General features: G+C 40.9%; 1 protein-coding gene across 4 annotated transcripts; it reads left to right on the forward strand.

The window, feature by feature from the left end:
* The first annotated feature begins 23,258 nt into the window (after positions 1 to 23,258).
* On the forward strand, positions 23,259 to 35,722 carry CCNE1 (cyclin E1). 4 transcript variants are annotated; one of them, XM_043987383.1, is made up of 12 exons: positions 23,259 to 23,397; positions 24,739 to 24,782; positions 24,869 to 25,961; positions 26,138 to 26,206; positions 30,633 to 30,763; positions 30,866 to 31,001; positions 32,623 to 32,769; positions 33,289 to 33,387; positions 33,689 to 33,826; positions 34,123 to 34,234; positions 34,331 to 34,488; positions 35,067 to 35,722. In XM_043987383.1, the coding sequence occupies exons 2-12, from the start codon at positions 24,769 to 24,771 to the stop codon at positions 35,175 to 35,177; spliced, it is 2,208 nt and encodes a 735-aa protein (XP_043843318.1). In that variant the 5' UTR covers positions 23,259 to 23,397; positions 24,739 to 24,768; the 3' UTR covers positions 35,178 to 35,722. The 4 variants fall into 4 exon arrangements, with proteins under 4 accessions (XP_043843318.1, XP_043843322.1, XP_043843321.1 ...); XM_043987387.1 differs by having other exon boundaries at positions 33,292 to 33,387; XM_043987386.1 differs by lacking the exon at positions 23,259 to 23,397 and adding an exon at positions 23,749 to 23,770.
* The last annotated feature ends 36,367 nt before the right edge of the window (positions 35,723 to 72,089 follow it).

A 72,089-nucleotide genomic window follows, 5' to 3' on the forward strand; every position in this document is an offset into this window, starting at 1 on the left:
AATCAAAATCTGAATTGAAAAGGGGGGGGCAAGTTTTCTAGAAATCCTGTGACTTTTCCCCACTAAAAACAAAATTATTTTTATGTTCCCTGTAGTTTTTATTAAAAAGTTGACAAAAAAAGAAGAGAATGTTGGACTAATGAGCTCTAAAAGTTCCTTCCAAGTCTAAAGTTATGATCTTATGATTTCGAGTCAGAGAACCTAACATTTAAGTCCCAGCTCTTATTACCTGTGTCACCCTGGGCAAATCATTTCCCCTTTCTGAACCTTTTTTCTGTAAAAGAAAGGTGGTAGAGTAGATGATTCTTATGGTCTCTTACAGCTCTAAATCCTATGATGGTGAGTAAGTTAAGAAGTACAGACCAGCATATGGGAGAAGTGGGTCTAGAGCATGGAGGACCCCAATGCTAGACTAAAGATGTATTCTCTTTGTTTTAATGGTTGAGGAGATAACCAGAAAATCAACAGGGAAACCAAAGATGCCCAATTCTGCCACAGAAGCCCTAGGAACAAGGGTACCCTGAAGGGGATTGGTTTCTATCTTCAGCCTTATTTTAAATGCGAAGGTGAGTTAATCCACCAAGAAACAAGAGATGGCAACAGCTGTTCTCTGGTCCTCACCTGACCCAAGGTAGCTGATTTTGGGTCAGAGAGAAAACAGAGACATAGTACATTGAAAGTTTATGTTTTGTCAGATTTCGTTTTCCTTAAATCTGTACACAGTGGGAGTTGTTGGGAAAGGAATGATAGTTTGTCGATGAAGACAAACACTTTCGTGCAGTTACATTCTGCTTGGTTTCCTTTGAGGTGGGGCTGGAAACCAGGGCTTCAGCTGCTGGGCTTAAAATGTGCTCCAACAGAATCCTCTGCCATTTATTGTCTACTGAGATCTCATTTCTCACTCGGCACCGGCACATACTTGGCAAACAGTGGGATAGCGATAAAAATATTCTGCTGATTTAACTTACAGTGTGATTTATAGAAAAATCTTTGGGACATTATATGGAACACTGCATTTCTTTCTATCATTAGTGTTCAGGAGAAAATTCCCTATTGCCGCAAATCATACAGAACTGGGCCAGAAGATCATGTCGTTATACAAAGTTTCAAAGTATATGCCTTCAAGATGAGCTCCACTGGCATATTCTACCTTCTGCTAAAGTCCCTCACTCAAACGTCACATATCCATGCCAGAGGTCCCCACCTACAAGAATATTTCATATTCTCCAAGCACCTGGGAACATGGTGCAGAGAGGAAAGGCCAGTTTGAGTTATTGAAAACTCTAAATTGAAGAGTGCCTTTAAAGAAAACATATCTGTATTCTGTATAGAAAATAAGTACAATGGAAGTGCAGACAGGGGGACACCAGTATGGGCTGGAACAGTATGGGTTCTCTAGAGGAGCTTAGAACTTCCAGAAGGGACCTCAGTGATCATCTGGTCCAGGGGTTGGCAACCTTTTAAGAGAAAAGAGCCATTTTGGGATGACATTTTTAGAATATAACTTTTTTGAAGAGCCACATGATAGTTTATATTTTCCTCAATTAATGCCAGGAATGTTTTACACAAAATTCATCTGTACTGGTTTACACATTGTAATTATTTCTTTTAATTTATACAAGTTTATATAACACAATAGAAAGACTGAATAATAATTATTTATTGTCTTCCAGAAAGCCCTTATTACAATGCACATGTGTGGCCCAAGATCTGGAGGGAGGACCCTGAAAAACTCCCATGGCCTTCTTCCATTAGCACATAAGGTGCTCATAAACAATGAGTTTATCAGATTAACTAAGTGTCACCTTGAAAGGCAGGGAGACCTTGAAGGGATGAGGTATGGCACAGGAGGCAGTAAAGGTGAGAGGCGAAGGTGGGGTTGACAAATAGGGACAGTGTGGGGGGAAAAAGGGAGGTTGACAAATAGGGTCAAAGACTAAGAATGGCAGGTCCAAGTGAGACCTGGCCTGGAGGAGGAGGGAGTGTTCTTTGGGCTGGAGGAAGGGGGTTGAGAAGAAGTATAACAGGTCTAGGGCAGAGTTCACCTTCCTCCATGACAAGCAATTGTTGTTCTTAGAACCAAAGAAGTATGCCCATTTAAGAGATAAAATAACACAGAAATAGACTCACTAGTTGATTTTTTTAAGCCAAATGGCATGTACATGTTTTACGATCATCATTTTGAGGCATCCCAATACACTTATTTTATGGATAAGGAAACTGAGGCACAGTGAGATGAAGTGACATCCAAAAATCATAGCAAATTCATGGCAAATCCAGGATTAAAAACCAGATCTCCAGATCCTAGGTTTTTCCCACTCTGGAATACATAAAGCAATCTAAACTAAGCTATCAGACTGTTGCTTTGTAGTTGGGTATGTTGGAGGGAGGAAGGTCCTTTAATGACTATTTGTCTTATTCATAACAAACAAGCCAATTGTTTTTAAGTACATTGGTGGGTGCTTTTAAAATGCTTAAAATCAGTTTGTTTATTTAAGTTAAATATCCTTCTATTTATTAGCTCGTTTGCACTATTATGTTTTGTCAAATTTCGTTTCCCCTAAGTCTATACTCAGTGGGAGCTGTCAGAAAAGAAATGACAGTTTGTTGAAGCAAGCCCTTTCTTCCTAGAAAATGAAAAGGTAAATCTAAGACCAGCTGCTCTCTAAATTTCCACCATTTCAGATCAGGTACACTCTATATAAAAAGTAGCAAAAGGCAGAGATGCTTTCATATTCTAAAAGTGAAAATGCCTGTTGGTGAAAATAAATGAATACAGTGGTGTAAATATAGCCCTGTCTCCAATTCTTGGTACAAAATGGGGGTTGTGCTGACCTAGATCTCTAGGATTAGAAAAGGAATAACTGAGAAGCAATTCAATTCAACAAACATCTATTAAAAGCCTACAATGTACTAGATTGGAGGTGGGGGTAGTTGACACAAAGATTAGACAAATGTCATTGGCCTTAAGTCAGTCCAAACCAACAAGCTCTCAGTCTAGTGGTTGAGAGATAATCAATTCATGCATAACTACAAGACATGAGAGATTTTGCTAAAGACCATACAAAAGAAAACCATTGCTTGTGAAGGTTTAGTGAAGAAACATCTGATTTGGTTGGGGAGAGAAGAGAGAGAATCAAAGAAGGCTTTACATAGGTAGCATGTGAACTGCCTTGAGAAAGGAATAGGGGGAGGAGTATTCCAGCTGGAAGTCACAGTGGAAGAACAGAAAACAAATTTTCTTTGAGGAATAATAGCAAGTAGTATAGTTTAACTATTAACAATTCATACAATATTTATAAAGTCTTTATTATGTGCAAGAACAGTGCTAGGCATCTGAGATATAAAGACAAAAAATACAATAACTCCTGTCCTCAAAATACTTACATTCCACTGGTACTAAGAGGAGGTTTGAGGAATAAAATCTACACAAAGATGAGTATAAATATAAGGTAGAGAGTAATGGGCTTAGGAAGATGAGGAGGAATTAGAGTATAAAATAGAAGAGGGGAACAGGGAGATATAAGGCTAGAAAGATAAATAGGCTATACTAGGCAGGGCAGAGTAGTCAAGTGAAAAGGGGTCTGGAGAAGATGATAAATGACCCTGGTCCACCACTGATTCTATATGTCACCTTGGACAGGTGACAGCCTCATTGTATCTACTAACTAATCAAAGAGGGAAATATTACTTGCTTTATGTAACTCATAGTTTTGTTATAAAGATAAAATGAGATAATAGATGTGAGAATACTTTCGAGTAAAAGCTGATGAGACTGCAAGGTCTCATTATTGTTCATGATTACAAATAACTGAGAAAATCCACCCACGACCCCATGCTGAGAATGGCTTTTTCCAAGGGGAAGGGTTGTTCTTGGCACTGTCAGATAAAGGCCTGTATGTTGCACTCATGTGTTGTCTTCTGTTTAATTTTTTAGACCATATGGTTTGCCACACACTGGGCTGAATTGCAGCTGCTCTAACTCGGAGCTTTCTTGCTTTTGGGTGTTAATAATAATTTTTTAAAATGCAACATTATTTACCACATATTTTTATGTTTACTGAATATCTATCTATATGTAAGTAAAACAGACTCTAGTGTTATAAGCCAACCCATGGGTGGGTTGGGGGGAACAGGGGAGGAAGGGTGGTGGAAAAAAAAACAGTTATGGCAAATTAAAGTTCTTGGAACATGAGCTATTGGTATGAAAATCTACAGTTACATGACTGCATCTGCTTTGGCCTTATACATGGCCTCATGGGAAATATGGATATATGTATGCATTCATTCAACAGACATTTATAGAATACCTACTGTGTGCAAAGCTTAGAGCTAGGCTAGGTGCTATCACATGAGAACTTGATCAATTCTTCTCTATTCTCCAGACTTATTAAGGGAGTGGAGAGAGGAAATGTGGGACTTGTTCACCAAGTCCCCAAATACTAGAACTGGTGCCCTCCCCTCCTCCCCCTAAACCCCTAACCCCCTGAAGCTTGAAAGAGGCAGTTTTTAGGACAAATAACAGGCCATCCTCCTTCACACAGCAGGGAGTAAACTTATGGAACTCGTTACTCGGAGAAGCAACACAGACTGAAAATATAATAATCTCCCACATTTGTAAAGTGCTTTCAACTTTCTAAAATGAGATACATTATTTTTATTCTCACAACTCTGTGAAGTGCGTTGGGGATTATTATCCCCTTTGAAAGCCTATGAACAGAGAACAGGATTTGCCCAAGGGCATATGGGGAGTCAGTGACAAAGCAGGGACCACAACCCAGCAAGTCTTACTCCCAGGGAAGCACTTTTTCCACTGCCATTTTTGGGTTTCTTTGAATCTCAACTCTGCTACTTACTAGATGTGTGATAGTGGACAAACCACATCCCCTCTTCTGGGTCAGCTTCTTCTGTAAAATGAGGAGGTTGGATTACATGTTTTCTTAAGGTCTCTTCTGTCTCTCAATCCAGTGATTCTGCCATCAACTCAGGAAGGGAGGATATGTAATGAATTTAGGGGAAGCTAAGGCTGTTTGGAAGCAGGTTTTGTCCCCCCACCCCACCCCCGGGGCAATGAGGGTTAAGTGACTTGCCCAGGGTCACACAGCTAGTAAGTGTCAAGTGTCTGAGGCCAAATTTAAGCTCAAGTCCTCCTGAATTCAGGGCTGGTGCTTTATCCACTGCACCACCTAGTTGCCCCCCTGTTTGGGAGCATGTTGCTCATTTTTTCAGGCTGTCAGGGACAACCAGATCTTCTTCAACTGTCAAAAGAAGAATCCCAGATTTCTAGGGACTTCAGAACTGATCACCAGAAGGAAAATGAACAAGCATTCTAGGACCAAAGACTTTGGTTCTAAAGGATTTCCAGAAAGGAAGATGCCAAAGCGCCCCTAAAGGCGAAACTTCCCCCTTTTAGAGGGGGGAAAAAAAGGAAAGGCAGGCTAGCTGGACTCCCCATTACAAGAAGAACACAAAATAGAATTCCCCAAAGCAAATTAACTAACCAGGTGTAGACTAGTTAAAAAGACACAAGTAGATCACCACCCACAGGAGACAGTGGTTGACCTTTCTACAGGCAGGGTCAATAGTTGAGGCATACCTGCCTCATTTCAGGGTCTTGTCTGCCAGTCCCCACAGGCACACATCAGTTACCCCAGAGAATTTCTTCAGATGACAGAAATGGGTGAGGCCTAAAAGAATAAAAAGATTATCTCAGAAATATTTTTGAAGGGAGGGAAAGAGACTAGATAGAGAAATGATAGCCACAGAATCTTAGAATCCCAGAGTTGGAAGAGACCTCATAGATCTTCTAGTCTGACAATGTCTGGATAGGAATACCATTTACAACACCAAGAAGTGGTCATTCATTCTGTACTCAAAGACCTCTAGTGATAGAGAACATCATACTTCTCTCCAAACTCTGCTCATCCTTCAAGAACCAGCCAAGTCACATGTCCAACCTGGAGACATCCCATGGAGTCCATCCAACTGCATGGCTTAGGGGGCAGCTTCCTAAGTCACAGCAGATAGGAAGTAGGAAGAGTTACAGAGGAACCACTTATCTTAAGAGTATTCAACTTTGGTTAATAGTCAGTCAACAAGCACTTATTAAGCTCCTGCAATGTCTAAGCACTGAAGGTTTCCAGAAAGACAAAAACAAAACAAAAACAAAAACAAACGAACAAATCAGTCCCTGCTCTCAAGGAGCTCACAGTCTAATGCAGGAGACAACATGCAAATAACTATGGACAAACAAAATTTATACAAGATAAACTGGAGGTAGTCTCAGAAGGTTAAGGAGGATTGGGAAAAACTTCTTGCAGAAGGTGGAACTTTAGGACAGGGGTACAGGGATCCCTGAGGACAAGAACTCTCATTTTTTGTAGTTCTAGCATTTAGCATATCATATAGAGTAGATAAATATCAGACTAAAATCTATTCTGTTCATAAACCTATGCTAGGTACTGTGTGGGGAAGTAAGGGAAGTACAAAGACTGTTCCTGTCCTCATGGAGCTTGTAGTTTAGCAGATGAGATTAGGGCATATACCTATCGAAAGATAAGTAAAATACAAATAAAGCATGCTGAAATTAAATACCACTGGAGTTTGAAGGGAGAGATAATGGTGTGTTGGGATACTCAGAGAAGGCTTCACAGAGAAGGGGAGATTTGAACTGAGGCTTAAGGATGTCTTTTTCTTGTTCCCTTTCTTGAAGGCAAGGTATCTATCTATCTATAGGATATGCTTACAAAATAGTCATTGACTTGAATGCTTATTCAAAGACTTTTTAGAACAAAATTTGATTTTTAAAGTTAGCTTTGCACTGCAAGGAGGTTTGAAATTCACTCCTTTGTGCAAACATCAGCCCTGAAAGAGCCTCACCCCCCCCCCCAACTCCGGATCCAGGCTAGCAGAGGAATTTGACAGCTGGAACCTCCGGGATTTTAAGGAGGAGGTGGAGTGGAAAGCATACACAGGACTGATGAGGCAGCCCTCTGTCCTGGATGGATTAGACCACAGCTTTCCAATCTTTTTCGTTCCAGAGCACATGTGTACATTTCTGAATTGGCTGCCACACACCCGGGAGGCCCTACGCCCACTGATGAAAACCTGTGTTGGAGGGGAGGGGTGGGGGGAATTGGAGAGGAGGTGAAGCAGACTGTTGCTCCAAAGGGGAGGCATCAGGTTTTGGGAAATTCAAATGAAAACCTCAAGAAACTAATGTTTGTGGGGGAACAGGGGTTCTGGTTAATTGAATTTTCTTGGTAACTCAGTGTGAACCTGAAAACCCTTTTTGTTAGAAAATCTTTGGTGAAAGTATGAGTCTGCTTTCTTGCTTCAGTAAAGCCCATTCAAGTGAACACAGTGAAATCTTTTTTTCATGACTGAGGGTCTTGCAGGACCTCAAGGTCAATATTCTGAATGGTTATTACCATTGCTCAGACCTGGAGGTGGTTGAAACTGGGTGGAGTATGGATTCAATCAATAAGTATTTGTGGGGCATGTCCTGTGCTGTGTAACAACTCTAGAATATTCCCAGGATGATAAGACTGCTCCGATCATTTCCCTATGATGCCCCTAACTCTCTTTAAAAGAGTAGTCAAGTAACAAATTCCATTTCTTTCCGTTTTCAAGGAGTGTGTCTGAACCAGGTGTTAATTATTGTAAATAGTCCTGACTACCCTAAGAAAAAGGAGGCAAAACAAAAGGAATGTGGCTGCCCCAAGGACCCTCAGGCCATGACCCATAAATCAGATCACCCAGACTCTGGCAAGCTGAACTCTAAACTGGGAGGTTTTAGGAAGGAAGCCATTGTTGGGAAAGCCTTGGACAGACCATCCACTCACGTGCCTCCCATTCTAGGAATTCCCTGGCCCACAAGAGCAAGCCACACCAAGACCACAAAGCTAGGAAAGGTGAGGATAGGGCCAGCTATGGGTAAGATTGTGGAGTCAGCAAAATGTGTATTAGTTCACACACATGCACACATTCTTTTCCTGTCTACACTCTCTCCCTTCTTTCATCAACCCTATTTCAAGGTATCTACTAGGGCTACCCCCAGTCCCTACTAGAGAGGGAGAAAAAGCATCTGATAAACCCATTGCACTCTATGGTATTAGGGACTTCATACAAAAGAATAATAATAATTCTCTGCTTCCTCAGAGAATTTTGTAGTCTTTGTAGTCTCCAATTCATTTCACTGGATCCTCACAACAACCTAGCTGAGATAAGTAGGGAGGGTTGTGTTATCCTTTTTTTTTTTTTTTTCTGACAGATGAGGAAATTTCTGAGGCCCCAAAAGGGAAAGTAACTTTTCCAAGGTCATAGAACAGGAACTAGAAACTAGGTCTTCTGAATTCCTACCCAGGGCTCTTAGAAATCACAAAGGTTCTCAAATTCAGTTCAATTAAGCAACCATTTGTCGAACATCTACCATGCATAAGGCACTGCACCAGGCATAAGGGAGATGAAGACAAAAATGTAAACAATCCCGGCTTGCCCTTCTAGGAGCTTACATTCTAGTCGGATTTTAAGAAGCATTGTTTCAGGCTCTGCTGGGCAGTAGCTGCAAATGCTGTTTGGTTTTATAAAAGTATATAATGTATAAGTTTAACAGAAAGTATATTTCTATAGCAGAAAAGTGTATAAAGGTTACTGAAGTATCAAGTCTTTGGCGGGACTTACCACACCTGAAAAGGACAATGTTATTAACCCAAGGGAATGAAGGTATGTGTTTGTAGTGGTGAGATTTCAGGCATCAATGGGGGGGGCACTTTTTAGGAAGGGGATCTTCCTGGTGCCCCTTAAATCATATCAAGTAAGTAGGAGCCTTCTTTGGCTTCTGGGTAAGATCAGCCATCCAGCCTCAACAGCTCTTTACTGGACCCCTGGGAAGCAGCCTTCCTGCCTGCAGAACACGTTCTTTCAGTCCTTCCAATCCCACTCAGGTGTTACTTTGAGACGCCTGTCTGAAGGCATGGAAAAGTCGATCCAAAAGAGAGAGTTGGTAATATTTAATCTCACACATTCATGGAGCAGGCAGAAGGCAAATTCCCCCTTGGTAAATGTTTACTGTTCAGCCTTTGCCAGTACAGGAAAATAAACGCTGGAATGTGGTTTTGAGGGAAGAGTGAGGAGCGTTTGTACTCCTCTGCTCGGCTCCCCTCCCCCCACCCCCCATCAAAATGCTAATTTACGAGAAATGAAATCCTTGCAAACTCTGCAAAGAGCTGGACATGCAGAAAGCTACAGCCCCTCCAAGCCCCTGCGGTCCCAAGAAAGTGAATTACTAGAGTGGCAAAGGCCTGCCAGCCCAGGCGTTTTTTATATCTTCTCAGGCTCACTATAAAGGAGAAAGCAGGGCGAAGATACAAAAGTTTCTAAGATTCTACACCCCCCCATAGGGGACAGTCCTAACTAACAACAACCCTCCCCCTCCCCCCAGCACAGAACCACACACACACAGTAGGCACTCATAATGTTTGCTCGATGACTGACTGATCCAAGTATAAATTCAACACTGACGTGATAGACAAAAAGGACTTTCAGACAAGTGTGTCAATGACACAGATGAGAAACTTAGAGAAGGCACAAGTTGATATTTGGCCTCACTCTAATTATTCAGCCTTATTTTCAACCTCCTCTCAGGCAGGTCAAGCTCCTTTTTGTCCTCCTTATACCATATTCCCACCCTATCTTCCCCATCCCCCACCCCTCTTACACAGCCACACAATTATGGGAGCACACAAATACATCCACTGCTTATTTCCAGGCTAGATTCCTCTTGGTCCTCATCTCATTTCCCCACACCCCTAATTGTGTCAACACACATACACACACAGCTATCCATTGCTTATTTCTACCCCTTTACATTTGCACCCAGTAGTAAGTACTATGTCTAATGCCACTGCTTTAGGGTTGAATCTAAATTCTAAATGTTTAAGATCTTTGTGTATTAACACTGTGAAGAAGCAAAAAGGTGATTGATTATATGTGGGGTATCCTGGAAGTATATCCAGAGCAGAGATGATACACCAGTCTTATAACTCATTGCTCTTTAAAAAGGAGACAAAAGAAGTACAATCATTTAAAGAGAGGTAAAGAGTAACTTAGTTATTGTCCCCAAGGGAGAATGATGAATGTGGGGGCATTCCCTAGCAGGTGTCAAGCCCTATCTTGGTTCATGGTCAAGCTGTTTGTTCCACTGGGGTCCTGGCAACAAACAATGGCTACTTTTCCAGTTCTATCCAACAACTGAGATATGAGCATCCATGGAATATAAGAAGATGAAGACAGCTGGAAACAAGCTTTTCTCCCACAGCAAGTAAGTCCCCCAGGGCTATGACTGATGCACACAAAGAGGTTAAAGTCTGCCTTGCTTGCCTGAGAAGGGCTATAGTATATTCGTCATGGCTAAAAAACAAGTTTACAGTCATGGTGAAGAAGGAATGCTGGTTATTATCTATAGAAGGGAAGAATAATTAGAAAAAGTGATTCTAAAGCACTTATAGGGCCTTGAACATAGTAAGTGTGTGAAGATCTCATTAAATATTTCCTGATTAATTGATTCTGTTTGTACTCTAAATCCCAAAGTTAAATGTAAGTTGGGTTTGCACATTAAAGTGCACATGAAATCCCAAACTTAAAAAATTCAAACATGTTTATAAAATGCAAACACAGTTTCGCTTATTAATGGCCACTTCTGGACTATAACTAAAGCACAGCTGCTACACAATTACTTTGTTTGGATTGCCAAGAGGATAACTAATCAATCTGCTAATCATTCTTCCTTGCTTCATCAGTCATTCATATGTGCATGTAACATATGTACCTTATATGACAACAACCAAATCCCAAGCAACCTGGTATCTCTAAACTTAGGATGACTTGAAGTTATGGGTGTGTCTATACAACTTGTTCAGACAGAGACTGTTTGGCAACAGAAGAGAAAAGCAGGCAGCTCTGGCCTTTTCCCACGCTTTTCTGATCTCAGAAAAAGGGGGACTAAAGCATACTCTCTGGAAGCTTCCACAGGTTTATGGTACTATTCTTGCTTTATCTTGTCTTGGCTCCTAGCCTTATATGGAACTCCCACACACACACACACACACCCCATTCCATAGTGGTGGAACAGGTTTGGTTCACCTCTTCCCTAAGGACAGGATTGTCCCATAGCAGTAAAAACAGGCATGGGTCTCCATGATATTGAAAGACCTTCATTCAGCCCTAGGGCTTCTTTTCTTCAGCTACCACCCAATTTCTTTCTTCCCCTTCACAAATGAGCTTTCTTGGTGGCTGGTCTATATTTGTTAAATTATTCTATGTCTAGTTACTTCTTCTTTAATCTTTTACAATAAGTCCTACCTATTGTACTGGAACTCCTCTCTTTGTAGTAACCAGTGACCTCCCTCTGTCAATTCAGCAAAGACCTTTCATATTATATGGGAGGCATTGTGCCATGTCAGGGACATAGGACAAATATGAGAGTCTCTGCCCTCAGGTAGCTTAAGTGAGGGGAGAGGTGCAACAGAAGGACAGAATGAGGCATGTACACAGATAAGTAAGCAAATTCAGGAGAATTCCAAAAGGAAAGGAATTTTGGGGAAGGTTAAGAGTGGAGGATGTACAAAAAGACTTCCTATGGGAGGTGTCATTTGAGCTAAACCTTGAAGGAAGCTAAGGATTCTCAGGGACAGAAGAAGTTAGGAAGGCATGGGAAAAGATGGCAACAAAAGTGTAATGATGAGTTTGGAGAATGGAGAGTAGACCAGTTGGGTTGGAATATAGAATATGGAATAATATGAAGTAATTCTGGAAAATTAGGATGAAGCCAAATTGTAGGATAATTTAAAGAGCATATTTTCTCCTAGAGGCAAAAGGGCACCACTATAGTTTTTTGAGCTGGGGAGTAAAGGGAAGGGGTGATATAGTCATACCTGTGTCATAGAAATATCAATTTGGAAGCTCTGAGGAAGATGCAATCAGAGATGGGGAGTTTGGAAGCAGGAGGATCACTTAGAAAGCTATTGTAATAGTCTAAGCAAGGGGCAATGAGGGCTTGAACTAGGTTAGTGGTCATGAGAATTGAGAGAAGGGTGGAAGAGATGCTGTGGATGTTGAATAGGTAAGATTTGGTTACTGATTAGATGGTTGGTTGCCTTTTGTTCTCAAAGATGATCAGAATGACACCACTATTTTAGAGTCAAGTTGCAATGTGTCCAACTGTGGCTGATGAGACCAATATGATCTCAGAATGCTTTACCACAGGTGGGACACAAATAGTCCATGTTATCATTTGGGGTGGATTCTCTAAATTTATTCATCACATGTTTCTTTTGAGCTAATTCAATTCTGCTTTGCTAATAGAGCAGTGCCTGTTTTGATGTGGGTATGCCATGCTGGGCAGTTCTTTGCCAGTGTCTCCCATGTGACTTAATCAATTCTAGAAGTAAGGGAGGAGTCAAAGATGGTCGTGAACTTGTTGTCCCAATCAGAAATAAGGAAGTTTGAAAGAAGGATTATTTTGTTTTTGTTGTTGTTGTTGTTGTTGTTGTTATTTGTTTTTTGGGGCAGGGAAATGAGGATTAAATTACTTGCCCAGGGTCACACAGCTAGTTAAGTGTCAAGTGTCTGAGGCCAGATTTTAATTTGGGCCCTCCTGAATCCAGGGCAAGTGCTTTATGCACTGTGCCACCTAGCTGTCCCCAAAAGAAGGATTATTTTAAGAGAAAATATGAATTCCATTTTTTTTTGCTTTTGGGGGGGGCAATGAGGGTTAAGTGACTTGTCCAAGGTCACACAGCTAGTAAGTGTCAAGTATCTGAGGCCAGATTTGAACTCAGGTCCTCCTGAATCCAGGGCTGGTGCTTTTTCCACTGTGCCACCTAGCTGCCCCAATATGAATTCCATTTTAGTCAAATTGAGTTTGAGTTGTTGATGGGATATCTGTATGGAGATGTCCAGAAGTCAGTGAATGAAACAGGACCAGAGTGCAGGAAAGAGAACAGGCTGGATATGTAGATTTTGAAGTCATCTGTAGGGAGATGATAATTTAATCCAATGAAATGTATGAGAATCAGGCAGAGAATAGAGAAAAAAGAGAAAAGGAGAGAAAAATCTAGGCCAGAGTTATAGGCACATTCATTTTTAGTAGGCAAGAGATGAATGATGATCCAGCAAAGGGAATTAGAAAGAGATGCAAGAGGTGAACCCAAAAGAAAAAGGAGTTGATAAAGCCAAGGAATAAAATATCCAGGAGGAGGCGGTGGTTAACAGTTTCAAAAGGTGTAGAGAGGTCAAGTAGGATGAGAGCCAAGAAGAAAATTGGATTTAACAGTTAAAAGATCATTGGTAACCTTGAAAAGAATACTTTCCTTAGAATGTTAAAGGTCAGAAGCCAAACTGCTAGAGGTTGAGGAGTGGAAACAGAAGAATTGGAGGCAATAAGTATCAATAGCTCTAAGAGCATGACTGAAGGAAAAAAAGAGATATAGGATGATATAATTTGTGAGGATGATAGTTTGAACGTGACATTTTTGAGAATTGAGAAAACTTAGTTATGTTTGCAGACAGCAGAAAAGGATCCAGCAGATAAGGAGAAATTGAAGATAACAAAGAAGATATGTTCCAGAGGGTAGGCAGATAGAAGATGAGATCAAGTGTACAATAGAGGGGTCCCCCTTGCAAAAGAAATAAAAATGGGAGACAGTATAGAGGACTGCGAAGGTATGGAATGGGGGAAAAGAGGGCTCCCAGCAGATGTCTCTTATTTTCTTAGTAGATGGCAAAGTCATCCCAGAATAAAGAAGCTTAAAGAAAAAAGGTTTGTTATATCCACTTTGTGGAATATGATAGTGTCAATCAAGAAAGAAAAAAAAATGGATTTCCATGCAACACTGAGAGTTGAGATTAAATGACACACAACTGTAATAGACCAATTCAGCATGGTTGCATGCCTCGCCAGTAGCAGTTGAATAGAGGCAGAGCTGGCAAATGGTGGGCATAACCAAGACTTGGTGTCTAGCAACAAGGTATGAGCAGGAACAAGACAAGAGACAAAGGTGTTTAAGGGGAACGAAAGAGGAAAGAGTTGAACTAATCAACCATAGGTTTAAGATTGTGAAGGGAGGAAAGTGAAGTCAAAGCAGAGGTGATAGACCGAGAGAACAAGGAGAGGCAGAGGGATTTTGGCTAGGATAAAAAATATATTTAGGAAGAATGAGGCAGAACAAAAGATGGAATAATGTGGAGATTATGATCAGAAGAGGAATTTCTGATTTAAGATCATGGAAGTAGAAAAGCTGCAAGTAAGGGTAAACTATAAGATATGAACATCCCTATGAGTAGTAGTGTTCAAAGAGATAACATGTATGTATTTAAGTCTTCAGGTACAAAGGCAGAAGTTAGGGCTATGATAACTGTGAGCCAAGTACTTAATTTCCCCAGAAAGGAGGGAGGTGGACTAGGTCATTAGCAAATGGCTATAACAAGAATCTGCAGAGGGTGATATAGATAGATGGATGGAGTCCATCTCAAAGAAGAGATTGCTCAGTGGTGACGGTCTGGAAGGGGCAGTGAGGAGTAAGGAGTATTCCAGCTTCTCCTGACCCAGTCTATTTGGAGTAGAGTATGAGGAGGAGGTATGAGCTTAGAAGCACCCAGTACTGAGAGAATGACCACAGATATGGTACCTTCCAGAGGAAACCAGGTTTATGTGAGCACTAGTCATTGTAAAGGTTTTTAGATAAAGATAGGTAGGATGAAGAAGAGTTTATAAACAATATGATCTTTTTAAAAAAATCCTTATACTATTCATTATCTGCCCTTTCCTCCCTTCCTTTTCTCTCCGAACTTTTTTGATGCTTTATCTTCCTGATCCTTCCTACCTCTCTAAGACTATTTCTCTGTCTTATTTAATGAGTCCTCTCATTCCATTTTTAAAATGGTATCCGTCATGGTTCAGTTCTTAGCTCTCTGATCTTCTGCCACAATGTATCACTCTATATCCCAAAGTCAAATCTCTAGTACTAACCTCTTGTCCGCTTTAGTTACCTATAGGACATAATTCATTTCAATTTAGCTCAGCAATCACTTTCTAAGAATCTACTAAGTGCAAAACATTATGTCAGGTTCTGGGTATACAAAAACAGAAGGAGGAGGAGGAGGAGAAGAAGAAGGGAGAAGGAGGAGGAGGCAGGGGAGGAGGAGGAGAAAGAAAAGGAGAAGGAGGAGAAGGAGAAGGAGAAGAAGGAGAAGAAGAAGAAGAAGAAGAAGAAGAAGAAGAAGAAGAAGAAGAAGAAGAAGAAGAAGAAGAAGAAGAAGAAGAAGAAGAAGGAGAAGAAGAAGAAGAAGAAGAAGAAGGAGGAGGAGGAGGAGGAGGAGGAGGAGGAGGAGGAGGAGGAGGAGGAGGAGGAGGAGGAGGAGGAGAAGGAGAAGGAGGAGAAGGAGAAGAAGGAGAAGAAGGAGAAGAAGGAGAAGAAGGAGAGTCCTTGCCCTCAAGGAACTTCCAATACACTTAGGATGGGTAGGAGGGTAGTAAAATAAGTAACTGAATTACTATGCTGTGAAGCAGGGTGAATAAAGGTAGAGACATGAAGTACTAAACACACACAAACACACACAAAAACCCATTTGAGGCATAAAAGATCACTCATTTGGGTGGGGTGGGGAATCTGACAAGGTTTCATACAAAAGGTGGCACCTGAATAGCACCTTGGAAGGAAAGGAATGATTTCAACAGCCAAAGATGTAGAAGCAATGTATTGTAAGCTTGGGAGATGACAGCTTGTGCAAATGCAGGAAGGCAGGATGAGATTGGACACAGTCATTTGTAGTTTAGATGGAACAGAGTGAGTAAAGGAACATAATGACAAATGAGATTGGAAAGGTGGATTGGAGCAAAAGTATAGAGGGTCCCATGTAGGATAAAACATAGTTTATCTTATAGGCAGTAGGAAACCACATGTGGGGTGGATGGGGGGGGCGGGGGCAGTGACACGACAGATGCAACATTATTTTGGCAATAGTGTGGAGAATGGATTGAATCAAGGAGAGACTAGAGACTGGGAGACCTTCTAGGAAACCTAGCACATGATCAGTAACAAGGGCCTGAATTAAAGGGGGGGTGGATTGGGTTAGCAGAGTGTGGTGAGGATGAAATAGATTTAAGAAATATTAAAGTAGAACAGAGAACTTAGTGACTGTGGATGTAGTGGATGTGTGGAAAGGAAGAATAAAAGAGAACCATCAAGTTTCAGACTTGGGTAACTGAGACCATACAGTTCTGTCAACAGAAAGGACAGATCTCAGGGAGAAGGTGAGGCATTCCATCTTGGACATGTTGTATCACTCAGGCAACTGGAAGTACAGGACTGGAGTTCAATCCCTTGTTATTTGTATAATACTTTATAGTTTACAAAGCATTTTCATGCATATTAGCTCATTTAAGACTCACAGTAACCCTGTGAAATAAGTGGAGAAATTATTATTCCCATTTTATAGATGAAGGAAGTCATGGCCACAGAAGTCACAAGTGAGACGCCCCAAGTCCCATGGTGAGTGGGTTAGTTGCAGAGTCAAGACCAAGATGCAGGACTTTTGCCCCCCTTGCTGCTCTGTCCATTATCCTATACCCCACTCTGCTTTCTGGAAAGTATAAAAAGCAATTAGAAGCCAAACCTGGAGAATATGATGGGGAATCAGACTGAGTAACATGGTTTTGAGTCCAAAATGAGGTGTAGCTATAAAGTAATTGGACTAAATTTCTTGTGTGACCTAAAGACTGGCTCAGACAGCTAGTTCCCAAGAGGATTTCCAGACACACCCAAGCAATGGCGACATTGTCAGAATAAACTTGTTGCCTCTCCAGGGGTCTACTCTGAAGGGTACAGTATTCATTTGGGTGTAGAAATTCTGGAGTGTTTGTGAAAAGAATCAATCATGCTAGATCTGATATACTGTCTTATCTCTTAAGGAAGTGGTGGTTGAATTGAACTGAATGTTTGCATGTCTCTCAACCAAACTGTACAAGTGCCTAAAGGACAGGACTCATTTTTTTTTTGTCTCCCACACAGTATAGCTGAGAATAGGATTAGGAGAGTACACAAGGGCTCAGTAAAGAATTTTGGATTGATTTATGAATGTCTTAGTTGACCTAAGTTGGTCTGCCAATGGCCCTCCCTTGTACCAAGAGGGCTTAGGGATAGGTAAGCAACTTTGGTTTAAAATGCAACTGTTAGATTATTGTTGAATTTCATTTATGAATTCCATTGTGTCCTCAATTTCTCCTTCCCTCTCTCTTCTGTCAATTTAACACTGAGCAAAGTTCTATGTTAAACACTGGAGGGGGAAAGGATAAAGAAGAAGCAGAAAGCCCTAGACATGGTCCCCCTGGCCCTTGATTAATTTATTCTCCAGCCAGGATGAGGTAGAGGTGATTGAAATGAACATCAACTAAGAAGTTCCTAGCTCCATTATGACTATAAAGATGGACAGTTAAAGACCATGGAGAACTTACTAAGGGTCCATAGACTTACTAAGGGTTGGTTTTATCATATCAGCTCTACCTTTTGTGAGAAGGGTAACAAAGCTAAACAGGGAAATTAAGACCTTTTGAAAAAAAGCCTGGGATAAACTGGAATTACCAACCTGGAGAAGATGAAGTATAAGTAGGCAACAGCCAGTATCATTTGAACTGGACCTTGAAGGGGGTGATTGATAGCCATGGATTGACAGAGAAAGGGAAGAGGAAAAGGAAGGAATTCCCAGCAATAGAAATGTTGACCAAGTTGTGAGAAAGGGAATCAATACTTAGCTATGGGGACTTTTAGTTACGTTGTGGGAGAGCAGGAAGGGAGAGAGAGGTATGACTGCGTAGAGCTCCTTGAGGTCAGGTATCATGTATTATACTTTTCTGTATTCAATAAGTTCTTTTTTTATGTATAAGGTATTTTATTTTTCCGTAATAAGTTCTTAATAACTGACATTTACGTAATTCTTTTAGGTTTTCAAAATGCTTTCTAACTAATACTTATAAATACACTACATTTTGCAAAAAGCTTGAGACTACAACTATCAACATCCCCATTTTCTAGATGAGGATTTGAGAGGCTGAGAAGGAGCCAGTGACCTGTCCATCCGCAAAGAGCTAATGATGTGGGATTTGAACTCAGGGCTTCCAGACTCCAAGACCAATACTTTATTATGCTGAGCCCCTTTAAGGAAAGAAAGATTTTTTTTCAAGAAGTTTACCTTATAGTAGGGGATATTAGATACTTGGTACCTTTGCTATGAAGGGCAAGTCACTCAACTTTTCTTAGCCTCAGTTTCCTTATCTGTAAAATGGGGAATAATAATAGCGCCTACCTCCCAAAGTTGCTGTGAGGATAACCTATGGGAAGTGCTTTGTAAACATTAAAGTGCTATGATGTATGGACAAATCTAAGTACAAGACTAAATCTGATGAGTGCCCAAGGAATGACAGGGATGGTGAAAGGACATGAGAACTCGTCATGTGAGTATCTATTGAAGGAACTGCTGATGCCTGGTTTAGAGGACAGAAGGAGGACTTAGGGGGAATATGATAGCTACCTTTAAGTATTTGAAGGGCTGTCATGTGGCAGAGGGGATTAGGCTTGTTCTGCCTGGCACCAAAGGACAGACTTAGGAAGAATGACTGGAAGTTAACAGAGAAGCAGATTTAGGTTTGATGTAAGGAAAAGCTTCCCAACAATGAGAGCTATCCCAAAGTGGAATGGACTGCTGGGGACAGGGGGGAGGGGATGGCAAAGGAGGGAGTGCCTTCTCTCTCAGCAAAGATCTTCCAAGCAAAGGCTTGAGCCCTTGCTGGCTCTAATTTAGAGGTAATTCTTATCCAGCTCTGGGTCTGATAGCCTTTGAGTTCCTTTTAAACTAGGGGTTCATTCATCTTTTTTGTGTCATGAACCCTTTTGGCAGTCTGGCAAAACTTGTGGACCCTGTTTTTACAAACTTAAAACACATAGGATTACAATTCTATTGGAATAAGTAATCATAGATAGATAGATATGCGTGTATACATACACACACACACATATTAAAAAAAATTTTAAAGACAAGTTCATGGACCAGTCACAAATCCCTGGTTTAAAGTGATGAGTTTGCACTTCTCTACATGGTACACAGAAAGTGCTATAGGAGTTCAGAAAAGGGCAGATGCCTGTGGGCTGGCAAAGCTTCACATAAGAGGTAGGATATGTGCTGGGTTTTAAAGAATGGATAGCATTTTGACATTTAGAACTGCAGGGAGGGGGACATAGAATAGGCATCAATAAATATTTGTTGATTGATTGAAGGGGACAGATGGAAGAAAGGCTCACAGGATCAGAGGCAACTGTCTTTGGATGTATAAAGTTCATATGAGTTTGTTTAAAAATCAGTCTAATTGCTTCTCATAGAATCAAATAGGAAACTGGGGGAGTCACACTAGTCCCCCAAATATCCAGCCCTGGATGCAGGAGGACCTGAGTTCAAATTCAGCCTCAGACACTTGACACTTACTAGCTGTGTGGCCCTGGGCAAGTCACTTAACCCTCATTACCCCACAAATCAAACTAACAAAGAAAAATATAGGGAGAAAAGAATCATAGGAAGATGGACCCCATTTTTACAAAGTAAATGATTTGGAAAGGGAAGTTTGGGTGAATCATTCTATCTCTGTGGGATTCTGTTTCTTCCTCAGAAAATGAGTACTCTCCCTCCCTGGTCCAACATTCTACAGTTCTGATTTCTAGAACAAGATGAGAACAACACTTTTCAAAGATCCAGTGGGAATAATAAGTTTGACAATGAATGGAGAACAAGACCCTTCAAGGCAGAAGACAAAAGTATGTTGATTTTAAGGAAGGAGGGAAGAAAGAGGTAAAAAGAAGGGTCTAGCCTCGGGCTTGAGAGTACAAGAGAGGCCATGCCTTTGGTAAGGGGTCCCAAGTAGAGATGTTGAAGATGATTTCCACTACTTCATACTTTTGCCTGAGTGATTATTCTGAAACTTTCAAGATTGATGTGGCATGGTGCGGTGTGGTGAACCATTCACCACATGAAGAGGACCCACTTGGAACTGAGTTTTGAAAGGTAGACAGGTATTGGAATGGGGGTGTCATCCACAGAAGTTGCCTCAGGCTGCACTCACTGGCAATAGTGATACAGGTTACCCAGTCTTGGCTCAAGCAATAATTTCAATCTGCTTTACTATCATCCCTACTCCCCAAAACCAGTTAACAAATGGCCAATTCATTCACTCGACAAACATGAGAGCCTTGAAACATCCAAACGTCTGGCAGGAAGGAGAAGCCCTGGGCCTAGATAATCCCTAAACTGAAAACTGAGACCCAAGGATAAAGGAGAGCTCACTTCCTTGGAGTGCAAGCAATACCAACTGCAGACGGACAGAGGCTGCCTCAGTGACAGCAGAGTCCAGTTGTGCACACAGCTGCCCAAACTTCACGGACTATCAGAGAGAAAGCAACCCCTCAAAATGCTTGCCTTGTCTCATCACTTCTATGTCTCCCAAGAGGAAGAAGAATTGGTACATCTGTAAGGGAGGATTAGGTGTGATATGCTCTGGGAAAACTGCCTCTTTCCCAGGGAGATCCCCCTCCAGGGGCAGAGGCCCCTCTCCCCAGAGGACAAAATGGTTCATGGTCCTCTTCAGATTTGGCCCTTACTTGTCTTCTTTCATTTCCCATGCCTGTGTCTAAATGTGTTCCTCTACTCTAAGCCAATATCATTCCCTAAAATCCTTATTATGTTATTCCCTAAGCTTCATTGTTGAATGGTATGGGAAAAGATGAGGGGAAACAGAAAGCCAAGGGAATAAGAAAATTTTGGTTTTCCCAAATGGGCACTAAACTATAAGCTTTTTGAGGCCAGTGGATGTGTCTTATTTATCTTGCATCCCCTAGCAGAGCTTTGCATTTTGTGAGGGCTAAGAAAGAAAGAAAGAAAGAAAGAAAGAAAGAAAGAGAGAGAGAGAGAGAGAGAGAGAGAAAGAAAGAAAGAAAGAAAGAAAGAAAGAAAGAAAGAAAGAAAGAAAGAAAGAAAGAAAGGAAGGAAGGAAGGAAGGAAGGAAGGAAGAAAGAAAGAAAGGTGTTCACATAATTGAATTTAATTCTCGCTTTGCAGGATGAACTTACAATCACTGAATATTGAGTTGGAAGGGGTTCCTTATTGGAAGGGACCTTGAATCATCTAGTCCACACCCACTCCCTTTCCATTTTACAGATTAGGAATTGAAACCCAAAGAGATTAAGGGACTTGCCTAAGAAATCAGTCAATTAGAAGATTTGGGTTAAAAGCCTATTTTCTTAACTCAGTGTAGTTCAACTGCAAGATCAACTTACCACAGGTTCCTCCCTGCCTCTCTTTTCTCGGAACACACCTGGAGCCTAGTAATCAGTTTGCAATCCCTCTCACCCCAGGCACCATGGAGACCGCCATCTTTATTCATTAATTAGCAGAATCCCTCTATCCTCATCCATTCATTCACAGCATCCTGCCATCCTTATTCATTTGAAGAAGCACTGAATGTCAGTTAGACCTTATTCTATGGATATTCCAACCCATGATCAATAGATAAGGAAACAGAGGCATAGAGATATGAGATTTGCCAAAGGTCACACTAGCAGTAAGCAGCAGAGCTTGATAATGAATCCAGGACTTCTAACTCCAAATCCATTACTCTTTCCACTGAAACAGCTATGTCTTTATTCATTCACTCATTCCTTCCACAAATATAATCAAGTACCTACTACACCTCCTAGAGTTGGGTTTGTGAGTAGAGATTCTATCTCTGGGATTTTTCAGAGCTCTCTCCATTTTAAGAAAATAAAACTTATTTTTAACTAAGGATGCTTTTCCAAAGAAACATCCCTTGTCAGATCACACTTTCCAATTTTTGGTTCAGAAAATATGGCTGTGGCATGTTGTTGAGGGGCCCAGGAAGAGAACCATTTATAAATCATGGCTCTCTTGAGCTTACAGTCTTTTGGAAGGTTCTTTTGGAGGAACCCCGATTTATAGTCATGCCAGATATCTCTGCAAGACCATGTGCAAAGAAGTGCTAAGTTGAATAAAACCAGGGGCCAGAATGTCCCTTACAGCCAGTAAGTGCAGGGGACCTCAGGGGCTGAAGAGCTCAACCTGGATTGGAAAAGGTTTTCTACGACTTGGAATCAGGGCTTGTGAATAAATGAGAGGCAGAAGAAGGCAAAATCACATAGGTTTCTGCAGGGCCAGGTAAACTTGGTGTTATATTGTATGGGGTATATTACCCCAGGAGCAGGAGAGAAGAGAAAGAGGCAGAACTAGCAGAATGGCCTCGTAAAAGGAGGAAAAGTGGCCAAGACATCCCCGACACACCATGAAGAAAGACGCAAGCACAACCTACAGCTGTAATTGCAAAGGCCACGTAGCACTAATGTCTCCCTTCACCCCGCCATCCATGTTCACCCCATCTCATGACACCATTCCCCAGGCTGAAGCTAGAACCAAGCCTGCAGCCTGGGGCCCCCATACTCATTTTCACCCCCTCCAAAGGGGCTATCACAATCGCCCCCTTGTTTACGAGGATCTGGAGCTGACCACGCTATTTTTTGCAGCTCTGGCTGCTCAGAGAACAGAGATGCTGGGGCCAGCCCCGCCTCTCTTCCCCCGCCCTCAGTTGCGAGCAACCCCCTCCTTTCGCCTCTCTCTGAGCATCAGGAGGCCCCACCCCCACCTCCATCAGCAGCTGCACCTCAGTGCGCATGCTCTCTGCGCATTGAAGTGGGTTGGGGGACGCAGCTTCTCATCCGGAGCTGCTGGCCCTGCGCCCCCTACCCCCAGAGCTCGACGCCCAGGCAGAGAGAGCTGGCCCTGGCCCGGCCCCGGCACTGAGACTTCGACTGGCCTGACCTGGGGGGGGTGGGGTGTGGGGGTGGGGAGTGGAGGTGTGGGGGAGGGGAGGGCAAGAAATGAGGGGGTGGGGTGGGGGGGCCTCTGCACGCCTTAGATATTTTTTTAATATCCCGCTGGAGGGGGGCGCGGGCAATCAGGGTATAAATGAAGGTCGCTACGCCCTGCACATCCCACCAGAGCTGGCCAGTAGCTCCGAGCTTCGCCTCCTCCGGCCTCTTTCTTCTTCGGCTCCAGCCTTTGCCTCTCCTCCTCTTCAACCTGCCTCCCTCGGCCAACCCCGATCACCAGCTGCCGCCCGCGGGCCTCAATCAGCAGCCTCCGCCGCCGCTGCCACCCCCGCCGCCGCCGCAGCCACAGCCGCAGCCACCGCCCCCGCCGCCGCCTCCGGCTCCGCTGCCGCAGCCTCCAGTGCCGCCACCTCCGCCACCTGCGCCTGCTGCTGCTGCCACCAGCCGCCGCCCACTGCGGGTAAGGATGCACCTAGGGCTCCCGAGGGACGGCGGGAGGAGGAGGGAGGTGAGCACTGTGGGTAGGCATCCCATCGCCACAGCTAGGGAGTTCTGCAGCCAAGCTCTGATAACAGCCGAGCACCAGCAGCCGAGTCTTCGCAGCCCCGTCTCGACAACCAAATCCCGGCGGCCAAGTCCCTGCAGCCAAGACCCTGCAGCCTATCTTTGCAGCCGGGTCCTCGCAGCCGGGTCCTTGCAGCCGGGTCCTCGCATCCTCAGCCTAACAGCGCAGCGGCTGCAGCTGGGGCCAGTGGTGGAACTCCGTGTCCTTCGGCTGCCACAGGGCAAGAGCAACGAGCAGAGCCGGTGACGGCCACAGTCGACATACTGTGGTGTGGCAGGAGGAGCTGCAAGCAGAGGCGGGAGATCGGTGGAGGGGGAGGGGGGGGTGGGAGCCGCAAACACCGCCCCTGAGGGCGGGCGGGCCAGCCCCGCCAGAGCCCGGAGCCTGGGAGCCAGCAGAGCGGGCAGCGAGCTGGCGGGAGATGGGCTCAGACGGGCTGGGGAGGTAGAGGCAGAGGAATGCATGCTGTCAGTTTGCTCGCTGGCTGGCTTGACGGGGAGGGTCCGCCGTACAGGCTGCCCATCACCCAGTGGGTTGGCGAGGTTAACCCTGGCAAGACTCCTGCCTTGCTCGGTCATTGCCTCTGCCACCTAGATTCCCGTTGCGTGGGCGTCTGCCAGAGCTACGGCGGAGGTAAGGGGAGGGGAAGGGCGGTGAGCGAGATGCAAGTGTAGGTGAGGCGGGATTCTGCGGACCCTGGGATTACCCGGATGCGTAGCCACTACTGTGGCCGCCGCCGCAGTTGCCGCCGCCGCCCTGAGGTTGGGGTTCGCTGGAAATGGATCTGGCTCATTTTCTCTCACCTCATGGTTTGCTAGGAAGCACGGGAGATGGGTGGAGGTGACTTTCCCACCCCGACCCCCCATTCCCCTGACTTTGCTCATAAACCCTCAGAGGCGGGTCTGGCTCCCCGTGTTGCACTTGAGTTTGAAAGATCGGTGCACCCCGTGGACCGCTGTTTTCTGAGGTCTTAGAGTCTCTTTTCAATGAGTGGGTGGGGTGGGTCTTCTCTTAGAGATTGGTCTTGTGGATCTGTGGCCCTTCTCCCTTTCCAAACTGCCATTTTCCGTGGGGGAAGGGGGGGGGGCTTGAGAGGCTTTCCCTGCCACCGCCCTGGGGAGTGGAGGAAGGAGGAGAAGGGAGGTGTCCTCTTTGGAATTAGGTGGCCGCAGGGTACTTTGCTACTGTTTGGCAGAAATTTAGTCCTTTTAATCTTTCCTCTTTCTGTCCCTCTAGAACTGAGGTCTTACCCCTTGCTCTGCCACAATGTCCAGAGAAAGGTGAGTATCTTTGTGGCAGGGAAAGGGAGAAGGTGGTTTAGGGGCAAAGCCCCTCCCAACAACCCCCATTGGCTTTATTTTTGCAGTGGTTCTGAGGAATGCCAGGGGAAGGAGGAATTTACCCAGGATGTGAAGGAAGATCATGTTGATGAGAAGGAAGAGGCAAACCCTGATGACCTTGTGAATGGAAAGGAAGAGCCTAGCCATGATGAGCTTATGAATGGTACTCACGAGCAAAGCCATGATGTGCTTATGAACGGGACACATGAGCCAAGCCCGGATGAGCTCTTTGATGGGGAGGAAGATCCGAGTATTGATGAGCTTGTCTATGGGGATGATGATCCAAGCTTTGATGAAGTTATCTATGAAGAGGAAGATCCAAACCCCAATGAGCTTATCTGTGAGGAAGAAGGTGCGAGCTTAGATGAGCTTGTCTGTGAGGAAGAAGGTGCGAGCTTAGATGAGCTTGTCTGTGAGGAAGAAGATCCCCATGCAGATGAGCTGATCTGTGAAGAGGAAGATCCCAACCCTGATGAGCTTATGTGTGAGGAGGAAGATGCCAATGAGGAGGAAGATGCCAGTCCTGAGGACCTTATTTGTGATGAGGAAGATCCCAATGCAGATGAGCTTATCTGTGAGGAGGAAGACCCAAACTCAGATGATCTTATCTGTGAGGAGGAAGACCCAAACCCTAATGATCTTATCTGTGAGGAGGAAATCCCACACCCCGATGATGATGACTTTATTTGTGAGGAGGAAGACCCAAATCCCATTGATCTCATCTGTGAGGAGGAAGATCCAAACTTCCATGAGCTTATCTGTGGGGAGCAAGATCCAAGTCTCCATGAGCTTTTTGATGGGAGGGATGAGCCAAGACAGAGTGCAAGGGAAAATCGAAGCCCTGATGGCAGGGAAGATCCAAGACCCGATGGCAGGGAAGACCCAAATCCTGATGGCAGGCAGGATCCAAGTGCTGGTGAGCTCTTTGATGGGAAGAAAAATCAAAGTCCCAGTGAACGTTCTGAAGGAGAGGAAAGAAGCCCTGATGGAAAGGAAGATCAGTGGAATGGGAAAGAGGAAGAGAACAAGAAGAGGGGGAATGAGCCTGGAAGAGAACAAAGCAGCAGCGGCTCTACAGAATCCTCCCGCTCCCGGAAAAGAAAGGCAGATGTAGCTGTGGTGAGTACAAGGGAGGTAAAGTATGGAGAACTCCCTCCCTTAGATTCCAAGTATTCTGGGACTATAGGGATCCTTGTGGGAGAAAGGATTGCATTTGGGGGGATAGTTCTTGATCAAACTTTATGGGCATAATTTTATGCTATTTTTCTCTTGTTGGATGTGTTTTTTATATCTAGTTTTTGCTGGATCCAGATGAAGTATTGGCCAAAAGAGAAACAATTGGAAGAAATGCGGTTAGGATACCGGTAAGCTTCATAGTCTGCAAGCATGATCATTGTTATTTCCTGATATTGATAAAGATGATTTTAAACTCTTTAGTTTCTTCTCTCCTTAATATTCTTTTATTCTTCCTCACTCTTTGTAGTTAAAGGTAATCCTTGCCTAATTATGTATTCTCAGCTCTTAACAAGCTGAAGACTGTCATTCCGCCCTGCCCCAATTAGGAAAATTCTGGACACTTAGATTTCAGATCTCACATAATAACTGAAAAAGATCCTTACAATCATCTGTTTCAAGCATTTCTCTTTAATGGGGAGGAAACTGAGCCTTAGAGAGGTAAAATGATTTGCCTAAGATAACAAATCTAATTATTGGCCAAGAGACCTAAAAGCAAGGTATCCAGCCTCCTAGTCCAGTGTGCAAGCTCACATATGATCCAAATGGAGAATACATATCTTAGTCACCTTCTGAAGAAGGAAAAACAATTCAGCTAAGTGGGTTAATGGTGGTCTCTGAAAAAGTAAGTTTCTAAATGAAGACCTCCTTCTATTTGGAAAGCCCCTTTAGATCTTTGAAATCCTTGAATTCCTTTTGTTCAGAGCATGTGGTAACATTAAATAAAATGGCTTAGTTTGTATCTTGATGACTCTGCCTTACTACCTCTGGCCAATGACTATTGTATATATTTAACATTTAACTAGAAGTGTCACTCCCAACTGGGTTTTAAACTGACCTTTATAGGTATCAGTATTTGTAGAAGATATTGTATATTAATATATGTTTCATTATAGAATTTTCAGTTGACTAGTCTACTTGTCTTACCATTTCCTTAAGGATAAGCCACTAAAATTACACATTGTGGTATCTGATTCTCATTATGAAAAGAACCCATACTTTCTTTACCTCCAGAAATGACTGGACACCATAGTCACAGCTTGGAATTAGAGAAGGTATCTCTCACTCTCCCCACCCCACCCCTGGTCATCATCTAACATCATCTAAAAAACAAGATTAGGATTATTTATTTAAGATGAGTTACATGCCAGTGACAAACTTGGAAGAGGGTAGTACATCATTTCATAGGATAATGAACAATGTGACAAATCTAAACAGGTAGCAGCTGGAACCTTAAAGAGTAAAGTGCTTCACATCAAATGGACAGCATTGTTTAAAATGGTAATCTTAGTTGAATATAAATGACATATTCTGTCCTTCCTAAGCAGGATTCATTGAACATGGAAAAGTAAGATTGGTGACTTCCTCCTAAATTGGGGGGTGGGGGGAAGGAGTATTTCATTTTAGTAAAGAAAATAGTTATTTCTTTTTCCTTATCTCCTCTCATCCTCTCTAAACCAATCCTTTAATCAAATCAATACTAATGAGGGTTATGTGGGTATTATAACCCCATTTCTTAAATGCAAAATATGTCATTGCGTATACTTTGATTAGAAAATAAATTTATTTTTTCTTCCCTCTCACAAATCTTTAAGTACCTACTATGTGCAACTTCATTTCTTAGAGAGCAGCAAGAGTAGATATTGATTCAATTAAGCTTATCTTAAAAATTAAACACTTAAAAGTGTTTCCAAGTTTTACATGAGGAATAGACTAAACAGATCCTTTTGTCTTTGACATATTAATAGAATATGATAATAGCTTGCCTTTTTATAACACTTTCCAATTACAGAATACTTAATATAACATTTTATATGAGATAATCTAGTTGTTCTTTCTCAACTCAACTGGTCACATAGCCCTGGTATGTGAATAGTCATACTGAGTTTACTCATATCAATTTCTAGACATGTCTATTTTAAGGGTTTCTTCTAATTTTCTACACACAGACAACAGATTCCTATTTATTTTCTAAATATATTGATATCTGAGTTTATCAGTGTAGTTAAGGAAGAATGCCTTGGATGTTAATTTGTGAAGCTAGAATTTGGAAGTACAATAGAAATTTTTTGGTTGACTTGTGGATAAAATCATTTTGTTAAACAGTGAATAACTATTGATCTGCTGAAGTAAGTGTATATTAGAAGAACAGCAGACAGGTTACTATGAACCATCTTTAAAAATCATTAGTAATGCTCTTTGAATAACTACTTCATCAAGACCATATATAGTCCCAGGATAATATTGATCTGGTCTCCTAGTAAATATTAGTAGCAATTTTATTAAATTGTAACACTAATATGATATATACATGATGTTGCTGCAGGAATTTGTAGCCCTGACATGAGTCACACTTTTTTCATTGAAAGATTACCTTGAACTTTCTGTTTATACCCCCAAACCCCCAAAAGCCATTTTATATAATTCATTTTTTTCTGAGCCTTATTCAGTTGAAAGTAATTGAAGATTTAGACATGGTTTTTAAAGTCCTCTCTATAGCCCTCCTCTTTAGTTTGGGCTAATCTTTTAAAGCTGGGTACATCTTCAGGGTGTACTCAGTGGATTAGTGCAGCATTATTCAGCTCTACCCACTTTTTCTGTAAGATCCCTACTATAGGGAAATATTAGTCAGTTTTTAGGTCTCTTGTAATTCTTCTCCAGCTTGTAGTTTAAAAATGGCTGCCAGCTTAGCTTCACATTGTCAGAGAAGATGGCACTGTGATTGTGCCCTCAAAACAAAATTTGGGGCACACTGAAAGAAGAGTAAAATTAACTTAAAGCACTCTTACTGTGTGACCCTGAACAAGTCACTTAACCTCATTGCCCTGGAAAAAAAAAAGGCACTCTTAACATGCCTCTTATTGAATCATAGCAGATGCTACCAGCACAATGACATAGACTCATTGGAAGAGGTTTCCTTTCTTCCTCAAGTTACCACATGAGTTGTGATAAGAAGTCTTGCATGTCCACAGTTCTTTCTGCTTAGGGTGAGGAGTGGTCTTATATTTCAGAGTGGGAAGGGGAGAAGACTTGATTCCATTTTAGATAATCTTAGCAGTTTGAAAAGTATACAAGTGACCCCTGAGTGATACATGAACAATATGTTGAAAAAGGACCTATTATTGCCTAAATCAACACTACTTTTGAGCCAGAAGCTAGATTACATTCATTTACAATTTTTTCAGTCTTCTGTGTTATAACTTAATAGGCTTCCTCTTTATTAAAACAGTGGAAATGCAAATAGATTCAGACCTTTCCATGCAGGCATAGTCGAATGACATTTTCAGCAAGATGGCTGCATTGTTTTAAAAAATGGGGGTGAGGGTGGAGAGAGGGGTTCCTAAAATTGTTTGTAAAGCCAGAAATTAAATATGGCAACTCAAAATAAGTCTTAGTGTAACTCAAACTTTGCCAAAACTTTCCTATTTGAACAGAAATCAAATATTCCAAAACTTCAGTTGAGACCACTATAACATTTGGGATACATTTGGTCTGCAAAGGTGGTCTTAAATGTTTTGATTTTCTGTTTTTATGGTTTTTATAGAAGGCATAAATTTTAGTTCTCACAATGCTGGATTTATTGCTTATTTTTCTTAAAAATATAATACTTTAAATGTGTCAAGCATTTTGGTTCTCTTTCAAGGGGGTTAAAAGTATTCTATGCTGTATCCCTCTACTTTTTAGTACCATAATGAAGATAAAACAGATACATCGTTCATACAACCTGTTCAGAAAAAGACTTTCAATTAAAAGGAGCTATACTAGACAGCTACATGAAAAGGTTTGCTAGTTCCTTCTATCCTGAATCTGAAAGGTGCAGCAATAGATGCATTTTAATCCCAAACTTATTGCTGCAAAAGTCACCAAGGTACCTCGGTTTGGGTAATCTTATTTTTATACTTTTGAGTATGGACAGCCAACTTAAAGCAAATGTTTTGCTGCAAAGCATATTTATTTTTTTATCTCTTTTGGTTCTCTACCTAAAATGGTAATATGCTTATAAAGTTGTCTGTAATTTTAGATAAGGTCTAAGTAAATGAGGTAGCAAAAGCCCAGAAATGTTTTATGAAATGGCACCTAAGGGTATGAAGAAGGTTTCTAGGAACTAAATTGCAAATAGGAGGCGATTGCTAGATAAGAGACAAAGCTAATGGCTAAAATGAATTTTTGAGGTTCTGTGAATCTCATTTATCTAGAGAAGGGCTTCTTAATCTGGGCTCTCTGAATTGGTTTCTTTGGGTTCATTACTTTGGTTTTTTTTATATTTTGATTCATATATTTCAATACAATTGATTTCTTTTGTAATCTATGTACTTTATGTGCTAAAAAACAAAACCCTGAGGAGGCTATAGTGTTTACCTGACTGCCAAAAGAGTTAAAACCCCTGATCCAGATTTGTCTTCATTTTCCTTTATCCCACAAAATGTAGGATTGTTTTAATTGAGATAATAACACTATCGTTCTTTCTGCGGTGTGAAAATACTTTTTATGAATATACTTTGTACTGAGACTGATTTTGAGTAACCCATAACTTAAAAAGATGTTTTCCTTCAATAGGCTTTTCTCAGAAATCCATGGTCAGTGATTCTCACACCTGACAAAGGAGGGGATGAACCATCATTACCTAATTCTAATATGCCAACCCACAACTTCTCAGAACATAGAGCTACACCATTACCATTATTGGGGTAAGTTTTTAACCTGCCACACCCACTTATGTATCTGTAACTCTTCACTACAGCTTTCCTTCTGACTTTTAGGCACTTTAATAAGTGTTTCATTTTTTATAGCTGGGCAAATAGAGATGAGGTTTGGAAAATCATGTTAAGCAAAGAACAGGTATACCTGAGGGATAAGAACTTTATGGAGAGACACCCTTCTCTACAGCCAAGAATGCGATCCATCCTTCTGGATTGGATGATGGAGGTGAGTTTGATTGTTGGCATTAACTGTGACAGTATGGTATAAACAAGCATGTGGTCATATTTTGCTCATTCCCAAAGAATTCTTTGAATTGGTATTCTGGTTCTTTTTTTAATCCATAGAGTATTCATTTCCTTTCTCATATCCAAAACATGGAAATCAAAGTAATTCTGTTTTTCTTTTGTAATTTGGCCCCAGTTGTTCCTTATTTTGTGACTCTGACAGGTAAATTCATCTCGTCTGGCATATCCAATCTTATGTGAGTGGTGTTTCATCAAATATACTTTTTGATGAGTAGTTTATTTTTTTTTTAATTAGGTCTACTGAAGCTCTTAACAGTTACCAAATTCTGCTACTTCTGGGTTTTGCATAATGAGTAACAGTTTAAAAGTCAGATAAGAAACCTAATACCTATCACAACTGTGATTTTTGTATATGAAAAAGGTGCCCATACTGTTAATTGCAGGTGCTAAATTTTACACTTAGTGAAGGATCTCTGAAAGTTTGTCTTACAAACGAAAGATTTTCACTTCCAGAGTTGGGTTTTTACTTCTGTTTTCAAATATAATGGTTGAATTTGAATACTAGCTAGTAACAATACAGTCAATCATTAGGATTGGTGTTTGGCATGGTAGGGAATCTACATAACCTTATTTTGCTTAGACCAATTACTGTCTCTTTACTCTTTCAATTATTCCCCATCCCACCCCCAAAAAATATATCCACCCTTTGCTTACATACAATTTAGATTCTAACAAATTTCCTAACATTAACATTTTAATGTTGGCATATGCTATTCCTAGAATGACTGTGTTTTTTGTTAGCTTTTGTGATGATACCTTGCATTTATTTGTATAGCAGTTTATAATTTACAAAGCTCCTTCACAGAGTTCTCATATGATCCTCACAATAACCAGTTAGGCTGGGGAGTTTTCCCCATTTGGCAAATGAGAATACAGACCCATTCACTTAGTAAGTGATAGAGCTGGGACTAGAATCAAGGTCTCCTCCCTGGTCCTTTGATATTTCTACTATACCGTGATGCCTTTGAAGCCTGACTTTGTGCCTGTCTTTAAATGACTGCACCTTGATGTTTTGGGTTTTTTTTTTAGTGAGGCAATTGGGGTTAAGTGACTTGCCCAGGGTCACACAGCTAGTAAGTCTTAAGTGTCTGAGTTCAGATTTGAACTCAGGTCCTCCTGACTCCAGGGCCAGTGCTCTATCCACTGCGCCACCTAGCTGCCCCTGCACCTTGATGTTTATGAAACATTTTGCTATTTTAACTATCTAGTGGTATTTGGTGTATGATGCTAAGTCATAATGTTTTTAAGATTAGATTTTTAAGGGTCGATAATTTTTTGTGGGAATTTCTTAAGAGGATTTCTCTTGAAAACAAATGCTTAATTCTCTTAAGTCCAGAACCTACACATGAAACTTAGAAGAGCTGGATCATATTAAGTAAGACTCAGGTTCTTTATATAAGTAGTCTTATAGGTTAGAATGGAGAAAATAAACTTGTCAGTACTTTTGTTTTTGCTTTTTTGTCTAAAAGCAAAAACATTGAAAGCCCATAAAAAACATTCTTTCAGGTAAATGTACTAAAACTTATTAAATATTTTTTCAGGTGTCTGAAGTCTATAAACTTCACAGAGAGACGTATTACTTGGCACAAGACTTCTTTGATCGATATATGGCAACCCAGCGAAATATTACAAAAACACTTTTGCAGCTTATTGGGATTACCTCACTATTTATAGCTGCCAAGCTTGAGGTAAAACTTGTTCAAGTTTTTATGTTAGTATTACATGTTAGCTTCAGTGAGGGTAGGAACTCTATTCATGTTTAGAATACTGACTTTTATTTTCATGGTATGGAAAGTACCTTACTTTTGGACTATGAAGATGTTTTAGGTGTAGGGAACAGCCTTAATCTTGGCAACTTGTGCTAACTTAGGGCCCAACTTTTCAATGTAAAGCTAAGAACATTGAGGGGGCAAAGAAATTGCTCTAAAGGTATATGATAGCAAGCACAGTTCATTAATTTCAGATTTCACAGGCATTTTGACTGTTGGGCTCATATTTTTCCATGAATATATTGCTATGAATTAACCAATTAAAGATAATAGGATTCAAAATACATGAGTCAGGTGGAATCTTTGTGGTTTTGTATCTTTATCAGTCAAACTTGGTTCAGCAAAAGCAGATAATAGGATATTTGAATGGACACTATGGCTTGGAGATGGCCAATGTTTGGCTTTGGTTACTAATGATGCTTTTATTTATTTTTATTGGAGGAAATCTATCCACCAAAGTTGTACCAGTTTGCTTATGTGACAGATGGAGCTTGTACAGAGGAAGAGATTCTTACCATGGAATTAATCATTATGAAGGTAAGTTAGTAATGATTTATAAAACATTTTCTGCTCCATCTTCATACAGAATTTCTTCAAGGATGAAAGCAATTGCCTGTTTGAATTTGATTCATCTTCAATTGTATATCTAATTATCATATTCTCTAAATTAAGTAATGACCTTCTAAAGTCTTGATTCTGTGCGGACATAATGTAGCTCTGAAGATGGTTGATTATTTGTATGGCAATCTACCACTGCATGGCAGGGTGCTCCATTATTCTTGCCTTAGCTGTTAATCTCTAAATTGCCTTCTCCTTTCTTCCCTCCATTTTATTGTAGGCCCTTAAGTGGCGTTTGAGTCCGATGACGCTTGTGTCCTGGCTAAATGTCTACATGCAGGTTGCTTATCTCAATGACCTGTATGAAGAAGTGCTTATGCCACAGTATCCTCAGCAAATCTTTGTGCAAGTCGCCGAGGTAAGTACCAGCACTACCAGCTATCCCATTTTGTATGGCCCCCCATCTATCTTTTTTTTTTTTTTTTGGTAAGGCAATGGGGGTTAAGTGACTTGCCCAGGGTCACACAGCTAGTAAGTGTTAAGTGTCTGAGACCAGATTTGAACTCAGGTCCTCCTGAATCCAGGGCTGGTGCTCTATCCACTGCACCACCTAGCTGCCCCATCCCCCCATCTATCTTAAGTAAATGTCATGGGGGTATGTTTATTAATTGACTGACTCGTTTTCCATCATGCTTTCCGCACCCCACTCTGTAGCTTTTAGATGTCTGCATCCTGGATATGGGCTGCTTTGATTTTACCTATGGAGTGCTGGCTGCATCTGCTTTATATCATTTCTCTTCCACTGAGATCATGAAAAAAGTTTCAGGTAAGTTGGATTTCAGAAGAATTTCAAGTGTGTTTAAAATTGACATATCCACATTTTAATCTTTAGGTTGAGCACAGTTTTCTCTTTATTTTCCAGGCTTTGATTGGCCAGAAGTAGAAGACTGTGTGAAATGGATGGTCCCATTTGCTATGGCTGTAAAGGAAGTAGGAGGAGCCAGACTCAAATATTTCAAGGGTGTTCCTAGTGAGGACATGCATAACATTCAGACTCATGTCAACACCATAAATTTGCTGGTCAGTAACAAGCTTTATTTTCTCATGCCTTGCTTTAAAGATGACAAAACAGGACATCAACCTAGAAGTCCATGTACCCAGTCCACGTAGTCCTTTGCCCTAGACAAGACTCTACATATAAATAACCCCAAAAGATACCATCCACTTAATTTTTTTTTAAAGTCATAGAAGGAGATTCTACTTCTAGGTGTTGTTCAAACCAAAAGATCACTTTATGTTTTTGTGAGTTTATTTCATAAATTTAAGGTAGATTTTGAGGAAATCAGTTGGCAAAAAAAACCATACTGTGGAACTGAATCTGATTTTTAGATAGACCTTATTATATTAATATGAAATTGATCATTTCCTGCTTTTCATATCAGCCCATTATCCCTAAATTATTAATTCTGAATTCAAGATTCATTTTACTCAGAATTAACATTTGCTCAACTACCTTAATATGAGGGACAATTTTGAAAGTATAGTAGGATTAAAGTGTTATTAAATGCCTTCTCTTCAGCAATTAGTAAATAAGTATAAGTCAAAGGCCTACTTTTTTTTTTAACCATTGACATTTCTCTTCTTTGATATTATTTTAGGACAGAGCTTATGAAAAGCAAGCCATGCTGGCTGATGAGAGAGTGTCTGCTCCCACTGGAATCCTCACACCACCACAGAGCGCTGAGAAACCTAGCAAAGAGCAGGAGTGAATTTTCTAACACTTCTCATAAGAAATGAATTTGCTGAAGTGCCTGCTCTAAGCTCTGCTCCGTTGACTGCTGCCTGGGGGATTTGTTAGCTTTTACAGATTTTTAGATGGAAACATGCATTTCTTTTCCTTAACAGAAGCTTCTTAGATGGGACTGGGGCGGAAGTAGTGTTTTTATGGAACGCACGAAAAAGGGGGTCCAGTACACCAGCCACCTATAGAACACCACCGAGTGCTCCAGATGCTGCTAGGAGGGTGATACTTGGTCAACCATTCATACAACAAAAAAGCCTTGAAATTAAGTATAACTCTTTCTGGCCTCTGCTTTGGTACCCTAGTGTTATTAATCACATTTAGTGCATGAATACCTAATCATTAACACTAACTGCAATAGTTGCAACTAGCTATGGAGGGTAGCTTGCCTTTCCTGCAATATTAATTTGATAAAATGCTTTCCTTTTTAACCCCTTCCAATGTGTAATTGCTGCTATGTGTCTCTTTAAATTCAATAAAGTTACTGTCTCAAAGGCAGCAGGTTTTTCGGAACTTTGTCTAATTAATTGGAGTTGAAAGTAAACTTTGTTGTCCTTGCTACTATCCATTAGGCATAGTCTAGAGTGCCTAGTTGGTAACTTGTCTGGATCTTCCAACAGAGAACTGTACTTAGTGTTGACCAACTGGTTCTATTCAACATATACTGTTTCCTCTACCTTCCAACATGATGGCATATCCAAAAGGCCTAGTGCCAGTGAAGGCTGTTCATGTACACATATTCATTTATTACAAGATTCTGGTCTATAACACCCTTTCAGATCACTTTGCCAGAGGGTGAAAGTGGAGAATGGGAAGCAGAAATTTCTATTCCCCTTATTCCATTAGCTGCATAATCATGGACATGCCATTCAACAGCATTTTTCAGAAAACCAAAAACCATGTCCACTTCATTGCAATGTGTGAGGGTGCTATGGGAGTTTCAAAAATGAGTAAGATATGGTCTTTCCTCAAGAAACTTCCAGTCAGGTTGGGGAGAGAAAATATGACCACAAATTAATAGAAAGTAAAACAAAGTTATGAGAGGTATGGGGAAATAACCTCTAAATTTATAGGTAGGAGAGATTACTTGCCTGGGTGGATTAGAAAAGGTTTGACTGCCCTACAGGTACTTCATTAACCAAAGAGGAATAGCTATAGTATAATGGCAGGAGTCCTGGGTTTGAATCTTGGCTTTGCTCCCCTTTTCTTGTACAATCTTGGGAAAGTGATTTCACATTTTTAGGAGTTCAGTTTCTTGTTCTGTAAAATGAGGTTGTTAGTTATTTTTAAAATTCTCATACTCTGAGAAGGAGAAGTCATTTGTGGTAACCTTCCCTCCCTTATTATACATCTCAAAACACTCATTTTTTTCTTCCTTGACATCAGTTCTGGAAAAAACTGATGAGGACCCAGGCCTTCTCCCTGCCAAAGCCAACTGCTCTCCTACCCTTGATTCCATATGCTCCTATCTCCTCTAGTAGACTTCCCACAATCTAATTTTCAATCTGTCCCTATCTGCATTTTCTATTACCTACAATGGCACCAGGTCACCCCATCCTTTTAAAAAAACTAAAAGACAAAAACCCTTGTCTTCTCTATCTCCTCAAATTATTATCCTATTTACCTTTTACATCCAAAATCTTTGTTTAAAAAAAATTGTCTAGGGCAGCTAGGTGGCGCAGTGGATAGAGCACTGGCCCTGGAGTCAGGAGTACCTGAGTTCAAATCCGGCCTCAGACACTTAACACTAGCTGTGTGACCCTGGGCAAGTCACTTAACCCCAATTGCCTCACTAAAAAAAAAAAATGTCTAAACTCATTCCTTCTACTTCCTCCCCACTCACTTCTCAGCTCCTTGCAACTTAACTGGATGCATCCCCAAGGTTCTGCCCTAGGTCCTTTGCCCTTTTCTTTCTTGATGACCTCCACTTTCATGGACTCAGTTATGATCCCTGCACAGATGATTCCTCCCCCACCCCCAATCCCTCCTTCCCTTTCTATGTCTGTGTCTTTGTCTCTATCTGTTTCTCTGTCTTTCTCCAGTCACCCTGCTTCACAATTACAGAACTTTCTCCCTCTGTCTTACCCCACATATCCAATTAGTACCTAAAATCTTGTCAGTGTGACCTCCACAGCATTTCTCACCCATGCCCTTCTCTCTACTTGACCATAACCATAGGTCAGTTCCTCATCACCTCTTATTTTGCATTATTGCAATAGCCTACTAGCCTGCTATACCAACTCTTTCCCTTCCCCAATCCATTCTCCAGCCAGATGCCAAAGTGATATTCTTAAAGCAGGGGTCTGCCACTCCTCTGCTCAATAAATTCCAGAGGCTTCCTATTTTAGTATTACCTACAGAATCAAGTCTACACTATAGTTAGGCATTTCTCTTCTCAACTTCTCTCCTGCCTCCATTATTAGGGTTACTATGTTATTCTTCTACAATTCAGCCATACTGTCTTTGCTATTCTTTATCCACATAATCTCTCTCCTGTCTCTATGCTAGTCTCCATTTCTGGAATGCATTCCCTCATTTCCTCCTAAAATCCTAACTTTCCCAACTCAAACACTACCTACTACATGAGACCTTTTATGATCCTCTGACTCCTCCTGAAATTACCTATATTTACTTACTATATTCTGTATATACTTATATGTGATGTGATGTTTCCCATGAAAGGATTTAAGTTCCTTGAAAGCAAGCATTATTTCACTTTTTTTTATCTCCAGTGCCAAGAAAGTTGCCTGGCATTTAGTAGGTGCTTAATAAGTACTTGTTGATTGATTGGTTAATCTCTTTGAACTCTAAAATCCTCTGGTATTAGGATTTGCTTGGCTAAAGGCAGGAAGTTGTATAACACAATCTCTTTGAGGTTCCTTCCCTTCAACTCTAAGATTTTAGATTCCTAGAATTGGCTAAAAATTAATCGGTATTTATTGTTATTAACAGGGCCCTTCTTGCTATGAATTTTAATGCATATGCTGGAAAATAGCCTTAAGGCATTAGTAAGCCTATGGAGAATGTCAGATAGTAAACTAATATCTGAGATAACTATATAATCCTGGACTGAAACATACGCTAGACTATACATTTAATATTTCAGTGATCTGCAATTGGATCAATGTGGGTGCTCTCTCCTCCAATCTATATCATAACCCTTTTGTGAATTAGTAGATATAATTTCCTATCTCTCTTCCCTTTCTTAACTAAGCTCCTTGAAAAAGCCATCTATCTTTTATACTCTATGCCTCTATTTCCTCTCCTCTCCCAATTTTCTAAATCCTATGCAATCTGGCTTCTGACCTCACCATTTACCTGACTCTGCCATCTCCAAGTGTACCAAGGATCTCTTCATTGCCAAATCTATTAGCTCCTTCTCAGATCTTCCTCCTCAGATATCTCTGCAGCATTTGACACTGTCCTCTTCATGGATACTTTGTTTTGGGGTTTTGTGACTCTCTTTCCTCATTATTTCCTTCTTATTTGTCTGATCATTCCTTCATAGTCTACTGTGCTGTCTCTTCATCCATGTCATACCTACTAGATGTGGTTATCCCCCCAACACTCTGTTCTAGGCCTTCTGCTTTTCCATCTATAATCTCTCTCTCACTTGGTGATCTCACTAGCTTCTATGAGTTCAATTGTCATCTCTACTCATATGATTGTCAGATCTACTTATCCAACCTTAGCCTTTCATTTCTCTAGTTCCACATGATCAGCTACTTATTAAACATCTCATACTCAACATGTCCAAAGCAGTATTCCATACCCCTGGACCCCACCAAAAGCATCCATCTTCTCAACTTTGAAGGGCACCATAATTGTTCCAATATACAGGTTTGCCACCACAGTCAATTTTGGCTCCTACCTCATTTACTCCATTTATCCAAATCAATTGAAAAATCTTGTAATTTCTATAAAACTCTTACATATGCCCCCTTCTTCCCACTCACACAGTCACCACCCTAATTCAGAATCTCATCCTCTCTCCCTTGGACAATTGTAATAGTTTGCTCTTTTCACTCTAATCCATTGTCCACACTGTTGCCAAAGTGATTTTCCTAAAGTTCAAGTGTGACTAGGTTATGGTCGTATTCAGTAAACTCCAATAACTTGCTGTTACCTCTAGGATCAAACATCAAGTCCTCTCTTTGGCATTTCTTTAAACCTGCTCTCTTTCTATCTTTGCAGTCTTTAACATAGTATTCTCCTCCACAAACTATATGGACCTGTCATGCTGGGCTTATATACTGCTCCTTATACACGACACACCAGATTTCCTATCTCCGTGACTTTGCTCTAGCTGTTCCCCTGAAATTCACTCCCTCTTAACTTCAGACCCTTAGAATCCCTGACTTCTTTTAAGACTCCACTCAAACACTACCTCCTCCACAAGACCTTTTCTGCATTCCACAGTTTCTAGTGTTTTCTCCTCTAAAGTTACCTTCTATCTACTCTGGTTATCACACACACACACAACTCCATTCTTTATACACACACACACACACACACACACACACACACACACACACACACACATATATATATATATATATATATATATATATATATAAGCACACACACATGGTTGATTGCATGCTGAAGGCAAAGTCAGTGAATTTGTGCAGCTAGTTTCAGATGACTCAGAACACATCTATCCCCTGCAGAGCTAGTTGAGCACAACTATTGAATTTACTTTTCACCACATTGATTAGGTTTATTCATTTAAAATAATAGCTCATGGTAGCAAAAATACTTTCCTTGGGTAATATTTTACTGCAATTATATTTTTTATTTTGTATAATACTTTACTCCAGAAACCTTGATGTTTATTTTTTAAGCAGAGGCTTAAAAAAATTTTTTTCAAGTCCACAATCTTTCCTTTCCTGCTTCCCTTTTCTCCACCCAATGAGAAGGTAAGAAAATAAATCTTTTACAAGTATTTATATTCATGCAAAACAAATTTCCAAATTAACTGTTCCCAAAAGTGGGGGAGGGAGACGAGAAAAAAAGAAAAGAAAAAATGTGCTTCAATCTATACTCTGAATTCCTCAGTTCTATATCTGGAGGTGGCATCATGAGTCCTTTGGAATTGTGGTGGGTTGTTGTGTTGACCCAGAGTTACTAAATCTTTCAAAGTTGATTATCTTTACATTATTGTATATATTGTTTACTTGACTCTGCTCATTTCACTCTGCATTAGTTCATAGAAGTCTTTTTATGAAACCATCCCCTTTATCATTTCTTATAGTACAATGTTATTCCATCACATTCAGATACCACAATTTATTTCCCAATTGATGGGCCTTCCCTCACTTTCCAATTCTTTGTCACCCCCAACCAAAAAGCTGTTACACATGTTCTAGTGCATATAGATCTTTTTCCTCTTGCTTTGTTGTCTTTGGGGGCATAGTGGTAAGAGCAGTATTTCTGGGTGAAAGGCTATGCACTATGTAAACTTCAAAGCTTTCTATTGGAAAAGATAAAGGCAGAGGCAAAGGCAGGACAATCACTTGAGTTTGTGAGTTCTGTGATGCAATGGAATGTCCATGCGATATCTAAACATAGTTCAAAACTGCTTTCCAGAATGGTTGGACTAGTTTGTAGCTCCACCAACAATACATTATTAGTGTACCGGTTTTCCCACATCCCTTCTAGCATTTGTCATTTTCTTTTTGTTGTTGTTGTTATCTTAACTATTCTAATGGTGTGAGGAAATACTTCAGAGTTGTTTTAATTTTTTCATTTCTTTAATTATTAGTGATTTGAAGGATTTTTTCTTATGACTAAAGACAGCTTTGATTTTTTTTCTTCTGAAAACTGCCTGTTCATATCTTTTTATATTTAACAATTGGGGAATGGCTCTTATTCTTGTAAACTTGACTCACATCTCCATATATTTTATTTTGTTTTGTTTTGTCTTGTTTTTCAGGGCAATAAGGGTTAAGTGACTTGCCCAGGGTCACACAGCTAGTAAGTGTCAAGTGCCTGAGGTCAGATTTGAACTCAGATCCTCCTGTCCAGGGCCGGGGCTTTATCCACTGTGCCACCTAGCTACCCCCTCCATATATTTTAGAATTGAGGCTTTTACCAGAGAAATTTGCTGCAAAGATTCCCCTCACCCCAATTTCCTGCTTTTATTTAAATTTTAGCTGCATTAGTTTTGCTTGTCCAAAACCTTTTTAATTTCATATAATCAAAAGTATCCATTTTACATCTTACAAACCTCTCTATCTCAAGGAAGCCTGATTTTTAAAAGGCAAAAATTACTATGGCCAAATTTTAATCATTGTTTTAGCTAGTAAAGAACATGAAATGCATGGGTGGATGAAACTAAATAATTAGTTTGGGGGTTCTGTGGATCTCAAGCTCCACTTTATGAAAGCTTCTAACAAATAGCAAAGGTAATATTTCAATTCTTTTGAGACAAGTTGACAGTGAGAAAATATATTTACTTATAATCTCTAAATGATCAAGGTTTTTTCTGTATCAATATCACTGGACCTTTAAAAAGCCAACTTGAAAAGGCATTCATTCAATTCAACTTACAGACTTTAATTGAAATCTACTGAGGCAAGACAGTTCCATAGATGACTAGTATAAGAAGGGTAGCTCAGAGGGAGATGTTGGCTTGAGATGAATCCATTGAGTGTTTCTGCTTCAAAAGAAATCACAAAAGTCAGGTGTGGGGGGTACATTCCTGTCATCCCAAGACATGGGACAGGCTATGGCAGGAGGATCTTTTGAGTTCAGGAGTTCTGTGATATAGTGGACTTTGAGGATCCATACCATGTCTGGCATCAATATGATGAGTCCCTGGGAGGGTTTGATGGTGCCAAATCAAGTGGATTTTGTGTTCTTATTCTGAGCTTTCTGTTCCCTCTTTGGGCATTCATTTCACCAATCCCCACTCATATCGTTGGGTCAAATTTCCAGCTTCCCTAAGGACTCTATGAGTTCCTCATATGATCTCCCCTTCCCATTGATAACCAGCTAGAACTGGTTGCCTAAAGATGGGAGAGATGACCCAGTTTATAAAAAGAACAGCTCAATGCTCTTGAGCAGAGTAGTACGTGATAGAGTGGTAAAGCCCTGGGCTTGGATCCTGGAAGACTTGAGTTCAAATTCAGCCTCAGACATTTACTAGCTGTGTGACTCTGGAAAAGTCACTTAAACTTTGCCTCAGTTTCCTCATCTGTAAAATGGGAATAATAATAATAGCCCCCTACCTCCTAAGGTCGCTTTGAGGATCAAATGAGATAATAATTCTAAAGTTCTTAGTATAGTCCCTCGAATATAATAAGTATTATATAGATGTTAGCTATTATTGTTATCTGTAAAATGGGATAATAATAGCACTTACCTCTTAGGGATTTTGTGGGGATCAAATTAAATAATAATTCTAAGTTGTTTACAACTGTCCCCAGCACATAGTAAGGTAGTACTTACTATGTACATAAACTATATTGCTATAAATGTTAGTTATTATTATTTATAAAATGAAGATAATAGCAGCCACCACCTAGGATTATAGTGAAGATCAAATGAGATGATAATTGTAAAATATTTAGCATAGTACCTGACATATAGTAAGTGCTATATAAATATTAGTTATTATAAGTAGCCCTTGTACTTCCAGCCTAGGTGAGATATGGAGACCTAGTCGAAAGAAAGAGAGAGAGAGGAGCCAAGATGGCAGAGGAAAGGCAGTGAACTCTCTAACTCATGACAGGATTGCTCAAAAAAACAGCCAAATAATGCCATAGGACAATGCCTGGAGAAGCAAAACCCACAGAAGAATGTGCTGAAATCATCTTCTAACAAAGAATGGCTTGGAAGGTCAGAAGGAGGAAGCTGATGTACTGAGACAGGAGTGGAGCCCAATCCCATAGTCACCTTGACACAGATCCAGTCCCAGGAAGGCCTCACCAGAGAAGGAGACCCCCAGAGCCTCTGAATCAGCTGAAGCACCAGTGTTGTCTGGAATTAAGCTCACAGTCTGGTGAGAGGGCTGAGCCCTTGGCTGGGGGGAGACTACAGGGGTCTATGCTGGTGTTGAGGCAGAACTTGGGTTTTTTTACCCCTGCTGAGAACCAGGAGGTAGGCTTGAGTAGCAGTGGCCCAGGTGGCGGAGGGGCACAGGCTCGTCTGAGCTGACAACCACAACACACAAAGCTGGTTGATTGGCAAGTTGGTCTGGGGTCATCTACAGACCAGGGAACAGGCAAGGTGAGTGAAGAACCTGATCCTCCTTAAATCATACCACCTGGGGCTTCTGAAGCTTGGGATACTGCAGCCTGGAAAGAGTGCCCCACTTTAAGGAGCTAAAAGTCAAGTAAAAGAAGGGCAAGATAAGCAGACAGAGAAAGATGAGGACCATAGAAAGTTTGTTTAGTGACAAGGAAGATCGTCAAGGTGCACCCTCAGAGGAAGATGTCAACATCAGGGCTTCTATATCTAAAGCTTCCAAGAAAAATATGAATTGGTCTCAGGCCATAGAGGTGCTCAAAAAAGACTTTGAAGATAAAGTTAGAGAGGTAGAGGAAAAAATGGAAAGAGAAATGAGAGTGATGCAGGGAAGATATGAGAAAAAAGTCAACAGCTTGAATAGCCAAATAGAAAAGCTCTCTGGTGAAAATAATTGCCTAAAAATTAGGATTAAACAAATGGAAGCTAGTGACTTTATGAGAAACCAAGACACAATAAAGCAAATCTAAATGAATAAAAAAAATAGAGGGCAATGTGAAATATCTTCTGGGAAAAACTGCCGACCTGGAAAATAGGTCCAGGAGAGATAAATTGAAAATTTTTGGTCTATCTGAAAACCATGATCAAGGAAAGAGCTTAGACATCATCTTCCAAGATATTCTCAGGGAAAATTGCCCTGAAATTCTAGAAGCAGAAGGTAAAGTAGAACTTGAAATCATCTGCTGATCACCTCCAGAAAGAGATCCCCAAAGGAAAACTCCTAAGAATATTATAGCCAAATTTCAGAGCTCTCGGGTCAAGGAGAAAATATTGCAAGCTGGCAAAAAGAAAGAATTCAAGTACTGTGAAGCCCCAGTCAGGATAGCACAAGATCTAGCAGCTTCTACATTAAAGGACCAGAGGACATGGAATATGATATTCCAGAGAGCAAAGGAATTGGGATTACAACCAAGAATCACCTACCCAGCAAAACTGATCATTATCTTTCAGAGGAAAAAAAATGGGACTTTAATGAAAAAGAAGACTTTCAGGTATTCATGATGAAAAGACCTGGACTGAATGGCAAATTTGACTTTCAAATACTAGATCCTAGAGAACCATAAAAAATTGGAATTGGGGGACATACCTGGGGTCATGCAGTGGGTCTTGTGTCTGAGGACAGGTTTGGACTGGGATCCCCCTAGGTCCAGACTGGATGCTTTGTCCACTGTGTCACCTAGCTGGCCCATTATGTCACCTTTAGGGTTAAATTGAGGGGTGAAGGGAATGCACTGGGGAATGGGAAAGGGCAGAGGTGAAATACTACATGAAAGAAACAGGAAAAGACTTATGGAGTGGGGGAAGAGATGGGAGAGGAGCAGAGCAGTAAATGAATTCTACAAAAGGCTCAAAGACTCAAGTAGGGACTAACACACACACCCAACTTGGTGGAGTAATCTATTTAATCTGGGCAGTAAATGAGCCTAATACTCATCAGAATTGGCTCAAAGACCTCAATCTCATGAGAATTGGCTCAAGGAAGGAATGACGTACACACTCAATTGGGTGGAGTAATCTCTCTAAACCTGCAGGAATATAGGAGGAGAAGAGGATAAAGAGAGAGGGGCAAAAGAAGGAAGGGCAGATTCGGGGAGGGGACAGACAGAAGCAAATCCCTTTTGAAGAGGGATAGGATGAAAGAAGATGGATAATAGAATAAATATCATGGGGAAGGGAATAGGATGGAAGGAAAACAGTTAACAATAGTAATCATGAAAAAGAGAAGTTTATAGCAACTCTTTGTGGTGTCTAAGAATTGAGAATCAAGGGAATGTTCATCAATTGAGGAATGATGGAAAAGGCTGTGCTATATGATTGTGGTGGAATGGTCTTGTGCTATAGGAAATGACAAATAGGATGATCCCAGAAAAACCTGGAAAGACTCATGAAGTGAGCAGAGCTGGTAGGACATTGTGCATAGTGACAGCAGAACTGTTCAATGAGAGATTGTGAATGACTTAACTACTCTCATCAATGCCATGATCCAAGACAATCCCAAGGGACTAATGAGGAAGCTTACTCTCCACCCCCAAAGAAAGAACTGATAAAAAGAACACTTGTGGATTGTACATGTATAACTTGGTTGCGATCTTGTGGAGGGGGGAGGAAAGGGAGAGAGGGAGAAAAATTTGGAACTAAAATAAAGCAGATGCTAAAGAAAAAAAGAGAGAAGGAGGAGGAGGAAGGAAGGAAGGAAAGAAAAAAGAAAGAGAAAGGGATGGAGGAAGGAAGGAAAAATAAAAACATAGATTGATAGAGCTGGAGGTGGTTTTTAATGATCTAGTTTCAATCACTCATTTAAAAGATGAAAAAAAAAAGTAGTATTGCTTCAGATTACTCTAGAAAAGAGGATGATTGTTCAAAGCCTAAAAATAACTCGAGTAGGGGTCTTCCTGGTCTTGGGGTTCTTAATGTAGTGAGTAAGGAAAAAACCCACAAATGTGGCATTATCAACGAAATTTTGACTTTTAAAAAAGTAGATTGTGTCAGAAAATTGGTCAAAGTTAATGTTACAAGTCTTATTAGACAGAAAGTATTTTTTAAAAAACCATGGGTGGGGTTGAGGGGAAGGAGAAAAATCAGTTGTCTAGTTCTAAATCTGTCCTCCAACATTTAAGATCATAGCTCTAGAACTACAAGTGGGTCTAGGACTCAGAGACCATTTGGTCAAGCCCTCTCATTTTAGAACTGAAAAAACTGAAGTTGAGGGAGTTTAGATGACTGGTCCAAGGTCACACAGGAAATATGTATCAGAAGCAGGTCTCATTAGCTGTGTGAAATGAAGCAAACTCATTTTCTTCATCTATAAAATAAGGATAATAACAGTCTACCTCAGAAGATTGTAGTAAAATTCAACGGAGATGTAACAGGGGGCTAGCCTTATCCTGTGCAGGGTGCTCTTTGCCTACTGCTAATGTAAATGATGGACTCACTTCTGGAAATGCATGATGATACATAATGGAGAAAGCCCTGCCCCTGATTCATAGCAAACATAGATATTCTATGACTGTTTCCTGTCTGCTCATTGCATAGTTTAAGAAAGAAGAGAGACAACCTTTTAACTGGCTGCTAAGCTGGAATTGATGGCACATAAAAAAGGCAAGAACAGGCCATATTATACTCTTTTCCTGGTAGTTATGGAGGAAAGAAATGCTATAAACTGCCTGGTAGGGCAAGAGGCCTCAAGCCCTTATCTCCCCACCTGTACTACCCTATAGCTGATGAATGCATTACCCTGTTGATTCTCCTGTGCCTGTTGAATTTATTCTTTCTCGATCTTAGGTGAAAGAGTACTGGCAACAATGACCTAGAGAGATTTGAAAGATCAGAAGAGCAGTCAGAGCTCCATCAAGCAAGCCTGGGAAGGACATAGCCCAGAGGAGCAAGCTGATGGTCCCCACCCAGCAGTGGATCTACTGGTTGCCAAACCATTATGTCCTCCATGTCAGGGAGCAATTCATTCTTCATCTACACCACACATGAATGTCACGTCCCTGGGAAGAAGAATGTCACAACCATTCTAAATCTAAAATTTTCCCCAGGAATCAAGGTGGAGAAGGGGAAGAGTAATCTCCTGGTCAAGGGGGTTGTGTTTGGACTTGTGTTCTTGCTATGACTTCTCAGTAAAATCCCTTTTAGAAAAGCTAATTAATTGATTGTTGATTACTTACTGATGGTATCAAGGAGATATCAACTGGTTGAATGATACTGGGGAAATACCAACTGGCACTGGCAACTGATTATATGGTAGTAGACACTGGCAATTAATATTTGGGGGAGCATCCTTGGTAGGATGCCCTGATAGGAACTCAAGATGATAGCATTTTCAGAATCTCATTATGATCCTAGAATCCTGAAGAGGAGATAGTGTTCCTTTGGGGGGGGGGGGCGGGAGAAGAGAACAAATAACATCACTGGGTAATGTCTTGATTTGCCCTTGAATTGGATTTAAGTGAGGTAGAGTTTCACAATGTTATCAGCCTCTCTCTTCCAGAGTCATCAAAGTCCATCAGCAAGACAAAAGTCAGAACGATTGGCAATGGCCCAGTATGCAGTGGATGACCTTGGAGTCTATAGTGTCTGATCAAACTCAAAGCACTTCACTGCCACTGGAACAAATTGTTCTCATCTACCTATTCTGGCAGAGGAAGTGTCCACATGCTTATGGTAGACATCCCTCTAACTCATAGATGGGTTTGAGGTCCCATCAGTTACCCTCAAGCTGGTTTAGCCTGTCTGCCGGAAACAGTTTGACTAGGGAGTGACCATTGCTTATGATACAGCTTCTTGGAGCCGTAGGTGAGAGTTGAGTGGCAGGTGGACACCAAAGGTGAATAGGCAGCCTTGAAAAGGGCTTGGCAAGCCCTCATGCTAGAGGTGCTAGTCCTCCCTAAACATCTCATACCCCATTGTTTCCTGAGGAGCCAACCTGCAAATGAACATGTCAGTTGGGAGGGTAAGTCCAGAGTTTCACTACAGCAACAATGTATATAAATTGCTTTGCAAACTGTAAGACACTATATGTGACTTATTATTACTAAATTGTAATGACATCTACACTGCTAAAACCACCAAAGTTCGTCCTGGGGTAACATAAGTGGATGTAGTCTGGAAAGAACTCATTTAGTATCTTTAGAACTTTATCCAAAACCATAATTAGTGAAAAGAACAATATACTGCCCAAAGACAGGTTAGAAAAACGAAGAAAGATTATGGATAATGAGTCAATCAGCCAACGTTTATTAAGCACTAAGTGTGCCAGACATAATACTAAGTGCTGGATACACAAAGACAAGTGAAATACCCCTTCCCTTCAAGAAGTCCTAATGGGGGACACAACAAGTGCATATATGTAAGCAGAGGCAGAATATATAGAAAATTATTACTATGAAGTTTGGGGAGGAAGAGGAAGCTATCAAGCTTGCTCCTCTGGGCTATGTCCTTCCCAGGCTTATTTGATGGAGCTCTATCAATAAACAAGAATGTGTTATGTTTTATTTCATTTAGTTTACTAAAAGGAAGAAAAGTTAATGATCATTCTATTGGAATTAAACCTGCAGCTCTTTCAAAAAGGTACACTGAATCCAAGCAGAAAGGCATAATGGAGGTCACTTAGATGTTGGCTGGATGACTACTTTATAGTGGAAGAACTTAAGAGCCAAAGAGGAGACAACTTGTCTGTGATTACATAGGGACTGGGTGTTCTTCATTATCTTGTCATCATGTCATCCAAAACCAAGAATCCTTGGGTTACAGGCCAAAGGAAACAGGAAGAAAGGGCTGCATATTGGTAAGTCCTCTAGCTATTTCTCCATCTTCTTGGGTGAAAGATTAGTCCATAACAAATAGCATGTATTAGGGTTTTTCCTTTACTGTCTTCAGGGTGTTAACAAGATATGAAATGGAGGACCTAAGAAAGCAAGAAAGAAATAAAATTAAAATGAAGTCATCACAAAATGATGGAAATGGCTGATAAAAGACTAAGCACATATGACCCAAAAAGCTCACCACTAGTCTTTGTACCCCAAGGAGGTCAAAAACAGAGGAAAGGTCCCATATATAAAAAAATATTTATAACACCACTTTTCATGATATCCAATGAACTAGAAGGGGCAACTAGGTGGTGCAGTGGATAGAGTACCAGACCTGAAGTCAGGAAGACTCATTTTCCTGAGTTCAAATCTGGCCTCAGATACTTACTATTTGTGTGACCCTGGGCAAGTCATTTACCCCTGTTTGTCTCAATTCTTTATCTGTAAAACAAGTTGGAGAATGAAATGGAAAACTGCTCAAGTATCTTTGACAAGAAAACCCTAAATGGGGTCACGAAGAGTCAGACATGAATGAAACTACTGAACAATAATAAAGACAACAAAGAATGGGGGGGGGGAGTGGATGCCCATTGGCTGGGGAATGACTGGTATATGAATGTAAAATAATATAATTTAATTTAAACCTAAGAAATGAACATAAAAATTTTAGTGAACCTTGGGAAGATTTGTACAAAATGGTATATAGTAAAGTAAACAAAACAGAGCCAGTACAATTTACACAATGACTATAATACTGCAAAGAAAAACAAGATGGAAAGACTTCAATGCTCTGACCAATGCAGTAACCAGCCACATCTTCTGAGGACTTATTGTAAAGAATCACCTGACTCTATTCATATAGGTGATGAGCTATTGCTGCAGAATAAGGAATACATTGTTAGATACAGCCAATGCGTTGGTTCATTTTCCTTAACTATATTTCTTTGTGATTAGGGAGAGGTTAGTTGTGGTAGGGGAAGGATCATAGCCTCTTAGATTTAGAACTGAAAGGGACCCTTAAGGCTATTGAACCCAGCTCCCTCATTTTACAGAAGAGTAAATTGAAGCATTGGAAAAGTTAAGCCCAGGGTCACATGGTAAGTTTCTGAGGCAGGATTTGAACTCAGGTCTTTTTGAATCCAAAACAAGCTCCTTATCTACCATACCAAGGTATTGGGAAGTTACAGTCACAGGGTAAAAAATAATATTGATAAAATGTATATTTTTTAAAAGACTACATCCACAGCATAAGATAAGAACACTTGCCAAAAGTTTGTTCTCAACAGCAGAACCCAAAATTTAAAACAAAAAACAAACAAAACCTACCAACAACAACAACAACAATTCTAGAAGAATTGGCCATAGAGACAACATATTCACAAGCCTAGAACAGAGTAGTCTGTGACAATACAACACAGACTACTTAAGTCTAAATTTCAAATGATCCAGTATTGGAGAGAGGAAGAATTAAAGAATCAAGGAAAAGAATTAGCCAACGAGAAAATCATTACTCCAGAAATGGCTTTTTTGGGGGCAGTAAGCAACCTTTCCTTAAAATCCTATGCATGGAAAGAGAACTCAAATCAAGACAGGAACAAGCCAAAGTGAATGTTTTTCAGGGGGGGCAGGGCCTGGAAGGGGGGGAGGAGCCTTTTAAATGAAGTATGTGTAGCTTTAAGGGCTGAGATGGCCATGGCTGATGCCTCTATCGTTTGTATATTCTTACAACTTTTTTTTTTTTTTTGCTTTTTGCGGGGCAATGGGGGTTAAGTGACTTGCCTAGGGTCACACAGCTAGTAAGTGTCAAGTGTCCGAGGCCGGATTTGAACTCAGGTCCTCCTGACTCCAGGGTGGGTGCTTTATCCACTGTGCCACCTAGCTGCCCCCCTTACAACTTTTTAAAACAGTAACTGACATCACACAGCTGTCTCTTAGGAGGGCATCTTCTGCCACTGAATCTTTTAGACGTCAATTTCACTACTCTTCATGAAGGTACACTCAAACTGATACTGACAAATATTTTCAGTTTTTTCACTTTAACCAAGAAACAATATATTCTCATTCCTGGGCTAGTACACTGGACTTGAGATAGTAAGAGAGGACTTATCTGGCTTTCCTTGATGAGTTCAGCTCCATCAACCAAAGAAGCACTTAAGAAGCTCTTACTGTGTGCGAGGTGGGGCATTGGGTTGAGCTAAAGACACAAAGAAATGAAGCTATCCTTATCCTTAAGGTATTTAAATTCTGATGAGGTTGATAAATGGGTACACATAACAATTATAGTCAAACTATGCAAAGGGAATAGGGTAATTTTGGGAGGGAGTTTTCTAGAAGTTGGTGGGGATGGGGACCAGGAAAGGCTTTATTTATAAAGGTGGCACTTAAACTGAGTCTTGAAGGTAAGCAGGGTTTCTGGAAGGCAGAGGTGAGAAGGGGGTGCATTGCAGGGGCAGCCTTTGCAAAGGGCACAAAGATAGCGTGCAGAACAGCAAGTAAGCTAAGATGACTAGATCAAAGAGTTACAGGGGGAAAGGGAGTAAAGCAGTCAAGAAAAAGAAAATTAGAAAGGTAGGAAGGGGCCAGGTTGTGAAGAGCTTTAAATGTCAAACAGAGGAATTTATATTTGATCCTTGAGGCAATAGGGAGCCACTGGAGTTTGCTGAAAAGATTTGACATGATCAGACCTGTTCTTTAGGAAAATAATTTTGGCAGCAGTATAAAAAATGGGATTGAAGGGGAGAGAGGCTTGAGGCTGAGGGGCCAAATAGGAAGGCACATAATAGCCCTGGACAGTAAGGGCCTCCTGAAGAAAGTGGAGCTTGAGCTCTTTTTTTGTTTGTTTGTTTGGTTTTGGTTTTGGTTTTTTGCAGGGCAATGAGGGTTAAGTGACTTGCCCAGGGTCACACAGCTAGTGTCAAGTGTCTGGGGTCAAATTTGAACTCAGGTCCTCCTGAATTCAGGGCCAGTGCATTATCCACTGCACCACCTAGCTGAGTCTTAAAGGAGACCAGAGATTCCAAGGGGCTGAAACATGTAATGGGTGTATTCTGATGTGCTACACCCATCTTCCTGCCATGCTCCTTCCTTCATCAGACTTCAATCCAGTACCCCAGCTGTCTTCCTGGTACCCTGCTCCTCCTGACTAGTGAACAAAGCTGCCATCTTTTGGTCACTCTGGGGGTCTCATACTCCCTCTTTACCCATCCTCTTGCTTCCTACTTCTTGGTCAGAAACAGTAACCAAGTCTACCATTCCTAAAAAGGACAGCACATAACACTCAGTTGTCCAATGATTCTATTTACCATCCCTGTAACTTCCCAGATTAAAAAAATCATTCCTAGCAATGATTCCCCATATATCTTGTTATTACCTAATAGAATGTAAGCTCCTTGAGGGCAGGGAACATCTTACTTTTTGTATTTAAATCCTGAGTTTAGCACAGTACCTGGTGTGTAATAAGCTCTTAATAAGTGCTTTTTCTATCATTCATTTGTAATTAATTTATCAGCTCATGTAATAAGTTTAAATCCTTGCCATAGGAACCTGGGGTGGCCCCAGTTGTAGGGATATATTTAGAGGAATAAGATCTAAAATGTTCCACTACACCGCAATGTCTCCTTCACTCTCCTAGTTCCAAGAGGGTAATGAGGTAGAATTATATTTCTCTCTCCTTACTTCATATCAGATATTTGAAATTTCGGGGTACAATTTTCTTTTGAAACTTCAGGATCAAAGCCACATTCCCACTCTAAAACAGAATAAAAATGTAATCTTGTTCAACTTAACTCCCTTTTACCAAACACCTGGTATACAAAAGACAGTCACAGTTAACCTTCAAAAAATACTCCTCAGAGTAAACAGTAAAACAGAAATCAGGGAAGTAATACAGAAGGATAAAATACACAAGAGTCATTAGACTCTTCATCTCAGAATGAGAGAAAATTTCAACTCAACCAAGAAGAAAATGATCTCAATGGAGAAATCTGCACAGTCTCTGGGGAAGTAGGGAATGAAAGTCAAGGAACATGTTGAGAGGTCAGTTTTTCCCAAAAGTTCTCTGAGAGGTAATAGGGATACAGTGGAGTTTACTGAGTAGGGAAGTGACATGGTCAGACCTGGGCTTTAGGAAAATCATTGTAGTCACTATGCATGTGGAGGATGGATTGAGGAAGGCAAAGCCTTTAGAGAAGACCAATTGAGAAGTTATTACAATAAGTCCAGGAGAGAGGTGATAAGGGACCAAATTAAGGTGTTGGTTTCATGAGAGGAAAGAAGAGAACATATGTGAGGGACATTATGGAATTAGCACAGTAATTAAAGTGCTAAGCCTGGAGTCAAGAGAATTTGAGTTCAAATCTGGCTTCAGTCACTTACTAGTTATGCCACTGTAGGCAAGTCATTCTGTTTCCTCAACTGTATAATAGGGATAATAGCAACTACTTCACAGGATTGTTGTGAAGATTAAATGAGAAAATACTATAAAATGTCCAGTGTCTAACACATAGTAAGCACTATCCAAATGTTTATTCCCTTCTTATTCCTAGATATGACATGGAAAATGGTTATAAAGAAGGGTAAGGGAAAATGACAAGTTAAGGATGACTTTACTATTGTGAACCCTGGTGAATGGAAGAATGGCAGTGCCCTCATCAAATCAAGGCAAGTCAACAAGCATTCGTTAAGTGCCTACTATGTACCAGGCACTGCGCTAAGCTCTGGACTGAAGGAGGAAAGTTTATAAAGGGGGTGGGTTTGGGGGTGGAAGGGGAAAGATAATGGATTTTATTGTGGACATATTGAATTTGAGATGCCTACAGTACATTCAGTTTAAATTTTCTGTTTAGTATAAGGCTGACAAGATTGTAAAGGGTTGAGAAGTAAATGAAAGCAGAAGTAGAGAAGAATGAATACAGACTGATTTTTCAAGGCATTTGGCTGAAAAAAGAAAGAAGGAGGTGCAAGGCAACAGTTTAGGGGGATGATAGGATCTAGTGAGGGGATTCTTTTTTAAGTATGAAAGAGATGGGTATTTTTATAAGCTTTAGGAAAGGAACAAGTATAGAGAGAAAGCTGATAGATGGGGGAGGGGGAAAATAAACTACTGGAGAAAATGAGAGGAGACGGGATCAAGGGTCCATAGAGAAGGGTTATACTTGGGGAGGAGAAGAGCCACCTGCTCAACTGCAGTAAAGGAGGAGAGAACAGAAAATATAAAGTATTAAGAGATTTTTGAGGTATAGAGAAGAGAGAAGTCATGACAAATGACCTTAACTTTCTCAGGATAGTATGAGGTGAGGTCCTTGGCTAATAGGATGAAGGTAGAGCAGGTGATTTGGGAAGCTTAAAGAAAGATGAATATATTTGGAAGGGCATCTGTGATCAGTGGGAGACAGAAGCAATTAAAAAGAAGTAAAAGGATTGCCTGCTTCTGTGAGGGTCCAACTGAAATTAGATAGTATACATTTGTCATTGATCCAGTCAACATAGTGGCACGATTTCCTCCAACTGTTCCACAGCATGTGAGCAAGAACAGAGGAGGTAGATGGAAGCAGTAATGAAGGCTTAGGGCTTGGTAAGACATGAATAGCACTAGGACAAGGGAACAGCGGATTCAAGAATAAAGGAAAATGTATAACTGAACTAGTTAATAAAGGCTTTGAGATTGGGAAGGAAAAAAAGTGTAGCTAGACCAAGTGTGATTGCCTGGGAAAGTACTAAGGGGTGGAGGTATTGGAGATCACAAGGATGGTGAAGAACAAGTTTAGGAGGAGTAAGGCATAGGGAGAGATGAAATGATAGGAGATTATGATCATTGTAAGGATTATTGGAGTTCTTGATCATGGAAGTTGAACACTTGTTGATAATGGCAGTATCAAGGGTGTGGCCCTTCTTGTATGTAGCTGAGGTAGAATGGGAAGGAGGTCATGAGAGTGGAGTAGGTTGAGGAACTGGGAAGTTTAGGTGTTTGAGGAAGTATCATATTTATATTTATGTTGAGGTCCCTTAATTTGAGGGCAGGAGGTATGGTCTTGGGGAATACTGTCAGTCAAGGCACTGAATTCCTTGAGAAAAGAAAGAATGTCCTAAAGATTATTACCTAACAGTTGCAGGGTCTGGATAGGATGACAAATTTTGAAAGAGTGAACTTTCAAAGAGAGTAACCAGGCCCAAATGAATCATTTCCCAGTGTTCTGTAAGAACTGGTCAATGGGATTGTTGAGCTAGTCAGTGACCTTTGAAATATCAGAAAGAACAGGAGACCTACAACAGGAGTAGAGAAGAAAAAATGATTTGATGTTCACAAAAAGGAAAGAGAAAATAGTCTGCAAACTATAGTTCCATGAACTTGACTTTCATAGCTGGCAAAGTTCTAGACTGTATCATTGAAAGGAAGGATCAAAGAACCTAGATGGTGCAGCGGATAAAGCACCAGCCCTGCATTCAGGAGGACCTGAATTCAAATCCAGCCCCAAACATTTGACACTTACAAGCTGTGTGACCCTGGGCAAGTCACTTAACCCTCATTGCCCCACCAAAAAAAAAAAAGAAAAAGAAAAAGAAAAGGAAGTGCTGATCACAGAAACATGGCTTTGTCAAGAGCATGAGATGTCAAACCTGACTACTTTTTCTGACAGGGTTATAGATTGGTACAACAGTGCAATGTTATAGATTGAGTTTGCTTGGCTTTGAGCAAAGCATTTGAGACAGTCTCTCATACTATTCTTGTGGACAAGTTGAAGAGATGTGTTCTATGGGATGGGAGAATTAGGTGAGATTGGAACCATTTGGATGGTAGGAACCAAAGAATTGTCATTAATGATTAAATGCCAACTTCAAAGGAAGACCCTAGGAGAGTGACCCAGGGATCTGAACTGGTGGTGTGCTATTTAAAATCTATCAATCGGTTAGTTAAAACAATAAATGATATGCTTATCAAATTTGTAGATGACAAAAAGCTAACACTTTGGGTGACAGGATCCAAAAAGATCTAGACAAATCAATTATACTGACAAATAAATTATACATTTATCCTGACTACATTTCAGGTATTAAACTTGGGTTCAAAAACTCAATCCTGAACCTATATGTACCAAATACTATTTCATCTAAATTTTTAAAAGAAAAGCTAAATGAATTATGGGCAGAGATAGATAGTAGTACTATAATAGTAGGAGACTTTAATACCATTACTTAGTCTATTTCCAAAGATGAGTAGGGAAAAAGGAAAAGAACTTAAATGTTCCAGAATGTTTATGGCAGCTCTCTTTGTGGTAGCAGGGAACTGGAAATTTCAGGGATGCCCATCAATTGGGGAATGGCTGAACAAATCATGGTATGTGATTGTGATGGAATACTACTGTGCTATAAGAAATTATTTTAGAAAAACATGATAAGACTTGCACAAAATAATGAAGAGTAAAATGAGCCGAGTCAGGGGAACAGCAATGTTTTAGTATTTATTTACTTTTAGTAAATAAATTATTTTGTCTATTACAAATACCCAAATTAGCTATCAAGGACATATGAAGAAAAACATCTATATCCAGAGAAAGAACTGATAAATAGAAGTATATATAGAATAATTTTACAGATGTGTATTTATTTATTTATATATGTGTGTATATGTATATATATATATGTGCATGTATATATGTGTGTATATACATATATATGTATATATGGGTCTAATGGGTCTAATCTCTAGGGTGAAGGGGTGGGGAGAAAAAGAGAAATTTATATAATAATTTTGTTATATATGTGAAAGGAATAGCAAGTTGTGCATAGTAGATTTGTAGTTTCATGTACAATCATCTTTTTGTTGTACTATGTTATAGAAATGCTCATTTTATTCCATAAATTAAAAAAAATTAAAAAAAATTAATTTCACAAGTACAAGGTATGGGAGGCATAGCTAGATAGGAAATTATCCAAAAAAAGATCTAGGGGTTTTAGTGGATTACAAGCACAATGTGAGTCAACAGTATGATACAACAATCCAAAAAGCTAATGTGATTTTAGGTGCCATTAAGAAAGGCGGGGGAAGGGGGCAGCTAGGTGGTGCAGTGGATAAAGCACCGGCCCTGGATTCAGGAGTACCTGAGTTCAAATCCAGCCTTAGACACTTACTAGCTGTGTGACCCTGGGCAAGTCACTTAACCCCAATTGCTTCACCAAAAAAAAAAAAAAAGAAAGAAAGGCAGGTGCTATGTCTATGCCCAAGAAGCGAGTGGACCCCTTGTATGCTGCCCTGTTCAGACCATACCAGGTGAAGGATTTTCAGATCTTTAATGTCATTTGAAGGTAGGCTGAAAAAGCTTGGTATGTTTAGTCTGTTTTCAAGCATTTGCAGCGTTGTCACCTCAAAGAGGGATTCCACTCATTCTTCCTGGTATTGAAGGTCAAAATGAGCAGCATTGAAGAGGCAAATTTAGACTCAATATAAAGAGAAACGTCCTAACAATTAGAGCTGCCCCAAAATGGGATAGGCGATCTTGAGAGCCCCTTGTCAGAGATATTAGAGAGGGGATTCCTGTTCTTGTTCAGGGTTCTGAAGTCCCTCAACTCAGATTCTATGATTTTATGAACAAAGCCTTCGATCCCAGCCATCTCCACACATCATTTTTCTGCAGATGTAGGGGGACAGATAGAGAAGTTTTACGTAGAGTAGATAAATAATTTATAGATCATTTTTGGAAAAAGCAAGCAGCAAAGGACTGGAAGCCCCTTGTTTGGGGGCTTTGGAGGACAGCGTGTGATACCCTTCCAACCTCAGATTCTGACACAAAGCTATTGAGTTTATGCAGACAGACAATTAGGCTCTAGCTTATGGCAGAGAGAGAGTGAGAAATCAAATCTGATCATGTCTCGTCATATTTACCCAACCTCACATTTCCCTACTGCGCCGTTTAACATTTTGAAATTCAAATCACATTTCTACCTTGGACATTGTGAGAGGACTATTTTTATCCCTGCCGTAATCATCTAATTTGCTGATTACAGGTCTCAAATTGCCACAGAGAACTCAATTTTTTAAAAGAATTGTCCTGTTTGATCAAATATGTTATTCAAGCATTGCAGTCATTTGCTCTACAAGGTTACCTGCCAGGGAAAGCTAACCAGCAGTAATAGCATTAGAAGCCTATGCTTAAAATCAAGCATTAGATAATCTCCCTACAACAATAGAACCTTAAATACAATTTGCTACAGGTATTTCAGTTCCTGAATTGACAGACAATTGCATTTTACATTGAATGAGTACAGCTTTTCCCACCTCATCCCATTTCCAAATTTAACTTCAGAATGCAATTACGGCCTCAACTTAATCCAGACTGAACTGACCAGTATTTCCCTGCAGACTGTGGTGTCTGATGTATTGTAACTGCTTGATTCACCAGGACTAATTTTATTATTGTTTCATTGTCTCACCTTCCTGGTTAGCAGACATTCCTTTCCAATTTGTTTGCTGGGGCCTTTGGCCTCCCACAGTTTCTGTCCTCCTCAAGAGATCAGTATAGGTGCTGCCTTGGAACTGATGGCTGTTTTAGAGTTGGAGAAACAGGCACGCATTCAGAGACCAAAGCAATCTGCAGTTTTCTGCCATTTTAAAACCTACAAAGCAGGAAAATGTCATTTTGCAGTGTATGATGCTAGAAGGCATATTGTCTTCCTGAGCCAAAATAAAAATCTACACCAATAGCTGGAAAATTATTATGCACTGGGGCTTGATGTTGAAAAGGCTCACTATTCCAGGTAATCTGGTATGTTCCCCTTCCCCAATCTAACCCACCTTTATTTTATTCCCCCCCCCACCCCAATCCCTCTTGCCCCTTAGTATATCAGAATGAATACCAGGCTAGGAGTTAGAAGACCTAGTTTGAGTGATAGCTCTGTCACTAACTTGCTATGTAAATTTAAATATCTTACTTCCCTCATCTGGCCCCAGTTTTTCCTCTGTAAAATGAAAGAGTGTGTGTGGGGGGGGTGGGGGGGAGCAGCTAGGTGGCACAGTAGATAGAGCACCGGCCCTGAATTCAGGAGGACCTGAGTTCAAATCCGGCCTCAGACACTTAACAATGACTAGCTGTGTGACCCTGGGCAAGTCACTTAACCCCAATTGCCTCACCAAAACAAAAAGAAAAGAAAAGAAAGAGTGGGACTAGATGACCTCTAAGGTGCCTTTCAGTTCTAACATCCTGTGATTCTGTTACTGATGCCATTCCCTGCTCTCCCCAACTGGAATACCCTCAGTTCAGCCCACAATCACAATTCAACCTTACAGACAGACATTTGTTCAATACTTCCTATGTGCAGCTGTTAAACCCTGGAGATTAAAAGACAAAATGAAAACAGTCCCTGTCCTCAAGGAGTTGACATTCTACTGGTACCTTATTTTCACGATCTACCTGTCTAAATCCTACTGTTCTGAAAGGTTCAGCTCAAGTCTCCACCCCACAAACAATGACTACAAACCAAAATGATCTCTCCTTTTCCTCACTTCTTTACCTCCCAACATACACACACACACACACACACACACACACACACACACACCCCTTTTCATCTTTTCATTTGTTCCCATCTATCTTGGCTTTTATTCTACTTGTGTATTATAGTGTTATCTCATGACATATTCCTTACAAAATTGAGAAATGAGGGTCTGGGAATGGGGAGACTTACTTGTGCAGTGTGGGCTCAAAGCCTGAAGTGGCTTTGCTAGCACATTGATATATGAAAGGCCAGGAACAGTAGTTAGGCAAGAGACAGACAATGTCCTTGCCATCTGGACTTCACTTTTGAGCATGCTTAAAACCATTAGGGTAGCAGACACAAGGCATTTTAGGTTCCCAAAGATACTAAAACAGAATTAGACCCACAAGACTATGGGATTTCTGTGGCAGAAATTCCCTGAGGTCCCAACCCACTCTAAAGCTACAATCCTATGATCTATTGAAATAAGTTGAGGGCACAGTATCCCCAGTGGAGAATTAAACAGGAAGCCACAAAGACTTTCTAGCCCTAAGCTAGAATGGCATCTTTAATAGAGATTCATCTCATGGTGACCAAGAAATAAGAGTTCAAAAAATTGAATTAAGCCTGAAGACACTGGCTAGATGTTAGCAGTCCTGCTCTCTGTTCCTTACAGTTGGTTCCATGAGGCAAGAAGTTTTTTAGAGGCAAAATTCCTTCAGCCAAGCCTGAGGAAATGGACCATTTTTCTTGAGGGGAAAAAAATCAGAATTCCCCCCCCCAAAAAAAATGTTTATACTTTGTTTTTTTTAATCTCCTTTCTAGTCCAATAACTGGGTATGTTAAGATATCTGTTCTTTCCTAAAGGAGCTATACCTTGGAAAATCTTAGACATTTTAAGCTAAAAAAGCAATGCAGAGCCACTTATATTCCTAGAAGAAAAGATAGCATCCCAGGTAAGGTCTTTCAAATGAAGCCAAGAGGTAGAAACTGAGAAAAACTCTACAACCTTAGTTTAGTGGCCTGGCACCATCTAGTAATGACCATGGGACTAACAGAGAAATGCCCAGTGGAGGCTCCTGAGCACTGGAGACTGTACCTCCAGCTAAGACAAGACCAACAGGGAGACAATAAAGAAGGAACAAGGCAATCACATTGCTAGAAAAGATCAGTGGCTCTGCAGCTTCAGAGATCTAGGTTGAGTCTCCATTTTCATACCGCCACCTTACATAGTTTTCTCCAAACATGTGCCACCTTTCTCTATGTCCCTTGTTGATAGTCTGTGTATTTAATAGAGAATGTGTGATAGTTGTATGGGGGAAGTGTTTTATTGCTATATGTTCTACACAGAGAGGCTCCAGTTTTTCCACTGGCACCAAAACAATCAGACTTGGCTGCTGACAGATAAAGAGAAGAATCTTTCTTTCATGTGGCTAAAATTCATTTGAATGCTCAACCAGAAAGGATATTCTGAGTATCTAGCCCTGAACTAGGAAGTTATCTATGAGAGAGGGCTTTGTTTTCCACCTAGAAATAAGGGACTGAAAAGGAAAAACCTAACTTTAGCATGGGGGTCACTTTGCCTGATTTTTGTTAGCAGAGTGTTGTAGCAATGGCAAAAGAGCATTAGTATCCTCTTATTAGGGAGAGGCTATAACCACTATGCCCTAGCAGAGTAAAGTTGAAATGGTTTGGGTGGCTCTGCATATGAACCCAGAAGACAGAAGCAGGAAACAACTACATGCCAAACAGCTCTCAGGGAAACACTCCGCTGAGACTCTAGAACCAGGATGGCAACATACTGGTAGAAATAAGCCACCTCCACAGTAGGAAGAAACCATGGGGGTCAGGGGCACAATGTGTCCAGCAGAGATGCCACAACCCATAAGAAGCAGGGCCAGTGAGAATATCACTAGAATACATTGGTTTTCAGAGGATAACACACACACACTGATCCCTGATCCCCTGATCCCCGTCGGTGCTCATTCTGCCCACTGATGATATTCATATTTGTGGGAATGTGTGTTATACTATAAATCTTTTTACTACAGTATTTTATTGAGTGCCTTTGTTTTGAATTAATTGTGTGCTCTGGTTGACTAGTATTATGAACTGTGGTTCTTAGTGGATAGACATCCATAAACTACCTTGAACCCGGGGTAGCTTTGTCTATGGGACCCATCTTGCAATTTGGGGAGTGTCCCCAAGTGCTATACTCATATCCCTTGCAAGATTTAGCCCAAGGCTAGGGTGAACAGTAGGGCTCTGTATGTTCTTTCTGGATTGAACTAATGTTGGTCTTTGTTGATGTTATTGATCAGTTGTTTCTGACTCTTAATGATCCATTTGGGGTTTTCTTGGCAAAGATACTGGAGTTGTTTGTTATTATTTTCTCCAGCTCATTTTACAGATGAGGAAACTGAGACAAATGGGGTCAAGTGATTTGCTAGTAGGCAGCTGGGTCACACAGCTAGTATGTGTCTGAGGTCAGATTTGAACTCAGGAAGATGAGTCCTCCTTATTCCTGGGCCTGCCACTCTATCTGCTGTGCCACCCAGCTACCCTGATGTTGATCTACATCGATCCTTATAATAGCTTTCAATTTCTGGCCCTAACCTTTCTTGTCTTTCCCCTTAGCTTTGTAAGGGAATGAGTATGGTCGATTGTGCAGAATTTTCTGGGCTGGGCAAACCCAAGGCAAGGTTTAAATCATTATAAACCAGGTTGAGCCTGCCATCCCTAGACAGTGCTAAAACAGAAGAGAATCTTTGCATTCTCTGGAAATGGAAAAAGGTTTTGATAAGAGGTAACAGTTTGGAGGGGGGAAGAGAAAAAGCCTCTGAGAACTGACATTTCAACACTTGGGTGCCTTTAGTAAATTGTGCTTAATGGCAAATTCTTTAACTAACTTGTGAAGGAGACTAGCTGAGAAAGAAGACAATGATTTCCCTTATTCCAAAGCTGAAACAGGCCAGCTGGACGCCCCCCTGCCATGGCTAAACACCAGGCTACAGATCTGCTGCTGCCGCAGCTGCCAACTTAACAAACATCCTTTGCACACACTTTCATCAATTCTAGTGCACACCTCATGGGATGCTGATTCCTTCAGCTGTTGGTGGCTTAAAACTCACGTACACACAATACATTTTTTTTATGTCAGAGACTATTTCTCTGCCAATTGGTTTTTGCAAAACTAACTACCTTTATTAACATGCTAGCTTTCCTGCAGCCAAAGAGAGGTTGTGGGTTGAGTTTAGCCTAGAAAGAGGAGAGGAGAAAAAAGAAAACTTGAGATTAAGACTGTGAAATGGAGACTGATCTATTAGCAAGAATGAATCAAGTACCTGTCACCACATTAGTCTTTTTTCTCTTCCAAAGGAAATAAGTCTGGGTCCCCATGTCATTGAATTCCAATACCCAGGAGTGCTCTAGGAGTGGTGCTGGCTTCACAGCAAATGAGTCTAAGGTTTGACCATAAATCCATCATTATACAGACAGTCCAAAACAAGATGGGCACTAATTGGAAATAACTGTCTGATCCTGGTTACCTTATTCAACCCCCTGTCTGAAGTTAGGACTACATTGAACCAGCCCAGGGGGTAAAAAATAATAATAATAAAAATGCTGAGTATGACCCTTTCTTTAAAAAAAAATCCATACCAAGTTAGCAAATCAGCAAACTTTTATTCAGAATCTACTATGTGCTAGGCCCTGTGCTAAGTACCAAGGATACAAAAAAAGAAGAAAAAAAGGCAAAAAACAGTGCCTGCCCTCAGGAAACTCTACTCTAATAGATTCTAGTATCATTCTGGACATTTTTCCCTAGTAGTGGTATGGTGGGAAAAGCCCTAGACTTGGAATCAAAATATCAGGGTTTGAGTCCTAGAGCTGTCACAAAGTAGTCATGTGGCCATGAGCAAGTCACTTTTATTCTCTGGGCCTCGATTTCCTCGTTTGACAATGGGAATGATAAAATCTGCCTTCCATGCTTCCGGAGAGGGTAGTATAAAGATAAATGACCTAATAGATATGAAAAGGCTCTAAAAAAATTTTTTTTTTAATTCCTATAAGGTTGGAACTTAGCAAAGGCATCTCCAGCCATAATTGAGTTTTTTCTTTCTCCCCCTCCTCAAATTCTAACTACATGATGCCTTAGACATAGAATAGCCCAAGTGACAAGGGGAGATACTTGGGGGTTTGTAAGAATGGCATTTTGGTATCCAAAAAGTTACTGCTCTGCTGTTCTTGAGGGCTGGGAAAAGGCTTCTGGGCTATAGAAACAACCACAGGGAAGGAAATCTGAGCAAGAAAGGGGCTGAAACAGTGATGGGAGTGAGGGTCAGCTTGCAAAATGAAAGATAGACTTTTCCCTGTTCTTCCTTGGTTTTATACTGTGTTTGGTTCCAACCTAAGATTCTACCTTGCCTCAGGTGAAGATACGGAATTAACTGAGGGAGAAAGGAACTGAATGCAGGGAGAGGAAGATATAGAAGCCTTCCAATACTGATGACAAGTTCTATTGACTTCACAATTTGCTAAGGGCTGGGGCCTTGACTCCTTCTGCTTGACTTTTAGTGCTTGCTAGGATAGTTGGACCTAGTCCCTAATGGCCTCCAGGTCCCTAGACCACTCACCATCAAAGCCTCCTCTTCAATTACCCTCTGTGGACAGTGTCCTTAGCAACCAGAAAGTGAAGGAAAACAAACTTTATCTTTCAAAGGTCTTACTCAGGACCTCTGAACATCATTGCATTGGACAGCTACAGGGAAAGCCAGAGTGACTGGTTGAGGGGTGCTCAGGCTGACTATATGATATTGATCTAGAATAGCATATTATTCGGGGAAACTTTAGATGATTAAACTTTGAGTTCTATATCATAATCCATCAGGAATGATGGAATAGCCCAGAAGACATTTTATTCATTCATAGATCTAGAATTAGAAGGGACCTTAGGAATTTCTAGCCTAATATCCTCATTTTGAAGATGAGGAAACTAAGATCCATTGAGGTTAAGTGACTTACCCATGATCACATGAATAATAAACAGAAAAGCTTGTATTTGATCACAAATTCAATGATTCCAATTCAATATTTTTGTTGGGTTCTCATGATGTGCCCAGCATTGTACTCAAAAGGTGTAACTAGGAACTATTTTGCAAATTCAGTTGGGATAGAGCTGGTGATGCCCTGTAGATAAGTTTGCTCCAAGTATAGTTACCTTGAAAAAGGGGAGTCTTGTCACCCATTGAGTCCAGCCTCAGTCGGTTTCATGACTTATCTCAAAATCCCTGGGAGGAGTAGAACCTGAGGAGGGACACCATGGTGACATGGTTAGTAGGCTAAGACTAGGTGCTAGGGCAGTTGAGAGATGAGAAAACAGTGGACTATAAGGTAATGGCCCCACCCTGAGATGTAGGCACCACTGAACAAAGCTCTAGTCACTCTATCCTAGTCTCACGAAGTCTTCCTTCTTGAACTTCACCTTGGCCTCTATGATGTACTTCTTATATTATTCTGTGTAGTATAATTATTGGACTTGATGACATCTCAAATACCTTCAGGCTCCATGATTTGTGTGTGTCCTGTCTCCCTACTAAACTCTAGGTTCCCCCAGGGGGAGGAACCCATGTCTCATCTTTATGTCTTTATATCAAACTTTAAATATCCCCCTGTACCTAACGCGGTGTTCTGCACACAGTCAGTTCTTTGTTGAATAAATCTTTGTTGGATAAATAGTCTCATGGAGCCAGCCCATTTAGTGACACTCACAGACATTTGTACCTTAGATTTTTTAAAGTAGTGAACTGAAGACTTTGTTACTTTTCACCAAAGAACTAGAGTTTTAACAAAGAACCTGAGGTGAGGGAGTTGGCAAAGGGAAAAATGTTCTCCAAATACCAAGCCAATAAGTGACAATGATGCTGAACAGAAGGGAGAGGCAGGAATTTTCCCTTAAGAAACATGTTCTCTCACAGAAGGATCGTGTTTCCCCTGAGGCTGAGAAAGCAAGCTTCCTTGGTGAGGGGGAGGTTTGCTTTAGGTAGCTCAATCCTACAAAGACAGCAAGTTACAGCTGGGCTTGGGGGGTAGAGGGGGAAGGCAGGGAGGGCAAACTGGTGGTTCCCTTCCCCCCAGGAATGGTGTATGCTGACACCAAAGTGATGCTAATGGATTTGGAAGGCAGGGTTGTTAATTGTGCTTTGCTAGCAGGATGGGGAGAAGGAGGAAGAACTGGGAGAAATTCACCAAGGACTAGCAGCTTCAAAACCATGTCTAGTAATTCTTGGGCAGAAGTGGCCTGAGGAGGCTAAACCAGCTTCTTTAAGAAAAAAAAAAGAAAGAGAAACAAAAGGATGAAATCATTAGCATCAATTAAGTATATTCTGTGTCAATTAGTGACATGCCATTGTTATATGGATAAAAGAAATATAATTAATAAAACCCACCCAGCCTGCCTTTTGTGTTCCCTTGAATTTCTTATTGACGACCATGTCTATCTTCTCTTACAGCCTTCACATTCTTTTCAGCTGTTCTGGACATTATTAAAATGAAAAGTACTGAAAATCGCTTTCTGAAATCTGTAAACACATCTCATTCAGCTGCAATTTGTCTTCTCATTTCTCAATTTTTTCCATCAATCTGACAGAATTTGAGAAAATATTTTCCAGTGACACCAAATACAGGCCAGACGGTTAGAAGTTTCCTCAAAGGAAGAAGGGAAGAGAAAAACCAAACCCAACACATCCCATTCTGTTGGCTTAACTTCCCATCTGGATTGCTCCTCTACTTGGACCACATGTTAGCCAAGGGTTAGTCCTAAGTCAGCTCCTTCCCAGGCTCTCAGCCCTCAGCTCCCTAGTGAATGTCATTCCTGGGCTTCTTCCTGAACAGCAGAGCGGGCCTCCAGCTTGCAGGTGGAAGGCCATGCTGCGGTCACCATGAACTCTCACCCTTTCATAACCCAACAGAGAAACTAAGTCCACACTAAAACATGGGGATGCTTCCTCTCCCAACCTCAAAGTACTCTGGAGACCAAACACTAGAAATTCTGCTGGGACCCAACCATTCCAAATCCAACTAGGTTGGGGGAAAATTTATTCTGATAAAGTGCAAGATGTCCTTTGTTTTCCCACTGCTATTGCAAGTAGAAATAATGAACATTGGATTCCAAAAGGAATGACCTATATAGTGTTGAGCTCAGGGATGGGAAGGGACCAAGATTTACTCATCTACTCTGGGAATACTCAGAAGATAGTGATTAAATCATGTTCAGTGGTTCAGATACAGTTGGGATGGAGAAAGGGCCAGACTTTGGCAAAATGGTAAAGTCAGCAAAGTTTGTCTCTGGGCCCTCCTTACCCTCTCTCCCATCCCTTCCTTCTCTCCTCCTTCTTTTCTGTCCCCCAGGAATTATTGACACCATTCCTCCCTCCTAGCCCTCCTATCCTTGTCCCACTTTTCCTTTTACTTGGCTGTGAATCCCTGCTAAAGCCTTTAGCTAATAATGAAAATATCAGCTTAAGGCAGGGGTTCTTAACCTACGGTCCATGAACTTGTTTTTTTCTTTTAAAAAATATTTTGATAATTGTATTTCAATATAATTGGTTCTCTGTCATTTTTGTGTGTATTTTATTTTATGCATTTAAAAAGCATTATCTAAGAAGGGGTCCATAGACCTCACCCTCTGGCCAAAGGAATCTATAATGCCAAAAAAAAAAAAAGTTTAAGGACTCTAGCCCCAGGTAGGACTTCTTCCCAAGAATATTTGCATTTTCACAGAGGTCTCTAAGAAAGGTAAAAAATTTTCAATCCCACTCCCCCATCCCCAGTCCTACAATGAAGCTACTATAATAGCAGAATGACAGGCAGAAGGGTTGCTAACCTCTTTGAATATACTGACTCACAAAGTAGTACTGAAATCAACAAGTTATTGGTTTCTCTAGTTGGTCCCTTCTTCAAGTGTCTCACCACTCCATTCCATCTTCCACATAGCTGCCAAAGTAATCAACTCCAGTGGCTCCCTATTGCCTCTAGGATAAGATTGAAATTCCTTTATTAAAGCCTTTCCCAACATCTGCCCAACCTTCCAGTCTCATTGTCCATCACTATATCCCCCATGCCCTGTAACCTAGTAAATTTGGCTTTCTGTCCATTCCTCATTCAGGATGCTTTCTCTCTACCTGCCCCTCTACTCTGATTATTTCCATATATGGAATGCACTCTCTTGTCACCTCTGCCTCCCAGAATTCCTTTCCTCAAGCTCAAGTAGTACCTTCTACAGGAAACTTTTCCTGATTTCTCCAAATTACTAATGCCCACTCTTTCTCCTTATCTTGTATTTCCTTATTTCACATTTATTTGTATTTATTCTCTTTATATTTGTTCTGCATATACTTGTATATGTGTTTGTTCTCTCTCCCCATTAGAAGATAAGATTTTTTTGTAAGGACTGTTTCATTTTTTTATAGGTATCCCAAACCCCTGGAAGAGTGTTCCATTCATGGTTGGAACTTAATAAAGGCTTGTGGGTTGATCAGTGAAGAGATACCAGTTCTGCCTTACTTATCCATGTATTTCCTTGGAGCACTGTGGTGGGTATTTAATTAAGGTTTGCTGAATAAAATGAATCCCAGAGCTACAGTTCATATCTCCTTCTTTTACCCTGTTACCTGAGTATAACACAGCTGAAAGCTCACACTCACTATCTTAGCAAGTGTCAGTTCCATGCTGTGTCAATGTACTATAGTGGAAGGAAGATTGGACAAAGAGTCAAAAGACATGAATTTATGTTCTAGTTATTTATGGCCCTTACTAGGTGTGTGACCTTGGGAAAAGCACTTCTCTGTTGTGATCTACTGTTTTTTTATCTACAGAATGACCAAATGACCTCTAAGGTACCTTTTAGTTCTAAAATTCTGTGATTCTGAAGCTCCTGGCATTTCTACAAGATACACTCTTTACATAGATAAGGCAAAGGTGTATAGTATTGACTCATGTCATTTGAGATGATAGGAAGGTAGGGGTACCTTGTTCCTAGGGATCCTAACAAGCAGGGGGGCTGGGGGGTGTGGGGGGGACAGGGAATGTGAGCCTCCCCTCTACCCCAACTGGATGTGAATAGACCCCAGAAGACAAAGTGTTGAGAGAAATAATATCGATTCAGTGCATGGTGCTACCCTGGTAGAAGGCATCACATCCATGCACACCCAGAACAGCTGTTGGAATTTGGCACAAGTGCTGTAAAAATACCAGAATTGCCTCCCCAAATCCTGTAAAAATTCTTTTCATAATGACAGCATGGAAAGTAATCATAAATTTGAATTTCTTCTACAAATCCCAATTTTCCCCAGACAAGCTTAAACCTGCACAGATGGCCCCAACCACCAAAGAGTAAAAATAACAAAGCTTGCATTTTTCCCCTTCTTTTTTCTCTGTGCAGATGTGTTCGCTGTACATTTTAAAGAAGCACATTGCCTTCACCCTAGCAGAAACATCTCCCTTTTTAGAATCATATTCTCCCATTCAGGCTGCACTACGTGCATGAGTCCCCAAGCTTTGTTCTTTCACTCTTTCCACATCAGCAGTTTGGGAGAACAAAAGATGGAGTTCAAGCTTAGATGTCACTGTAGGTCCATGAAAGGCCAGTTGTCTGTAGCGGTTACTGGGGAAAGAGCACCCTGAGGTGCTTTTCTTTACAAGTGGGAAAATAGAGTTTTAGACCCCTTTTCAAACACAGGAGGGAAGTTTATTAGTGATCTTCCACTGAACAGTTTTGGTTTCCAAATAGGGAATCCCTTCTTGACAATGCTACAAGAGTTGGCATGGGGATAGGCAGGAGTGGGAGGTATGGGATATTGGTTCTTGGGGAAGTTTGTCTTTAGAGATTCTCCCCCCATGTGGTTCCCTACTTTCCTCCTGCCTCCAGGAAGTCCTGGGCTCTACACCCAGGTCTTCTCTCACCTTTGCTTTCAATCCCTCTCCTACCCTCTTTGTAATCAAAGTATACTTTTGGAAGCTGTCAAATGGAAAAGAATGTGCTAAGCTCATCTACACTCAAATGCTAATGAGGGCTTCCTCCCAGGGATTTGCATTTTGGGGAGATTGATTCAGTGTACTGACCCAAAGGTACTACTTTCTAATGGTAAAATTTCAAGTGCCACCACAAGACAGTAGAGGAGATAGCTTTAGCCAAAAAATCCTTCCCTCTTCTCCTCCTATTCTATCTCTTGGGAAAATAATCACCCCGAACAACAAAGGATAATATTTCCCAGAAAGGGTTGTACTCAATGAGCTTCTTCTTAGCTCTCAAGTTCCAGGATTCTATGACTAGTAATATTAATAATAATAATTATTATTATTATTCACATTTACAAAGAATTTTTGTCACAACAATCCTGACTGGTAAATAGCTCAAACATTATCATTCCATCTTACAGGGGAGAAAACAGTTAGAAAGATGAAATAATTTGTCCTAAGTTACACAGCTAAGGAATTGGTGGTACAAGAATCAAGACCGAAGTCCCTCCAACTCTATATCCAAAGCACTTTCCACCACACCACCATAATGCCCAAGAGAATGAATGATCTACAGTTCATAAACTGTGCTAGGAAGTCTTTTTTCCCCTGGCTAATGTGGCAACAGAGAACTCCCAGCCTTTATGGTCTTGACATTAAAATAACAACAGTAAGGGTCTGCCCTGTCAAGTCCAGAGAACATGTCTAGGTCAGCATCATGAACTCCTAAAATTGGAAGGGACTTCAAGAAATCTTCTCAGGTTCTTAACCTGAGGTCCAAAACAATCTTGCAATAAAATTGGTTTCCTATGTATGTTATTTTATGCATTTAGAAATATTATTCTAAGAAAGGCTTCACCAAACTGCAGAAGAGATACATGACACAGAAAAGGTTAAGAGCCACTGTAAGGCCCCCATTTTACAGATAAGGAAACTGAAAGGAGGGATTTGCCCAAAATCATTACTCATTGGACAATAGATTATTGCTTGATGTCAGGCTTTCTGGGGACAAGGGAATGGTGATAAAAGGAGGATTATTTCCATTGAAAATCCAGGAATCTAATTTCCTTCTGGTCTCCAGCTACTGAATATTGGGGATAAGGTAGGGGTATGACTTCTGACAGTTCCCATATATCCATAGCATCTCGCTCCAGTGGATGCAAGCCTGGGGGTGGGGTACCAAAGTGTGGACTAGGAAATTGTTTGTACTTATTTACAAACTCAGGTTAAAGTGTTACTTATAAACTTTAAAAACTAGGCAAAAGGGGAAGTAGATCCATGTAGCCCACTTTGAAATTGCTAGGTAAGACCCCTTGGGGTAAAGGGAAAGATAAGGGGCAGAGATGTTTTCTAATCTTTCCAGTAGAAGCAGCACAGAGCCTTGCCCTCATGAACGCTTAATAAATATTTGTTGATTGATTGAGCTTTCCAAACAAGGGGAATGTGAAAAGTTCCCCAACAGTCCCAGAAACATGGACCCTGGACCTCTTCAAAGGAGTTCTAATCAATAGTGATACTTCAGAGGCGGGTTCCACTTTGGCCATTGGCCACTTTGAACCATGATTCTTATTGATAAGACCTTAACTGGAACAATCCTCTTGCTTAGGATCAAACGTGTCTATTAAGAACCCATGGATGAAAGCTCTGTTGAGACAATAGCTGAAGTAGGAGCTCTATCATCAAGTTGGAGAGAAGGGGTACTAGCTTCTGGGGCTGGGGGAAAAAGGTCCCCTTGTCTCCCTAGCAAATGAGAGGGGAAGAAACAGGGGAAAAAAAACACATGGGACAGGCAGAGGCATAAGTCAGCAGATGCCAACTCAGTAGAGGCCCCAAGTCGGGGCTTCAACTTTGTCCCCATTAAACCCTACTCTGATATCAGAAACCAGTCTCAGGTGGGAGCAGACCCATGGGGAAGGACATCAAAGCCAGATAAAAGCAAAAACAACCCTAGTTTACCCCCAGTTCAGTGGGACTAATCCCTCCTGAGAAGTCCCTACAAGCTAGAAAGGTCCCAAGGAGGGAAAGCAGAAGTAGCTGCCAAAGAACACATGTGCCCTTGTTGTACCAGGTGGACGGGTGGAGTAGCCTACTAGAGGCCTCCAGGAGGTCTAGGCCAGGCAGGGGGTGGTGAAGGAGCCAGCATTTCTGGGGTGGAAAGTGGGAAGGAGGAAAGGTCAAGCAATGGGGGGGTAAAGGGCAGCTCTGCCAAATTTTAGCTCAGGGGCCTGGAATCCAAGCTTACGCCCCTGCTCAGCCTCATCTTGGAAATGTTCAACTCATACTCAGCCAACAGACTGAGATTTCTCAAGGAGCCAGTGGTACTGGGAACTGGGGGTGCTATGAACCAGAGTGGAGATACTGTTCTCTCTCCAGGACCTGCTAGTGGGGCCAGTTGTCTGGTGGACTTGAGTTCTCCCATGTCCTCCCACGTTTCCTTCCTGACTGGGCGCCAAGGCTTTGCTTTCAGAAATAAATCTTTGCCTGTTATGTCCCCAGTGGGCCCTTTCCTTATAGTCAGACCACGGAGGCTCAAAAGCTAAGCAAGGTTACCATAGTGCTAGAAACAAATTCTCCTTTACCTCTACCACACACACCCCTCAGCCACCCCACCCCTGGATTGAACAAATAATGGAAAAGAAGAGTGCTGAGCTAGATAATTCTCCAACAGGCCCACACAAACCTCAATCCCCTTTCTCTTTAGGAGTCACAGACAATTCCACGCCTATCGTCTCCATCAACATAGTAGGATACATTAATTTTTCTTAATAGGATAAATATGCTGACATTGACAACAAATTAAATTGTATTAGAAGACATTAAGTGCATAAGAACAGGTA

This window comes from Dromiciops gliroides, chromosome 2, assembly GCF_019393635.1.
Source record: "Dromiciops gliroides isolate mDroGli1 chromosome 2, mDroGli1.pri, whole genome shotgun sequence".
NCBI classification, from domain to species: domain Eukaryota; kingdom Metazoa; phylum Chordata; class Mammalia; order Microbiotheria; family Microbiotheriidae; genus Dromiciops; species Dromiciops gliroides.

What these genes read in the sequence shown, in the direction of transcription:
- CCNE1 (XM_043987383.1), top strand. An exon ending in GAAAGGCAGATGTAGCTGTG is followed by an intron (nt 25,962 to 26,137) that starts GTGAGTACAAGG and finishes TTTTATATCTAG; the next exon opens with TTTTTGCTGGATCCAGATGA. An exon ending in TTCTGGATTGGATGATGGAG is followed by an intron (nt 31,002 to 32,622) that starts GTGAGTTTGATT and finishes ATATTTTTTCAG; the next exon opens with GTGTCTGAAGTCTATAAACT.